Source organism: Nicotiana tomentosiformis, chromosome 9 (assembly GCF_000390325.3).
Source record: "Nicotiana tomentosiformis chromosome 9, ASM39032v3, whole genome shotgun sequence".
Lineage (NCBI taxonomy): Eukaryota > Viridiplantae > Streptophyta > Magnoliopsida > Solanales > Solanaceae > Nicotiana > Nicotiana tomentosiformis.
Window position 1 is genome coordinate 30,671,444 of NC_090820.1, and position 72,089 is coordinate 30,743,532.

General features: G+C 38.5%; 1 protein-coding gene across 1 annotated transcript; it reads right to left on the reverse strand.

Moving 5' to 3' along the window:
- Nucleotides 1-22,952: 22,952 nt before the first annotated feature.
- Nucleotides 22,953-29,944, reverse strand: LOC104089991 (eukaryotic translation initiation factor 2 subunit gamma-like). Its single transcript, XM_009595015.4, has 9 exons — nucleotides 29,818-29,944; nucleotides 27,840-27,988; nucleotides 27,619-27,680; nucleotides 26,213-26,325; nucleotides 26,034-26,136; nucleotides 24,847-25,074; nucleotides 24,534-24,752; nucleotides 24,074-24,334; nucleotides 22,953-23,655 (listed from the first exon to the last, which is right to left on the reverse strand). The coding sequence occupies exons 2-9, from the start codon at nucleotides 27,943-27,945 to the stop codon at nucleotides 23,353-23,355; spliced, it is 1,395 nt and encodes a 464-aa protein (XP_009593310.1). The 5' UTR covers nucleotides 27,946-27,988; nucleotides 29,818-29,944; the 3' UTR covers nucleotides 22,953-23,352.
- Between the last annotated feature and the right edge of the window lie 42,145 nt (nucleotides 29,945-72,089).

Below are 72,089 nucleotides of genomic sequence, written 5' to 3' on the forward strand. Positions count from 1 at the left end.
TAATGGTTGTTGAAAATAATAATAATATTTCAGCTTCTTCTTACTTACTTGAGTCAAATGATTTATGGCATGTACGTTTGGGTCATGTCAATTATAAAACCTTGCGGAAAATGATTAACTTGGAAGTACTGCCCAAGTTTGAATGCGAAAAATCAAAATGTCAAACATGTGTGGAATCTAAGTATGTTAAACATCCTTATAAGTCAGTTGAAAGGAATTCAAATCCTTTAGACTTAATTCACACAGATATTTGTGACATGAAGTCAATACCATCTCGCGGTTGAAAGAAGTATTTCAAAACTTTTATTGACGATGGTACTCGATATTGCTATGTTTACTTACTGAATAGTAAAGATGAAGCAATAGACGCATTCAGGCAATACAAAAATGAAGTTGAAACGCAACTTAACAAGAAAGTAAAAATGATAAGAAGTGATAGGGGTGGTGAATATGAATCTCCTTTTGAAGAAATATGTTTAGAATATGGAATTATTCATCAAACAACAGCCCCTTACACGCCCCAATCTAATGGGATTGCGGAAAGAAAGAATCGCACATTAAAGGAGATGATGAATGCGTTGTTGATAAGTTCTGGTTTGCCACAGAACTTGTGGGGGAAGCCATTCTTACGGCTAATCGAATATTAAATCGAGTGCCCCATAGCAAAACACAATCCATTCCTTATGAACAATGGAAAGGAAGGAAGCCCAACTTGAATTATTTTAAAGTGTGGGGGTGTTTGGCAAAAGTGCAAGTTCCTAAACCCAAAAGGGTAAAGATAGGACCGAAAACCGTTGATTGTGTTTTCATAGGATATGCGACAAATAGTAAAGCATATCGATTTCTGGTTCATAAATCAGAAAATCCCGACATTCATAATAATACGGTTATAGAATCAGATAATGCTGAGTTTTTTGAAAATATATATCCGTATAAAAAGGAATGTGAGTCGTTTGGTGAAGGATCTAAACGACCTCGGGAAGAAACAAAAGAAAGTACATATAATCAGGAGAATCCAAGACGTAGTAAACGTCAAAGAACGTCTACTTCATTTGGACCAGATTTTGTGACTTTCTTATTGGAGAATGAGCCTCAAACATTTAAAGAAGCTATGACTTCTTCGGAATCATTGTTTTGGAAAGAGGCAGTCAATAGTGAAATAGAATCCATATTGAACAACCATACATGGGAATTGGTTGATCTTCCTCCTGGAAATAAACCTTTGGGTTCTAAATGGATTTTTAAGAGAAAAATCAAAGATGATGGCACTATTGATAAATTCAAGGCAAGGCTCGTAGTCAAAGGGTATAGACAACGAGAAGGTCTAGACTACTTTGATACATACTCTCCAGTTACAAGAATTACGTCCATACGGATGTTAGTAGCATTAGCTGCAGTGTATGGTCTTGAAATTCATCAAATGGATGTTAAGACGGCCTTCTTAAATGGAGAGTTGGAGGAAGAAATTTACATGGAACAACCTGAAGGGTTTGTGGTTCCAGGTAAAGAAAAGAAGGTATGTAGACTTGTTAAGTCTCTTTACGGACTAAAACAAGCACCCAAACAATGGCATGCGAAATTTGACCAAACAATGTTGTCAAATGGTTTTAAGATAAATGAATGTGATAAATGCGTGTACATTAAAATTGTTCCAAATCACATAGTCATTGTTTGCCTATATGTGGATGATATGTTGATAATGAGTAATGACATTGCCAACATAAATGCTACTAAGCGTATGCTCAATAGCAAGTTTGATATGAAAGACTTGGGAGTTGCTGATTTAATTCTGGGAATTAAGATCAATAAGACTCCTCAAGGTCTGGCATTGTCACAATCTCATTATATTAAGACAGTACTTGAAAAATTCAAGCACTTGGGCTTTAAAGTTGCAAAGACTCCAATTGACGTGAATCTTGCATTAGCAAAGAACAAAGGCCAAAGCATATCACAATTGGATTATGCTCGTGTATTGGGATGCTTAATGTATATCATGAATTGTACACGACCAGACATAGCTTGTGCTATAAGTAAACTGAGTCGATATACGAGCAATCCAGGCCAATCTCATTGGATGGCAATGAAACGAGTTTTGGGATATTTAGAACATACCCAGAACTTTGAATTGCACTACAGTAATTTCCCTGCGGTGATTGAGGGATACTGTGATGCAAATTGGATCACCGGTTCAACTGATTCTAAGTCCACGAGTGGATATGTATTCACTATTGGTGGAGGAGCGGTATCTTGGAAGTCGTCCAAACAAACATGTATTGCCCGCTCTACAATGGAGGCTGAATTCATAGCCTTAGATAAAGCCGGTGAAGAAGCTGAATGGCTCCGGAATTTCTTGGAAGACATTCCATTTTGGCCCAAACCGTTGGCACCAATATGCATACATTATGATAGTCAAGCGGCAATTGGAAGGGCTGGGAGCGTCATGTATAACGGTAAATCTCGTCATATACGACGAAGACATAAAACCGTTAGGCAATTACTCTCTAGAGGAATTATCACAATTGACTATGTAAAGTCAAGTGATAATGTGTCGGATCCACTTACAAAAGGCCTAACTAGAGAGGTAGTTGAGAAATCATCAAGGGGAATGGGGCTATGGCCGAGAACAAGTCATTGTGGCGGTAACTCTACCTAGAAGACTGGAGATCCCAAGATCTAGGTTCAAAGAGATCAAACAAAGTCATTAATGACGGTTCAACATTGTCAAATAAAATTTTAGTCCATTCTCGTGATGAGACAATGTTCAGTACCAAGGATAAAGCATTAAGGCTTTTTAATGATTTCTAAATTTGATACGGGGTATATCAAATAGTGTATCTACAGGATGACACGTTTAGGAATCACCTATTTAAGTGTGAAGTGTGAGCCGCTTCAAGGAGAACTTTGTAAGGCCAGTTCTCTACGCACTTATGAAACCAGGCGGTGTTCATGGCTGAAACGAACACAACAATGAGAACCAAAGACGGTTAAGGGTTGATTGTGTGACTTATGGTTGTCTAGGTATACACCAAAGATCGACGGTTCAAAGATATCAAATCTACCGATTGACCGAGTATATCCGACATAAGTTTACTACGGAAAGTTCAAAGGGAAACCTACTTATCCAGATGCAATTAATCCTTGCTTGTAAATCACACAGTTTTTCATGCATACTTCCGTGATATAGCCATTCCCCATTCATGTGGGGGATTGTTGAGGTTTTATTTTAAGATGTAATATTCTTAAAATGAGGGTGAATGGGAAATGGAGGGAAAATGAAATTTTGAGTAAAATTTTAAGTTTCCCCCTCTTAACAATGAGACATTGTCCCATATTGGAAGTGGAAGACATTTTTGGTGGGTATATATATAATTGCTCTTCTTGTAGCTCTTAAAGAGTTAAGAAGAAAGCAAGCCTCGCGCCGTCGTCGTCGTCGCTCGCTCGGCTCGGCTTCGGCTACGGCTACGGCTTCGGCTTCGGCTTCGGCTTCGGATTTGGATTTGGATTTGGATTTGGTCAAATGATCGATTGATTGATTAATTTTTTGGACCAAATTTATTTGTTAATAGTAAATATTAACGTAAGATTATCCGTATTTGTAAACGGATATTTTCCAATCCGTGTATTGATAATTTGGCAGCCGGATAATGGTCTTCCCACCATGAAGTGCTTGCTCCACAAACATGAAGTGCTTGCTCCACAAACATGTAATGCTTGCTCCACCATGAAGGGTGGACGTTTGGTCTTGCACTCCTTCTTGGCTGCTATATATATGAGCAGCAAATGTTGAAGAAAGATACTCAACTCAACATACAATTCGCTCAACAAATTGGCTATACATTGCATTCCTTCCTCTCAGAACTTCCATACGTTTTTCTGAGTATATACTCCTTCGTTCTGCATTGTTTTTAACTTCAAACAAAGCAACTGTAAGTGTGATTTGCTACCGAACTTTGTGTTCGCCGAAACACTGGGGTTTGAAGTACCGCTACACCAGTGTGTTATTCGTTCTATCCTGGGAGGAAATAATCCATTACCTTGGGTACTAGGAGGGGATTAAATTCCTTAAGGAAACACTGTGAATTCAGTGGGCTCGAATTTATTATTATTGTTTCATTACGTTAACTTATATTTTGCAGAATTAATATTTACAAATACAGCAATATTGACCGGGAATAACAATCTTAAGGAATTTAATATTTATTTCTGTACTTGTGTTATTCTTATTATTCTGCAAACTAAAACCTTTGTGGTTTGTGTACTCCCGTTTTGGAGAGTTAAGCCTTCGTGGCGTTTTGTTGGATATTAAAATCTACGTGATTTTTACTCCAGTTTGAAAACGTGTATTAAACGTTTGTTTGTGTCATTCTTTTCTGAAAAAGATGATGACTGAAAACGAAAACCAAGCTGTTCCGATGGCGACTGCCAACGCAACGACAAGCCGAACACCGGCGTTGGCACCGGCAGAAAAACCCGGAAAATTTTCCGGGATTGATTTCAAACGCTGGCAGCAGAAGATGTTCTTCTACTTAACTACGTTATGTCTACAGAAGTTCATCAAGGAAGATGTTCCTGATCTGCCGGATAAAACTCCAGATAATGAACGCTTTCTCGTGATTGAAGCGTGGAAGCATTCTGATTTTTTATGCAAGAATTATATTCTTAGCGGACTGGATGATAATCTGTATAATGTATACAGTAGCATGGAGACATCCAAAGAATTGTGGAATGCGCTTGAAAAGAAATATAAGACTGAAGATGCCGGGATGAAGAAATTCGTTGCCGCAAAATTTCTGGACTACAAAATGATAGATAGCAAGTCTGTTATTACTCAAGTCCAGGAATTGCAAGTGATTATTCATGATCTACTTGCTGAAGGTCTTGTAATCAACGAAGCATTCCAAGTAGCAGCAATGATTGAGAAGTTGCCTCCGTTGTGGAAGGACTTCAAAAATTATTTGAAACACAAACGAAAGGAAATGTCCCTTGAAGATCTCATTGTTCGGTTGAGAATCGAAGAGGACAATAAAGCTGCTGAAAGGAGAGGCCGTGGAAATTCAACAATAATGGGAGCAAATATTGTTGAAGCTAACAAAAAGAGGAAGAAGGCTTCTGGTCCGAAATACAACCCAAGCAAGAAGCGGTTCAGTGGAAACTGCTACAACTGTGGGAAAACCGGACACAAATCTACGGAGTGTCGTGCTCCGAAGAAAGACAAGAAAAGGGGTCAAGCAAACATGGTAGTAAACCATGATGATGTTGATAACTTGTGTGCCATGCTCTCTGAATGTAACTTGGTGGGAAATCCTAAACTGTGGTGGTTTGATTCAGGAGCCACTCGCCATGTTTGTGCAGTTAGAGAGGCTTTTGCTACCTATGCTCTTGCTGAACCCGGAGAGACAGTTTATATGGGAAATGCTTCAACAGCAAAAGTTGAAGGATATGGGAAGGTATTTCTAAAAATGACTTCTGGCAAGGTCATGACTTTGAACAATGTCCTTCATGTTCCCGAAATGAGAAAGAATTTAGTCTCTACTGGACTTCTTGTTAAGCACGGTTTTAAGTGCGTCTTTGTATCCAACAAGGTTGTAATTAGTAAGAATGAAATATTTGTGGGAAAAGGTTACCTCACCGAGGGCCTTTTCAACCTAAATGTAATGGTTGTTGAAAATAATAATAATATTTCAGCTTCTTCTTACTTACTTGAGTCAAATGATTTATGGCATGTACGTTTGGGTCATGTCAATTATAAAACCTTGCGGAAAATGATTAACTTGGAAGTACTGCCCAAGTTTGAATGCGAAAAATCAAAATGTCAAACATGTGTGGAATCTAAGTATGTTAAACATCCTTATAAGTCAGTTGAAAGGAATTCAAATCCTTTAGACTTAATTCACACAGATATTTGTGACATGAAGTCAATACCATCTCGCGGTGGAAAGAAGTATTTCATAACTTTTATTGACGATGGTACTCGATATTGCTATGTTTACTTACTGAATAGTAAAGATGAAGCAATAGACGCATTCAGGCAATACAAAAATGAAGTTGAAACGCAACTTAACAAGAAAGTAAAAATGATAAGAAGTGATAGGGGTGGTGAATATGAATCTCCTTTTGAAGAAATATGTTTAGAATATGGAATTATTCATCAAACAACAGCCCCTTACACGCCCCAATCTAATGGGATTGCGGGAAAGAAAGAATCGCACATTAAAGGAGATGATGAATGCATTGTTGATAAGTTCTGGTTTGCCACAGAACTTGTGGGGGGAAGCCATTCTTACGGCTAATCGAATATTAAATCGAGTGCCCCATAGCAAAACACAATCCATTCCTTATGAACAATGGAAAGGAAGGAAGCCCAACTTGAATTATTTTAAAGTGTGGGGGTGTTTGGCAAAAGTGCAAGTTCCTAAACCCAAAAGGGTAAAGATAGGACCGAAAACCGTTGATTGTGTTTTCATAGGATATGCGACAAATAGTAAAGCATATCGATTTCTGGTTCATAAATCAGAAAATCCCGACATTCATAATAATACGGTTATAGAATCAGATAATGCTGAGTTTTTTGAAAATATATATCCGTATAAAAAGGAATGTGAGTCGTTTGGTGAAGGATCTAAACGACCTCGGGAAGAAACAAAAGAAAGTACATATAATCAGGAGAATCCAAGACGTAGTAAACGTCAAAGAACGTCTACTTCATTTGGACCAGATTTTGTGACTTTCTTATTGGAGAATGAGCCTCAAACATTTAAAGAAGCTATGACTTCTTCGGAATCATTGTTTTGGAAAGAGGCAGTCAATAGTGAAATAGAATCCATATTGAACAACCATACATGGGAATTGGTTGATCTTCCTCCTGGAAATAAACCTTTGGGTTCTAAATGGATTTTTAAGAGAAAAATCAAAGATGATGGCACTATTGATAAATTCAAGGCAAGGCTCGTAGTCAAAGGGTATAGACAACGAGAAGGTCTAGACTACTTTGATACATACTCTCCAGTTACAAGAATTACGTCCATACGGATGTTAGTAGCATTAGCTGCAGTGTATGGTCTTGAAATTCATCAAATGGATGTTAAGACGGCCTTCTTAAATGGAGAGTTGGAGGAAGAAATTTACATGGAACAACCTGAAGGGTTTGTGGTTCCAGGTAAAGAAAAGAAGGTATGTAGACTTGTTAAGTCTCTTTACGGACTAAAACAAGCACCCAAACAATGGCATGCGAAATTTGACCAAACAATGTTGTCAAATGGTTTTAAGATAAATGAATGTGATAAATGCGTGTACATTAAAATTGTTCCAAATCACATAGTCATTGTTTGCCTATATGTGGATGATATGTTGATAATGAGTAATGACATTGCCAACATAAATGCTACTATGCGTATGCTCAATAGCAAGTTTGATATGAAAGACTTGGGAGTTGCTGATTTAATTCTGGGAATTAAGATCAATAAGACTCCTCAAGGTCTGGCATTGTCACAATCTCATTATATTAAGACAGTACTTGAAAAATTCAAGCACTTGGGCTTTAAAGTTGCAAAGACTCCAATTGACGTGAATCTTGCATTAGCAAAGAACAAAGGCCAAAGCATATCACAATTGGATTATGCTCGTATATTGGGATGCTTAATGTATATCATGAATTGTACACGACCAGACATAGCTTGTGCTATAAGTAAACTGAGTCGATATACGAGCAATCCAGGCCAATCTCATTGGATGGCAATGAAATGAGTTTTGGGATATTTAGAACATACCCAGAACTTTGAATTGCACTACAGTAATTTCCCTGCGGTGATTGAGGGATACTGTGATGCAAATTGGATCACCGGTTCAACTGATTCTAAGTCCACGAGTGGATATGTATTCACTATTAGTGGAGGAGCGGTATCTTGGAAGTCGTCCAAACAAACATGTATTGCCCGCTCTACAATGGAGGCTGAATTCATAGCCTTAGATAAAGCCGGTGAAGAAGCTGAATGGCTCCGGAATTTCTTGGAAGACATTCCATTTTGGCCCAAACCGTTGGCACCAATATGCATACATTGTGATAGTCAAGCGGCAATTGGAATGGCTGGGAGCGTCATGTATAACGGTAAATCTTGTCATATACGACGAAGACATAAAACCGTTAGGCAATTACTCTCTAGAGGAATTATCACAATTGACTATGTAAAGTCAAGTGATAATGTGTCGGATCCACTTACAAAAGGCCTAACTAGAGAGGTAGTTGAGAAATCATCAAGTGGAATGGGGCTATGGCCGAGAACAAGTCATTGTGGCGGTAACTCTACCTAGAAGACTGGAGATCCCAAGATCTAGGTTCAAAGAGATCAAACAAAGTCATTAATGACGGTTCAACATTGTCAAATAAAATTTTAGTCCATTCTCGTGATGAGACAATGTTCAGTACCAAGGATAAAGCATTAAGGCTTTTTAATGATTTCTAAATTTGATACGGGGTATATCAAATAGTGTATCTACAGGATGACACGTTTAGGAATCACCTATTTAAGTGTGAAGTGTGAGCCGCTTCAAGGAGAACTTTGTAAGGCCAGTTCTCTACGCACTTATGAAACCAGGCGGTGTTCATGGCTGAAACGAACACAACAATGAGAACCAAAGATGGTTAAGGGTTGATTGTGTGACTTATGGTTGTCTAGGTATACACCAAAGATCGACGGTTCAAAGATATCAAATCTACCGATTGACCGAGTATATCCGACATAAGTTTACTACGGAAAGTTCAAAGGGAAACCTACTTATCCAGATGCAATTAATCCTTGCTTGTAAATCACACAGTTTTTCATGCATACTTCCGTGATATAGCCATTCCCCATTCATGTGGGGGATTGTTGAGGTTTTATTTTAAGATGTAATATTCTTAAAATGAGGGTGAATGGGAAATGGAGGGAAAATGAAATTTTGAGTAAAATTTTAAGTTTCCCCTCTTAACAATGAGACATTGTCCCATATTGGAAGTGGAAGACATTTTTGGTGGGTATATATATAATTGCTCTTCTTGTAGCTCTTAAAGAGTTAAGAAGAAAGCAAGCCTCGCGCCGTCGTCGTCGTCGCTCGCTCGGCTCGGCTTCGGCTACGGCTACGGCTTCGGCTTCGGCTTCGGCTTCGGATTTGGATTTGGATTTGGATTTGGTCAAATGATCGATTGATTGATTAATTTTTTGGACCAAATTTATTTGTTAATAGTAAATATTAACGTAAGATTATCCGTATTTGTAAACGGATATTTTCCAATCCGTGTATTGATAATTTGGCAGCCGGATAATGGTCTTCCCACCATGAAGTGCTTGCTCCACAAACATGAAGTGCTTGCTCCACAAACATGTAATGCTTGCTCCACCATGAAGGGTGGACGTTTGGTCTTGCACTCCTTCTTGGCTGCTATATATATGAGCAGCAAATGTTGAAGAAAGATACTCAACTCAACATACAATTCGCTCAACAAATTGGCTATACATTGCATTCCTTCCTCTCAGAACTTCCATACGTTTTTCTGAGTATATACTCCTTCGTTCTGCATTGTTTTTAACTTCAAACAAAGCAACTGTAAGTGTGATTTGCTACCGAACTTTGTGTTCGCCGAAACACTGGGGTTTGAAGTACCGCTACACCAGTGTGTTATTCGTTCTATCCTGGGAGGAAATAATCCATTACCTTGGGTACTAGGAGGGGATTAAATTCCTTAAGGAAACACTGTGAATTCAGTGGGCTCGAATTTATTATTATTGTTTCATTACGTTAACTTATATTTTGCAGAATTAATATTTACAAATACAGCAATATTGACCGGGAATAACAATCTTAAGGAATTTAATATTTATTTCTGTACTTGTGTTATTCTTATTATTCTGCAAACTAAAACCTTTGTGGTTTGTGTACTCCCGTTTTGGAGAGTTAAGCCTTCGTGGCGTTTTGTTGGATATTAAAATCTACGTGATTTTTACTCCAGTTTGAAAACGTGTATTAAACGTTTGTTTGTGTCATTCTTTTCTGAAAAGATGATGACTGAAAACGAAAACCAAGCTGTTCCGATGGCGACTGCCAACGCAACGACAAGCCGAACACCGGCGTTGGCACCGGCAGAAAAACCCGGAAAATTTTCCGGGATTGATTTCAAACGCTGGCAGCAGAAGATGTTCTTCTACTTAACTACGTTATGTCTACAGAAGTTCATCAAGGAAGATGTTCCTGATCTGCCGGATAAAACTCCAGATAATGAACGCTTTCTCGTGGTTGAAGCGTGGAAGCATTCTGATTTTTTATGCAAGAATTATATTCTTAGCGGACTGGATGATAATCTGTATAATGTATACAGTAGCATGGAGACATCCAAAGAATTGTGGAATGCGCTTGAAAAGAAATATAAGACTGAAGATGCCGGGATGAAGAAATTCGTTGCCGCAAAATTTCTGGACTACAAAATGATAGATAGCAAGTCTGTTATTACTCAAGTCCAGGAATTGCAAGTGATTATTCATGATCTACTTGCTGAAGGTCTTGTAATCAACGAAGCATTCCAAGTAGCAGCAATGATTGAGAAGTTGCCTCCGTTGTGGAAGGACTTCAAAAATTATTTGAAACACAAACGAAAGGAAATGTCCCTTGAAGATCTCATTGTTCGGTTGAGAATCGAAGAGGACAATAAAGCTGCTGAAAGGAGAGGCCGTGGAAATTCAACAATAATGGGAGCAAATATTGTTGAAGCTAACAAAAAGAGGAAGAAGGCTTCTGGTCCGAAATACAACCCAAGCAAGAAGCGGTTCAGTGGAAACTGCTACAACTGTGGGAAAACCGGACACAAATCTACGGAGTGTCGTGCTCCGAAGAAAGACAAGAAAAGGGGTCAAGCAAACATGGTAGTAAACCATGATGATGTTGATAACTTGTGTGCCATGCTCTCTGAATGTAACTTGGTGGGAAATCCTAAACTGTGGTGGTTTGATTCAGGAGCCACTCGCCATGTTTGTGCAGTTAGAGAGGCTTTTGCTACCTATGCTCTTGCTGAACCCGGAGAGACAGTTTATATGGGAAATGCTTCAACAGCAAAAGTTGAAGGATATGGGAAGGTATTTCTAAAAATGACTTCTGGCAAGGTCATGACTTTGAACAATGTCCTTCATGTTCCCGAAATGAGAAAGAATTTAGTCTCTACTGGACTTCTTGTTAAGCACGGTTTTAAGTGCGTCTTTGTATCCAACAAGGTTGTAATTAGTAAGAATGAAATATTTGTGGGAAAAGGTTACCTCACCGAGGGCCTTTTCAACCTAAATGTAATGGTTGTTGAAAATAATAATAATATTTCAGCTTCTTCTTACTTACTTGAGTCAAATGATTTATGGCATGTACGTTTGGGTCATGTCAATTATAAAACCTTGCGGAAAATGATTAACTTGGAAGTACTGCCCAAGTTTGAATGCGAAAAATCAAAATGTCAAACATGTGTGGAATCTAAGTATGTTAAACATCCTTATAAGTCAGTTGAAAGGAATTCAAATCCTTTAGACTTAATTCACACAGATATTTGTGACATGAAGTCAATACCATCTCGCGGTTGAAAGAAGTATTTCATAACTTTTATTGACGATGGTACTCGATATTGCTATGTTTACTTACTGAATAGTAAAGATGAAGCAATAGACGCATTCAGGCAATACAAAAATGAAGTTGAAACGCAACTTAACAAGAAAGTAAAAATGATAAGAAGTGATAGGGGTGGTGAATATGAATCTCCTTTTGAAGAAATATGTTTAGAATATGGAATTATTCATCAAACAACAGCCCCTTACATGCCCCAATCTAATGGGATTGCGGAAAGAAAGAATCGCACATTAAAGGAGATGATGAATGCATTGTTGATAAGTTCTGGTTTGCCACAGAACTTGTGGGGGGAAGCCATTCTTACGGCTAATCGAATATTAAATCGAGTGCCCCATAGCAAAACACAATCCATTCCTTATGAACAATGGAAAGGAAGGAAGCCCAACTTGAATTATTTTAAAGTGTGGGGGTGTTTGGCAAAAGTGCAAGTTCCTAAACCCAAAAGGGTAAAGATAGGACCGAAAACCGTTGATTGTGTTTTCATAGGATATGCGACAAATAGTAAAGCATATCGATTTCTGGTTCATAAATCAGAAAATCCCGACATTCATAATAATACGGTTATAGAATCAGATAATGCTGAGTTTTTTGAAAATATATATCCGTATAAAAAGGAATGTGAGTCGTTTGGTGAAGGATCTAAACGACCTCGGGAAGAAACAAAAGAAAGTACATATAATCAGGAGAATCCAAGACGTAGTAAACGTCAAAGAACGTCTACTTCATTTGGACCAGATTTTATGACTTTCTTATTGGAGAATGAGCCTCAAACATTTAAAGAAGCTATGACTTCTTCGGAATCATTGTTTTGGAAAGAGGCAGTCAATAGTGAAATAGAATCCATATTGAACAAACATACATGGGAATTGGTTGATCTTCCTCCTGGAAATAAACCTTTGGGTTCTAAATGGATTTTTAAGAGAAAAATCAAAGATGATGGCACTATTGATAAATTCAAGGCAAGGCTCGTAGTCAAAGGGTATAGACAACGAGAAGGTCTAGACTACTTTGATACATACTCTCCAGTTACAAGAATTACGTCCATACGGATGTTAGTAGCATTAGCTACAGTGTATGGTCTTGAAATTCATCAAATGGATGTTAAGACGGCCTTCTTAAATGGAGAGTTGGAGGAAGAAATTTACATGGAACAACCTGAAGGGTTTGTGGTTCCAGGTAAAGAAAAGAAGGTATGTAGACTTGTTAAGTCTCTTTACGGACTAAAACAAGCACCCAAACAATGGCATGCGAAATTTGACCAAACAATGTTGTCAAATGGTTTTAAGATAAATGAATGTGATAAATGCGTGTACATTAAAATTGTTCCAAATCACATAGTCATTGTTTGCCTATATGTGGATGATATGTTGATAATGAGTAATGACATTGCCAACATAAATGCTACTAAGCGTATGCTCAATAGCAAGTTTGATATGAAAGACTTGGGAGTTGCTGATTTAATTCTGGGAATTAAGATCAATAAGACTCCTCAAGGTCTGGCATTGTCACAATCTCATTATATTAAGACAGTACTTGAAAAATTCAAGCACTTGGGCTTTAAAGTTGCAAAGACTCCAATTGACGTGAATCTTGCATTAGCAAAGAACAAAGGCCAAAGCATATCACAATTGGATTATGCTCGTATATTGGGATGCTTAATGTATATCATGAATTGTACACGACCAGACATAGCTTGTGCTATAAGTAAACTGAGTCGATATACGAGCAATCCAGGCCAATCTCATTGGATGGCAATGAAACGAGTTTTGGGATATTTAGAACATACCCAGAACTTTGAATTGCACTACAGTAATTTCCCTGCGGTGATTGAGGGATACTGTGATGCAAATTGGATCACCGGTTCAACTGATTCTAAGTCCACGAGTGGATATGTATTCACTATTGGTGGAGGAGCGGTATCTTGGAAGTCGTCCAAACAAACATGTATTGCCCGCTCTACAATGGAGGCTGAATTCATAGCCTTAGATAAAGCCGGTGAAGAAGCTGAATGGCTCCGGAATTTCTTGGAAGACATTCCATTTTGGCCCAAACCGTTGGCACCAATATGCATACATTGTGATAGTCAAGCGGCAATTGGAAGGGCTGGGAGCGTCATGTATAACGGTAAATCTCGTCATATACGACGAAGACATAAAACCGTTAGGCAATTACTCTCTAGAGGAATTATCACAATTGACTATGTAAAGTCAAGTGATAATGTGTCGGATCCACTTACAAAAGGCCTAACTAGAGAGGTAGTTGAGAAATCATCAAGGGGAATGGGGCTATGGCCGAGAACAAGTCATTGTGGCGGTAACTCTACCTAGAAGACTGGAGATCCCAAGATCTAGGTTCAAAGAGATCAAACAAAGTCATTAATGACGGTTCAACATTGTCAAATAAAATTTTAGTCCATTCTCGTGATGAGACAATGTTCAGTACCAAGGATAAAGCATTAAGGCTTTTTAATGATTTCTAAATTTGATACGGGGTATATCAAATAGTGTATCTACAGGATGACACGTTTAGGAATCACCTATTTAAGTGTGAAGTGTGAGCCGCTTCAAGGAGAACTTTGTAAGGCCAGTTCTCTACGCACTTATGAAACCAGGCGGTGTTCATGGCTGAAACGAACACAACAATGAGAACCAAAGACGGTTAAGGGTTGATTGTGTGACTTATGGTTGTCTAGGTATACACCAAAGATCGACGGTTCAAAGATATCAAATCTACCGATTGACCGAGTATATCCGACATAAGTTTACTACGGAAAGTTCAAAGGGAAACCTACTTATCCAGATGCAATTAATCCTTGCTTGTAAATCACACAGTTTTTCATGCATACTTCCGTGATATAGCCATTCCCCATTCATGTGGGGGATTGTTGAGGTTTTATTTTAAGATGTAATATTCTTAAAATGAGGGTGAATGGGAAATGGAGGGAAAATGAAATTTTGAGTAAAATTTTAAGTTTCCCCTCTTAACAATGAGACATTGTCCCATATTGGAAGTGGAAGACATTTTTGGTGGGTATATATATAATTGCTCTTCTTGTAGCTCTTAAAGAGTTAAGAAGAAAGCAAGCCTCGCGCCGTCGTCGTCGTCGCTCGCTCGGCTCGGCTTCGGCTACGGCTTCGGCTTCGGCTTCGGCTTCGGCTTCGGCTTCGGCTTCGGATTTGGATTTGGATTTGGTCAAATGATCGATTGATTGATTAATTTTTTGGACCAAATTTATTTGTTAATAGTAAATATTAACGTAAGATTATCCGTATTTGTAAACGGATATTTTCCAATCCGTGTATTGATAATTTGGCAGCCGGATAATGGTCTTCCCACCATGAAGTGCTTGCTCCACAAACATGAAGTGCTTGCTCCACAAACATGTAATGCTTGCTCCACCATGAAGGGTGGACGTTTGGTCTTGCACTCCTTCTTGGCTGCTATATATATGAGCAGCAAATGTTGAAGAAAGATACTCAACTCAACATACAATTCGCTCAACAAATTGGCTATACATTGCATTCCTTCCTCTCAGAACTTCCATACGTTTTTCTGAGTATATACTCCTTCGTTCTGCATTGTTTTTAACTTCAAACAAAGCAACTGTAAGTGTGATTTGCTACCGAACTTTGTGTTCGCCGAAACACTGGGGTTTGAAGTACCGCTACACCAGTGTGTTATTCGTTCTATCCTGGGAGGAAATAATCCATTACCTTGGGTACTAGGAGGGGATTAAATTCCTTAAGGAAACACTGTGAATTCAGTGGGCTCGAATTTATTATTATTGTTTCATTACGTTAACTTATATTTTGCAGAATTAATATTTACAAATACAGCAATATTGACCGGGAATAACAATCTTAAGGAATTTAATATTTATTTCTGTACTTGTGTTATTCTTATTATTCTGCAAACTAAAACCTTTGTGGTTTGTGTACTCCCGTTTTGGAGAGTTAAGCCTTCGTGGCGTTTTGTTGGATATTAAAATCTACGTGATTTTTACTCCAGTTTGAAAACGTGTATTAAACGTTTGTTTGTGTCATTCTTTTCTGAAAAAGATGATGACTGAAAACGAAAACCAAGCTGTTCCGATGGCGACTGCCAACGCAACGACAAGCCGAACACCGGCGTTGGCACCGGCAGAAAAACCCGGAAAATTTTTCGGGATTGATTTCAAACGCTGGCAGCAGAAGATGTTCTTCTACTTAACTACGTTATGTCTACAGAAGTTCATCAAGGAAGATGTTCCTGATCTGCCGGATAAAACTCCAGATAATGAACGCTTTCTCGTGGTTGAAGCGTGGAAGCATTCTGATTTTTTATGCAAGAATTATATTCTTAGCGGACTGGATGATAATCTGTATAATGTATACAGTAGCATGGAGACATCCAAAGAATTGTGGAATGCGCTTGAAAAGAAATATAAGACTGAAGATGCCGGGATGAAGAAATTCGTTGCCGCAAAATTTCTGGACTACAAAATGATAGATAGCAAGTCTGTTATTACTCAAGTCCAGGAATTGCAAGTGATTATTCATGATCTACTTGCTGAAGGTCTTGTAATCAACGAAGCATTCCAAGTAGCAGCAATGATTGAGAAGTTGCCTCCGTTGTGGAAGGACTTCAAAAATTATTTGAAACACAAACGAAAGGAAATGTCCCTTGAAGATCTCATTGTTCGGTTGAGAATCGAAGAGGACAATAAAGCTGCTGAAAGGAGAGGCCGTGGAAATTCAACAATAATGGGAGCAAATATTGTTGAAGCTAACAAAAAGAGGAAGAAGGCTTCTGGTCCGAAATACAACCCAAGCAAGAAGCGGTTCAGTGGAAACTGCTACAACTGTGGGAAAACCGGACACAAATCTACGGAGTGTCGTGCTCCGAAGAAAGACAAGAAAAGGGGTCAAGCAAACATGGTAGTAAACCATGATGATGTTGATAACTTGTGTGCCATGCTCTCTGAATGTAACTTGGTGGGAAATCCTAAACTGTGGTGGTTTGATTCAGGAGCCACTCGCCATGTTTGTGCAGTTAGAGAGGCTTTTGCTACCTATGCTCTTGCTGAACCCGGAGAGACAGTTTATATGGGAAATGCTTCAACAGCAAAAGTTGAAGGATATGGGAAGGTATTTCTAAAAATGACTTCTGGCAAGGTCATGACTTTGAACAATGTCCTTCATGTTCCCGAAATGAGAAAGAATTTAGTCTCTACTGGACTTCTTGTTAAGCACGGTTTTAAGTGCGTCTTTGTATCCAACAAGGTTGTAATTAGTAAGAATGAAATATTTGTGGGAAAAGGTTACCTCACCGAGGGCCTTTTCAACCTAAATGTAATGGTTGTTGAAAATAATAATAATATTTCAGCTTCTTCTTACTTACTTGAGTCAAATGATTTATGGCATGTACGTTTGGGTCATGTCAATTATAAAACCTTGCGGAAAATGATTAACTTGGAAGTACTGCCCAAGTTTGAATGCGAAAAATCAAAATGTCAAACATGTGTGGAATCTAAGTATGTTAAACATCCTTATAAGTCAGTTGAAAGGAATTCAAATCCTTTAGACTTAATTCACACAGATATTTGTGACATGAAGTCAATACCATCTCGCGGTTGAAAGAAGTATTTCATAACTTTTATTGACGATGGTACTCGATATTGCTATGTTTACTTACTGAATAGTAAAGATGAAGCAATAGACGCATTCAGGCAATACAAAAATGAAGTTGAAATGCAACTTAACAAGAAAGTAAAAATGATAAGAAGTGATAGGGGTGGTGAATATGAATCTCCTTTTGAAGAAATATGTTTAGAATATGGAATTATTCATCAAACAACAGCCCCTTACACGCCCCAATCTAATGGGATTGCGGAAAGAAAGAATCGCACATTAAAGGAGATGATGAATGCATTGTTGATAAGTTCTGGTTTGCCACAGAACTTGTGGGGGGAAGCCATTCTTACGGCTAATCGAATATTAAATCGAGTGCCCCATAGCAAAACACAATCCATTCCTTATGAACAATGGAAAGGAAGGAAGCCCAACTTGAATTATTTTAAAGTGTGGGGGTGTTTGGCAAAAGTGTAAGTTCCTAAACCCAAAAGGGTAAAGATAGGACCGAAAACCGTTGATTGTGTTTTCATAGGATATGCGACAAATAGTAAAGCATATCGATTTCTGGTTCATAAATCAGAAAATCCCGACATTCATAATAATACGGTTATAGAATCAGATAATGCTGAGTTTTTTGAAAATATATATCCGTATAAAAAGGAATGTGAGTCATTTGGTGAAGGATCTAAACGACCTCGGGAAGAAACAAAAGAAAGTACATATAATCAGGAGAATCCAAGACGTAGTAAACGTCAAAGAACGTCTACTTCATTTGGACCAGATTTTGTGACTTTCTTATTGGAGAATGAGCCTCAAACATTTAAAGAAGCTATGACTTCTTCGGAATCATTGTTTTGGAAAGAGGCAGTCAATAGTGAAATAGAATCCATATTGAACAACCATACATGGGAATTGGTTGATCTTCCTCCTGGAAATAAACCTTTGGGTTCTAAATGGATTTTTAAGAGAAAAATCAAAGATGATGGCACTATTGATAAATTCAAGGCAAGGCTCGTAGTCAAAGGGTATAGACAACGAGAAGGTCTAGACTACTTTGATACATACTCTCCAGTTACAAGAATTACGTCCATACGGATGTTAGTAGCATTAGCTGCAGTGTATGGTCTTGAAATTCATCAAATGGATGTTAAGACGGCCTTCTTAAATGGAGAGTTGGAGGAAGAAATTTATATGGAACAACCTGAAGGGTTTGTTGTTCCAGGTAAAGAAAAGAAGGTATGTAGACTTGTTAAGTCTCTTTACGGACTAAAACAAGCACCCAAACAATGGCATGCGAAATTTGACCAAACAATGTTGTCAAATGGTTTTAAGATAAATGAATGTGATAAATGCGTGTACATTAAAATTGTTCCAAATCACATAGTCATTGTTTGCCTATATGTGGATGATATGTTGATAATGAGTAATGACATTGCCAACATAAATGCTACTAAGCGTATGCTCAATAGCAAGTTTGGATATGAAAGACTTGGGAGTTGCTGATTTAATTCTGGGAATTAAGATCAATAAGACTCCTCAAGGTCTGGCATTGTCACAATCTCATTATATTAAGACAGTACTTGAAAAATTCAAGCACTTGGGCTTTAAAGTTGCAAAGACTCCAATTGACGTGAATCTTGCATTAGCAAAGAACAAAGGCCAAAGCATATCACAATTGGATTATGCTCGTATATTGGGATGCTTAATGTATATCATGAATTGTACACGACCAGACATAGCTTGTGCTATAAGTAAACTGAGTCGATATACGAGCAATCCAGGCCAATCTCATTGGATGGCAATGAAACGAGTTTTGGGATATTTAGAACATACCCAGAACTTTGACTTGCACTACAGTAAATTTCCTGCGGTGATTGAGGGATACTGTGATGCAAATTGGATCACCGGTTCAACTGATTCTAAGTCCACGAGTGGATATGTATTCACTATTGGTGGAGGAGCGGTATCTTGGAAGTCGTCCAAACAAACATGTATTGCCCGCTCTACAATGGAGGCTGAATTCATAGCCTTAGATAAAGCCGGTGAAGAAGCTGAATGGCTCCGGAATTTCTTGGAAGACATTCCATTTTGGCCCAAACCGTTGGCACCAATATGCATACATTGTGATAGTCAAGCGGCAATTGGAAGGGCTGGGAGCGTCATGTATAACGGTAAATCTCGTCATATACGACGAAGACATAAAACCGTTAGGCAATTACTCTCTAGAGGAATTATCACAATTGACTATGTAAAGTCAAGTGATAATGTGTCGGATCCACTTACAAAAGGCCTAACTAGAGAGGTAGTTGAGAAATCATCAAGGGGAATGGGGCTATGGCCGAGAACAAGTCATTGTGGCGGTAACTCTACCTAGAAGACTGGAGATCCCAAGATCTAGGTTCAAAGAGATCAAACAAAGTCATTAATGACGGTTCAACATTGTCAAATAAAATTTTAGTCCATTCTCGTGATGAGACAATGTTCAGTACCAAGGATAAAGCATTAAGGCTTTTTAATGATTTCTAAATTTGATACGGGGTATATCAAATAGTGTATCTACAGGATGACACGTTTAGGAATCACCTATTTAAGTGTGAAGTGTGAGCCGCTTCAAGGAGAACTTTGTAAGGCCAGTTCTCTACGCACTTATGAAACCAGGCGGTGTTCATGGCTGAAACGAACACAACAATGAGAACCAAAGACGGTTAAGGGTTGATTGTGTGACTTATGGTTGTCTAGGTATACACCAAAGATCGACGGTTCAAAGATATCAAATCTACCGATTGACCGAAGTATATCCGACATAAGTTTACTACGGAAAGTTCAAAGGGAAACCTACTTATCCAGATGCAATTAATCCTTGCTTGTAAATCACACAGTTTTTCATGCATACTTCTGTGATATAGCCATTCCCCATTCATGTGGGGGATTGTTGAGGTTTTATTTTAAGATGTAATATTCTTAAAATGAGGGTGAATGGGAAATGGAGGGAAAATGAAATTTTGAGTAAAATTTTAAGTTTTCCCCTCTTAACAATGAGACATTGTCCCATATTGGAAGTGGAAGACATTTTTGGTGGGTATATATATAATTGCTCTTCTTGTAGCTCTTAAAGAGTTAAGAAGAAAGCAAGCCTCGCGCCGTCGTCGTCGTCGCTCGCTCGGCTCGGCTTCGGCTACGGCTACGGCTACGGCTTCGGCTTCGGCTTCGGCTTCGGATTTGGATTTGGATTTGGTCAAATGATCGATTGATTGATTAATTTTTTGGACCAAATTTATTTGTTAATAGTAAATATTAACGTAAGATTATCCGTATTTGTAAACGGATATTTTCCAATCCGTGTATTGATAATTTGGCAGCCGGATAATGGTCTTCCCACCATGAAGTGCTTGCTCCACAAACATGAAGTGCTTGCTCCACAAACATGTAATGCTTGCTCCACCATGAAGGGTGGACGTTTGGTCTTGCACTCCTTCTTGGCTGCTATATATATGAGCAGCAAATGTTGAAGAAAGATACTCAACTCAACATACAATTCGCTCAACAAATTGGCTATACATTGCATTCCTTCCTCTCAGAACTTCCATACGTTTTTCTGAGTATATACTCCTTCGTTCTGCATTGTTTTTAACTTCAAACAAAGCAACTGTAAGTGTGATTTGCTACCGAACTTTGTGTTCGCCGAAACACTGGGGTTTGAAGTACCGCTACACCAGTGTGTTATTCGTTCTATCCTGGGAGGAAATAATCCATTACCTTGGGTACTAGGAGGGGATTAAATTCCTTAAGGAAACACTGTGAATTCAGTGGGCTCGAATTTATTATTATTGTTTCATTACGTTAACTTATATTTTGCAGAATTAATATTTACAAATACAGCAATATTGACCGGGAATAACATGTAGAACCTCCACACATTTAGCATTAGCGTCCAAAAGTGAGTTACCTGCTATGAAAATTTCATGGTAACATTATCAAGTTGAGATTGGTACAAGATCAGTGAATATGGTCAATCCAAGCACTGATTATGCCTTTTGCACATATATATATATATATATATATATATATATATATATATATATATATATATATATATATATATATATAAACAGAATACATATATATAAACAGAATGAAGAGCAAAATTATTGTGAAAAGCAAACCTATCATGTCTTTTGTACACAAACCCACATTACACGGACTTCAAAGTAAATGTAAAGCTTATGAAAATTTTGTTTATATTTACCAAACCATGTCTCTGCAATAGTGTTTAATTTTGTAATACTAGTATTATTTTACTCAAAGAATAATATATATATCTTACAAATGAGGTGCTCTTGTTTAATCAAAGCCACCTTAAGAATGGGGTTAGGAGTAACTCCTACCTCATATATCAAAAGCCAACAACAAAATACATGTAAAAAAGGTGTGTGAAACCTAACCTCTTCAAAAAATAGTAGAAGAGCCATAACTCATAACTCTCCCATGCTGACCCTTTAATATCCAGGCATTTAAAATGAGAGAGGACTCCTCTCCGTTTCAAGTAAGCTCCAACAAAAAATTATACACACGGCTCATTCTTCACAGTTTATCATTATATGCAAATTCTCATTATTCACAAATGAGGCTTCTAAATATTTGCTTTGTGGAGAAAATATCGCAATATACGATACTATAACTATTTTTTCTTCTTGAAGTGTGTCCTTTTACTGATTAAATTCTTGACATGAATACGTATGTACTTGTGGTAGTTCTAACTTGCGTTCTTGGTTTACTTACACCTTCCTGGAAGGGAGTTATTCATAGGTGTTAAGTGTACTGTCTCCCTATTTTTCCAGATTTTTTATTCGCTTAAACTAAAGCTGGAAAAAGAGGGAGATGTACACACACTTCTATGTATAGTCTATAGATAGATCTCTACCAAGGAGGGTGTAGTTAAACCATGAACCGCAAGATAGAGCTACAAAGAGCGAGAGCCAAAATGGCATGTACTCCACATTCTTTGGCCTGATGACTTGTCTCTACATGTATGAATGGCAAAACTGTTCAATAAAATGAAAAAAGATAAGAAGAAATGTTAAAGAACTTAGCCTTACTATGACTCAGAATTTTGATCCATACATAACTCCGGAGACCATCCGTAGAATCCTCCCCCTTCTATCTGACAGGATCTTTGAGAGAATTTCAATCACAAAATTACGAAATTTTCAAGACATGTCTATAATCTTCGAAAGCACAAGAATGCAGTAATTTTGCACAGGTTTTTTTTTCTTTTTTCTTTTTTGTAAATTTAAGCTGACAGATGGAAACTGAAATTATTTCCCAATTATAGCAGCTTGGAGCAACTTAAACCAGCTTCCAGCACCCCCCCCCCCCCCCCCCAAATAGACTCCAAATTACCCACGACCGTAGTCTTAGTTCCGACATCAATACAATTTAAAAGACGTTCGGAAATCCATTTTTTTTCGATTTCATAGTGGTGGTCTAAAATATTCTGCAGTCGTCCAGTTGTATACCGACCAATTATAATAAGCAGCAACAACAGCAGCAGCAGCACCATGTTCAGAAAAATATCAAAATAGCCATAACTTTAGGACATCTTATGATAAGGCTAATGATCGACCAACCAGTGTCATGGACAATTTGCTGTTAGTCAATAACTTGAATACTTTGTAGACGAAGAAGATATTTAAAGTGTACTAAAATCAATGGCACCAACCAAATTTGCCTTAGCAAGTCTCTAAATTTGTTGGCAGACATGCAAAGCAACTTTAGTTCATAAACTTGAAGAGACAATACAAGTTGGTTCAAAATATGCCGCAAGCTAAATATCTCAAATAGAACTCATTTTAATATCAACCCCACCTAATGAATTACAAGGTACAACCACTCGAACAAGGCATGGAAAAAGAGGGGAAAAGAAACATGTCATCAGTAGGAAATGTAAAATATCGCAGATTATAAAGTATAGAAAATTCCAAATAATGTTTTCTCCTCCACCTGGCAAAGATTGTTCCCAGCAACTGCCTGCCTTCCCACATCGAATACCGTCTTATGTTGTTTCACTACTTTATGTTCTTTTAGTAATTGATCGTGTAATCCGACTCGCTTAGACGGGGCACGGTGGAACGTCAAGAGTAATGCCAGCTTGGATTTGGCCCCAACCAATAAGACGCCAGTGCTTTTCAATTCTCCGGCTAAGAGCAATTTTTTCACCTTTGCTGGTACACACTGGGGACGTCAATTGCAGTTTTGCGAACACATTTTTAACAGCAACCACTCGAGCCCCAGTTGACATGGAACCTATATTTAACATAAGGATTTCTCCCTTTGCCAACTTGGAAACTTTACCCTGTCTTTCCGAGTCCTTTGTCCTCACACCCAAAAGACGGCGGAGCAAAAAGAAATTCACCTGCAATACAAAGGAGTAACACTAGATTCAATGAAGGATATGGAACCGCATGGCCTTAAACAATTAATTGGAGCTAACAAGCAAGCCTAATTAACTATAGTTAATTCAACAACAGTAACAACAACACAGTAAAATCCCACAAGTGGAGTCTGGGGAGGGTAGTGTGTACGTAGACATTACCCCTACCCCGGAGGAGTAGCGAGGCTATTTCCAATAGACCCTCGGCCCAAGAAGACGAAAAGAGACAATAAATCCGTAACAGCAACAGAAGCGAGAAAAACTATAGCTAATTCAAAAACAATAAATTAGAAAAAGGATATGATAATTCTTTAGAACAAATAACCGTTACAAACTTGTATACAAAGGCAAGTTTTAGTTGTTCCATAGGTTTCTGAAGTGTTTTGAACAAGCCATTTACCTCTAGTTCGACGAAAACTTCAGGAAGTGACCCAACCTCCCCAAGAACCTGACCCACCAATCGATCAGCACGTGTCAGTGTTGGATCCATAGTTGTTCCAACTCCAATTAGGCCCCCAGGTACAGCAAATTGTAGTTCATTTTGCTCAGCAAACAATGACACGATTCTTGAATATATGGGGGTACATTTAATGTTGCCACTCTCATCCTTGACAACAATACCTGGACGAACCTCGATCAATTGATTTACCTTCAACACACCCTGCACAAAGAACTCAACTACTGACTCAAATATGTAAACCCTGCAACGAGATTTTTTTTCGTGTCCAGGTCAAAACAAGCACCGAACTACAGTAAAATGATGAAAACAACGGTCTGTCGGGTCAAACACAAAGTTCTTATGGCAAAAGAGATACTGCAAGCTATAGCAAATAGATAGTTTAAGGAAACAAGAAACCTACCTTTAAAATACTGCCACCAGCAACGCCACCTCTGATGTCATCAACTTCAAAACCAGGTTTATTAACATCAAACGACCGAATAACAATCATATTTGGTGGTGAAGTGAAATCCCTCACAGGAATGGGAATCTTTTTCACAATATATTCAGCAACAACATCGATGTTATACTTCAGTTGAGCAGAAATTGGTACAACTGGGGCACCATCTGCTACAGTTCCCTGAAAATGGTGTTGAAGTACAGTATCATGATATAGCTTCACATATCAAGCAATAGAGACCGCGTGAGGCTAACCAATACCATATACCACTAACCTGAATAAATTTCTGAATAGCTTCATGCTGATTAATGGCAACATTTTCCTGAACAAGATCAACTTTATTTTGAAGAATTATTATATGTTGGAGGCGCATAATTTCAACAGCAGCTAAATGTTCAGAAGTCTGAGGTTGGGGACAGCTCTCATTGGCTGCAATTAGAAGTAATGCTCCATCCATAATGGCAGCTCCATTAAGCATGGTAGCCATGAGAATATCATGACCCTGCATCAAAAAACATAGTATAAATGCATACTCGCTAAAATATTAAATGGCTTATAGACAATTAAATTTAATCATACGATGAACCAAAGAACTGACATGATACCAAATGTATGGGAAATTTTTACACCTTTACACTTTCAATCAATAAATCTTTTGTTGTACTAAAAATGTCCACTCAGAAATGACCAGTGAAGACACAGCAAAGTGGATGAAAATACACAACTAAAGGAAGATAAATTATATATCAAGAAGTTGCAAGATACAGCATGAGATGGCAGGGAAATGCTTAGCCATCTTCACTATGATTACTTTAATGCAGCCAATAGTATGCAACAAAAAATATGGATTCCCTTCTATGAAAATTTGCCTTTTATTTAATGATATGAAAGCAAGTCATTGGCCGAAATCCTTATGCTTAAAGAGGATAGTATCTAAACATAGTTAAGTGAGGACAAACTCAACTTTATGTTGACAAATCGCACAGGCTCAGTACTCAAAACCCAAATCCATCAAATAGACGCAGAGATTTTCAGTCAAAGGGACAATACAATAAGCACCTTCGAAACTTGAAGGGTTCAAGGTGCTAAGATGGGCTTCACCAATGATTCTTTAAATAAAATCAGCCAAATAATAACTTGCTCCCTAAAATAGGAAGAATCTAGGAATTCTTAGACTTCTTCAAAATGCAAGTCGGATCAAATAGGAACTTGAGCTCTCAATGCATGAACAATCAAGCATTGGCAGCACAGCCGAAGCTCCCTACAAACAAAGCAGTAATGATCCACCGAAAGACTTTTTTGACACTTCCATTTTGGTTTTATTCCAGAATCACGATAGCTAAGATATTCTATGGTATATTTATCTCAAAATGCAATTATACAACAAATGTTTATCACCTTGTACATTAACTTAAGAATACGAGCAAGATTGAACAATAGATTGGGAAGTTAGATACTTACAGGACAATCAACAAAAGACACATGTCTCAGCAATTTCATCCTGCAGGTCTCAAAACCAAGGACATCACACATGGGACTGTCTTCTTTTCCACTTCCATATGCCCTGAAAAGATTTCTGTTAGCTCACATGAAACCAGATGAAGCAAAAGAACAATTTCCCCGAAAATTCAAGAGCTTACTTGTAGCACATGGGTCTAGGACAGCGCTCATCTTCACATTTGTAAATCTTTGCATTAGCATACCCAAGCTTAATTGTAATATTACGCTCTAGCTCATTCTTAAAACGAACAGTCTGCAGAATTTAATTAATTGTTATTTTCAAGTAAAATAGAGTTTGACGCCGCGCAAAGGCTTTTTTTTTTAATGAAAAGGTATGAATTTTATTAATGAGTATGAAGAAAGTACAAAGAGAGTGCAAAAGAGAAGACTTCTTCCTTCTAGATATTGAAGGAATGCAATAGATCTAGCAATGAAACTATATGATATAATCATTTTCCTATAACACATACGAAGACTCTTCAAACATCTAGTTTTATATAAGAGATGTGCTCAATTTTCCAGAAAAGCATCTATCATTTCTCTCTAGCCGGATGTTCAAGAAAATGCAGCTAGGTAGTAGGTATTGCATCCCAGTAGAGACTGCTTCCCATATCTGATGACTGATTATACCAACATAAATTTCTACACATAAAAAGCATCTACTGTAAATAATAAGCTCCTGAATAAGGCAAAAGCACCATGAGTTGCATTCTCAAGTAAAACAGACAACTCTTGGAGGAGCAATACCCATCCAGATTATCCTATATGGCCAGTTTTCATGATTTCCTCCCATATTCAGCAACAAATTAATAACATGCCTTGACAGAAAATTCTTTACCTTTCCATAGCAAAGAATCAACCACCCAAATGCAACATGCTCTTAGCGTTTTCAAATATGTTAAAAACATTGTTCTATTTCTAAAAACTGTTGTTACTACCCTTTAAGCGTACATATGGTACTACTAAGAATGCAAGCTGGAAGAGGAAGATTAGATAGAACTAAGGACTTGAAGATCACCATTTCAAACCAATCACTAGGATGAACAAGCCACAAACACAAGAACATCATCAAGGATCTCAAAAGTTGATTCATCTAGCCTAATTTCCCATTACTAAAAGAGGATCCATCTCACGCGGCAATTTAAACTATATGATATACTTTACCATGCTAAATGCAGAAACAGCACATTGAGTTTATCTCTTCACAATGACAGAAACAAAGATAAAAGGAAAATGGAAGAAAATGAGAAACCCTACTAAGTACTAACGAATCGTCTTACCAGAATTTGATGAACTACATAAATGTAGAAAAAGAAACATTACTAACTTGGCAATCAACAATTCAACATCAATCAGTTACACTCGTAATGGTTATCTACAATTAAGAGGTGCTATCACGTTTTATTAAATCGACATATGATTTGTATTTAAATAAGAAGCACATGAAAAGGGACAAGCTCACATCCAACAGGAGACTTATGAACTAAAGGGAAAAACCTTCTACACTTAATTTAAACGTCATTAAAACTCTGAAACAAAGATATACCTGCACACCAGATATAGCTTTTACAACTGTTGACTTTCCATGAGCCACATGGCCAATGGTACCTAGCAAAAGGAATTAAATTCAACACCAACTCAAATAACGTATAAAAGTGTGTCCAGAAAAAGATAGCTAAAAAGGACAAAAATCAGAATATCAATGCACTCCAATATACAGAATAAGGGACTGCAAAGCAGATAAAATGTTCAACAATATTCATTTACCTATGTTTATTGTAGCCTGACGAGAAATCACTTCAGGTGAAAGTGGGTGCAGCTGTGCTACATCCAACTTGCTTAGGTCCTGCTCCATCAGTCCTTTTCTAGACATTTTGGATGCTCTTTGATAATTCAGAGATCAGTAATTTTTGAACCTGGAATTTGGAGCAGGGATAAAGAAAGCCATCCACATAATTCCAGGTGACTTAAGAGAAAAAAACAAGCAGTCTAGTAACAAACTTAAGACATAGAATCACATGTAAGCGACTTTAATCAAGAATGATTGTTTTGTTAGACCAAGAAGAATATCATTCCTTTATATTCCTCAAAGCACTTACAGAAAGTTTTGCTTCTCCCTTATATGGTAGAAAGGGTAGCACCCAGGGTGTGGCCTAGTGGTAAATGAAGTGAGTTGGTAACCCTGAGGTCTCAGGTTCAAATCTTAGCAAGGCAAAAACATTAGGCCAATTCAAGCCTTGATAGACATACTTACCCGGTACCTATGTTATTATGGCCTAGTGGTCAATGAAGTCGGTTGGTAACCATGAGGTCTAAGGTTCAAATCCTAGCGAGGCAAAAACATTAGGACTTCTTCCCATTTATCCAAGCCTTGATAGACAGAGTTACCCGGTACTCGTGTTGGTGAGAGTAGCAGGTACCTTATAGAATTAGTCGATGTGCGCGCACAAGCTGCTCCGGACACCACGGTTATAAAAAAAATAGAACCTTATCAACAAAAGAGTAATCTCCAAACGACACACTCCAATTGGAGAGCAATCAATCAATAATTTCCAACATCCCGAACATCCAAAGCAGTAATAGGAGGAATCTAAAGAGTCAACAGAGCTTAGTTACAAGCTTTGCCAAACATGCCCAATTGATAGGTGATGGCATGGCAGTGCGACACAGAGACATGCTAGAATTGCAAAGTGCAACATATACTAAGGAAGGTTTTTTTCTTTCTTTCAAACTAAATTAGAGAACAAATAAACCACTCAAAAACAAAAGTTAGAAAAGAGTGTTCATAAGAACCAGTACTAGACAACCCCCCCCCCCCCCCTACTTTCTCTCTCCTTTCTTTTTGTGTTTCCACCGGGAATAGAAGCAAGCGCAAAATCACAAAACTCTTTCTATTACCCAATGCAATATTGCAAACAAAAGAAAAATTCATTCGCAATTTTAAAGACAAAAATTGTAATTTCTAATGGGAATGCATTGCCGTTGGAGAATTTTTTTTTTTTCTTTATTTTTTTGACAGAGAAATCGTCAGGGTCCAACCCTTAGGACCAACCATAGCCTTCAAAACTGGAAATAATGGGCTCGCCCCTCTATTCTTCTTCGGGTAAACAGCAGGCTTAGTTCGCATTGCCCCAGGCTCGAACCTATGACCTAAGTCACAAGTTCTTCAACCTTTGACACTTGAACTAAGCCCTGGGGGCACATTGTTGTTAACAGATCAAAGGCCGTTAACAGATCAAAGCAACCATTACTGCCGCTGATGATTCATTTATTAGACCTCCTTTGCTTCCTAATTCACATCCATTTACAAGAAAAAGTGGAACTCCTTTTGCTGTCCAACTAGCATAGCAAGCCAAAGACAAAGCAACTCACAAAATAAATCAATTAAAGTAAATGTTCCAAACTTTCAATATACAAATTTAACTGATCCCAATAAGCGAGATAGCTTAAGCTTTAGTTTATTACCAATGCAAACACTCCTAAAACCCTAATGTCAAAAATCTCACTTTACTATACTTTATATTCCCACAAACTAATCATTTTCGACGAATTATAATGAAATAAGAACTAGAAAACTAATACTAACATTACATATATGCATCTCAGATATTTGCACTTGTAAATGAATATATACAAATATTACAGCGGTAAAAATAAAATAAAACAAAATTGAATTTCTTGCAAATGAAATCGAAGAAAGAAAAGACCAGCTCCGCCGTATCAGGCGGAAGGACGATTGACTCACCGGAGTGGAGTGATACGGTGTACGGCAGCAGTCGGAATGCAAATGCGCTTGAGAGAAAGGAGAGAGCTAACGCGAGAAGTGTTTTAGCTGATAATATTTACGTTTGAGACCACCAACTTCTTGCTAATTAAATTACAGGAAGACCCCTTGCTTTCTAGTTTTCGTACTTTTTCACTTCTACCACTTTGCTTGATTATCAGACTAGTACTATATTTTGACGAACTATTAGGGGTCATGTTGAATAGAACGTATTAGTAATGCTCGTATTAATTACGCTAGTATTAGTTATATTGGCATATTTCTTATTCATTGTTTGGTTTGATGTATTGAAGCATTACATAATTTCTAAAAGAATTACTTGTTTACAAAAATACCTCCATAATCAGTGCATCACTTTATCTTTTTAAAAGAAAAATATGTTTAGGAATATTTTTATATTAAAAAAATTATTTAGTTTGTCTACATATATTTTAATATAGAACGGAATATTTATTTATAAAAAAGGAAATACGCTAAGTATTTATTTATCTACTAGGGATATAATTTTATTTCTCACTTTCTTGAATTATTAGGCAAAGAAAGTTTGAATTATAAAAATAAAAGGAAAATAAGTTGATTACAAGTGCATTCCAGTATGTGGTAGTAGAGTACAGATTTATAAATTTAGAATGAAGAAATTGATGGAGTATAGATATAAATAGCGGGAGCAATTTCAATATTAAACTTTACATCAAACTTACATTAATATAATAGCATATTTTGATCAAGCATAAATTTTGAAGGGCAATTTTATCTTTAACTAAGCTAATGCATGCATTAAAACCTGTTGCATTGTTAATACCATGGTTTCCTATGCATTGGATAATACCAAATAGGGTATATAACTAAAGCTTGCATAACTAATGCATATGTTCAAAAAATGTACCAAATAATGTATTATTAATACATAAAGTTAATGCATGCATTATTTTATCTAACGCGTCCTATCAAACGACTCATTAGTTATATAGAGATTGTAATATAATGATTATTTTTATCAAGTGTTTGGTTTATTATATTAAAAATTGAATATATGGTATATAACTTAAACTTATAATGATTTAAAATTGTATAAATGTTTAGAAAGGAATTTGAGGACCACAAGCATAGTTTTGACATTTTAAATACTTTATCCATTGTATAACTTAATCAGGGTATTGTTATACCATATTTGTCTTGGTATAAAATGGTACAACAATTGGTGTATTAGATTATACCAAGATTTGCTATGCATAATTTAAAAGACAAATCAAACATTGAATAAATTAAAATCAAATCTTATACCATGATTATTTCAATTGTCCATCTAATCAGACGAGTAATGAATGACAAAACAATATATATATATATATATATATATATATATATATATATATATATATATATATATATATATATATCTTTACAAATATTTGAGCGTATCAATTTGAAATCTTTATATAAATAGCCGGATTTTACCATTACTTTCTAGCCAGTATACGTAGATATTAGTTTAAGTGATTAAGTGAGCAGCTATTTAAATTAATTATGTGTAGGAGCGGACCTACATGGTATCAAATGGGCTCATATTAACCCGCTTCGTCAGAAAATTATACTGTATGTATAGGTATATTCGATGAGGATTTTTACGTTCCTATATACTATTTGAAACTTTATTACCCTCCCTATTCAAGTTTCAATTTAATTATATAGGCATATACAATTTACCAATTATATACACTTTAGAAATTAAATGAGTATCCCTTTATATTAGGAATTGAATAAATAATCAATTATTTCTCATCCTTATTCTCTCTCCATCTTGCGCTCTCTCTCTCTCCGTCTCTCTCTCTCTCTCTCTCTCTCTCTCTCTCTCTCTCTCTCTCTCTCTCTCTCTCTGCGCTCTCTCTCTCTCTCTCTCTCTTCGTCTCTCTTTGTCTCTCAATCTCTCATTCTCTTTTCTTTTCCCCATTTTTCTTCCTCTGATGTCCTCTATTTTTTATCCTTTTATATTGTATATATTTTTAATGGAATTTATCAGTGGATTTCAATCGTTTTACTATATAGTTTTAACTTAGCAATTTCCTTTCATGTTGCACAATTGGTGTTCAAATTGAAATTGTCAATCAAAAAAATTTGAAGGTGTTTAACTCTGCACCATTGACTGCCATTAAAAAACTTTGAAGCTTTGAATTCGAATTTGGATTTTTAAAAATTATTATTTGTTTGGATTGAGTGTTATTGCAAACAATTGAGAATATTGTTTGGAGTTTATATCTCAATTTTGAGGGTGTTTGGTGAAGATTAGACTTAATTTTGGCTGAATTTCAGATTGAAACTCGAAGAAGAAGAACACATGACATATAATATACTTACGAAATTGTAGTAAAGCTATAGAATAATTGTATGTAAATTGTATTCTGTTGTAGTTATATATATTTTCTTATTTGAATGTTGTATGAAAGTTGAAAAATAGTTGTATAATGTATGAATCATCGTATAAAATTTGTATTTAAGTTATCAATACAATCTTTTTACATAAAGTTATTGATATGTATCAAAATTATATTAAGAGAGAAAGTTTTGATTGGAATTTTAGAGAGGAAGAAACACACACCACATACAAAATATATACAAATTAGATACAAAATATACAAAAAGACATATTATATAGAATTTGTATAAAAATTGTATTTAAGTTGTATTATGTTGTAGATGTATTTTAACTGGGTAAAAATAATGTATGAAAATTGTAGATAAGTTGTAAATAAGTGTATACTATATAATTAGTTGTATGAAATTTATTTTTAGTATGTATGCTGTTGTAGATATATTAATTTGTATTAAATTTGTACGAAATTTATTTTTAAATTTGTATGTTGTTGTACCATCAAATTGTATAATATTAATTGTAAGTATGATGTATCCATTTTAGTGCTGATTTAAATAAGTTTCATTAATTTGTGATAGATTAGTATATTGGGTAAGTTAACCAATCAAGTGAAGCACAATACTTTATTAGCCCCGCACGATAGTTATTAACCTCGTAAAATCTTTGGACAAATTTTGATACATATCAACAACTTTATGTAAAAAGATAGTATTGATAACTTAAATACAAATTTTATACAACGATTCATATATTATACAACTATTTTTCAACTTTCATACAACATTCAAATAAAAAAATATACATAACTACAACATAATACAATTTACATACAATTATACTACAACTTTACTACAATTTCGTAAGTAAATGGTATATCATGTGTTCTTCTTCTTCTTCGTCGAGTTTCAATCTCAAATTCAGCCAAAATCAAGTCTAATCTTCACCAAACACCCTCAAAATTGAGATATAAACTCCAAACAATATTTTTAATTGTTTGCAATAACACCTAATCCAAACAAATAATGGTTTTTGAAAATCCAAAAACTCTTTTCTGCTCATCGTCGAGGAGGATTTTCATCCAACTCATTTCATCCAACTTTGGACAGTAGTACAATGCTTCAACAGAGTCATTCTATGGAAAAGCCAATCACCTTCAAAGAGTTCAATACCAAATTTAATTTGTGACTAGTTCAGGCATTTTGTAGCCAAAGTTTATCGTTCCGAGGCTCATAACCCACTTTATGTTCAAGCCAATCTTGCCAATCACTCAAACTATTCCAACATCTCAGTACGATCTAGGATTGTATACTTCGGACCTACACTTTTTCGATGACGGGAGCTGCTATTGCCACCATCAGATACTCAAACGTGATTAACACCATTGTTCCCTTTAGTTATGCCTTTTTCCAAGCAAACAATCCCCTAATTTAAGGCACTAATAATGGAATGAGAGCATTTTAAGGTGGAATGTAAATAATTTGTAAGTAATTCTTGTTTAGGGCGGGTAATATACAAAATTAAAATAATTTTAGTAAATAAGTTTCAAATATCGTACATGAGGGGAAAAATCCCTATTCGATTTACATTTGAGAAAAATATCATTATTATATAATGCACAGCCCATGGGCTAAGTTGGTGACCAGGTTCGAATCCATTTGGCATATCATTTGAAAGCTTTTACTATGTATACCTGCACCATTTTATTCTTTTCTTACGTACATAATTTAGGAAAGAGAACTACACCATTTTATTTTTTAACAGAATTTAAAATCCAGGAAGGCATAAAACTATAAATTAATATTCCCCAATCTCCAAAACCCCTTACCATCTCTCTTGCTGAATCCTTTCACCCGTAAAAAATTCAACTTCAAAGATCCACTAGTTTAGATTACAAATAATATGTTCCCACCGTTTTTCTCAATTAATTAAATTTTTTTTTGTTGACTTATTGCATATTTACTTTTTTATATGAACCTGAAAAGATTGTGGTGGGATGTTAAGTAATCCTACATTCTTAACCAGATGTCTCAAGTTCGAGTCCTCAAAATGAAGTTGGTACAAAATAATTTACCCTCCAAAGTGGAATTTTTCGACGCGAATCCTGATTAGTCGAGTCCCAAAACTAATGTTATGCACCGAATGAAAAAATAAAAAATAAAAAATAAATTCATATGTTAAACCTGCTTGGTGAAACTACTGAGTCCGCCACAGAATGTATGTGTGATTGGATTGATCCAATGCTTGTGTAGATTCCACCAAAGTCTAATACTTAGTAAATTTATTTTCAAATTTAATTTACATTTCACATCAATGCTACTAGTAAGTATGATATTCCTTCGTGAATTTAAGGAATGTCAAAGTATAGGTCCTTCTAATGAGAAATGCCAAAGCATATGAGAGATTTATAAGGAATGTCTAAGTATATTTCCTACCAATGAGAAAGTCCAAAGAATGTTAGTTCCTTAAAATACAAAATCAACGATGATGTTTGGCGATAGAATCACTACTAGAAATTGCCCTATTTTCGTTGGAAAAGACCGATCGAAGTCCATCGAAAAAGGCCTATTTCCGACCGAAAATAAGCCGAAACGCGAAGGACGCTAAATCGCTGGTCGGTAAGAGCCACCGACCAATTTCGGTCGAAATTCCGACCGATTTCTGTCAGAATTTTCGACCAATTTCTGTTGGTCTAGTCAATGTCCCAACCTCTAACACACGAGACGTCGGTCGTTTTTTTATTTAAATAAAAATAATAATATCAATTCCGAACGAGAGTGGTCGGTAAATTAAATAATCCATAAAAATATAATTTAAATATTCCGTCCGAAGTCGGTCAGAAATTTAGATAATCCTGAAAAAATTATGAACATGCCGACCGACTTCGGTTAGAATTTAATAATTTTTGAAAAAAATTTCTCAACATTTGCTACTGAAGTCGGTCGGTAATTAACAATTTAATTTTTTTAATATACCGACCGATTTTGGTCGATTTTCTGAAAATAATCTAGGCAAAAACAACCTATTTTATAGTTGCACACGCCTACCTAAACAAGAAAACAGGACGAAACACCTAATTTTAATATCAAAATGCTTTCAATTATCCAAAACTACGTTCAATTAACCAAAAGTACTTTCAATCCACCAAAACACATTCAAACTACAATCAAAACTCCTAATACGACAATAATCAAAGCAAAACATTCAACAAACTAAGATATTCAACAAGAACTAAAACAACTCAATAAATTATTTCCAATACAAACTCTCAAAAAGTGATTTGTATTCCTTCTCCTCCACTACTCGAACCTTCATCGTCAGCACGTGAAGGAGGAGCACCATCGGGCGATGACTCACGAGATCTGGGCAATGGAAAAGCTTTCGTAGAAAGGATAGTTGTTAATTGAGCTTGAAGAACTTCATATCGTTTATCATTTAACTTCTCTCAGACTGTCACGACCCAGAATTCTCACCCTCGGGATCGTGATGGCGCCTAATATTTTACTTGCTAGGCAAGACAACGTTAACTATACTTATTAACTATTTTTAACAATTCAAATCAAATGATAACAATAAAATCGAATAGTCTGAAATAAAGTGATAAATTAATAAATGACGTAATCCAATATAATCCCAGAAACTGGTGTCACGAATACATGAGCATCTAAAGTACTACAAATAATAGTCTGAATAAAACAAAACTGTTTGGAATAAAATAAACATCAAAGAGGACATAGAAGTGGACTTCAAGGTTGCGGATGTCGTGCACCTATACCTCAAGTCTCCACAGATAACTGAATTCGAGCAATCTCACTCAGCGCTGATGGGAACAACTGATAAGTTGTACGACCGCAGAACCTCCCGAGGGGTATTTTTGTCAGCAAATTTTGGGCCACTACAAATAGACGAGTTTCCCAATTTTAGGTCAAGTTTCGAAGTTTGAGCTGTTGTAGCCGTACATTTTGCCATTTTAGGAAGTTTGTGACTATTTTAGTGTTTAAACATTATATTTTATCATTTTAATCTTAGATTATGAGTTTAATTAACATTTATTCTTTATTTTCTTCAATTTCCACTATGAGTAGCTAGATTCTTACTATGGTTGTGACCCTACCCTAGTGTTTAAATCTTATGGGTACTTAATTTAATGCTTGTTTATGATTGGGTATTGATTATTTAACTTAGCTTATGCTTTAATTTTAGAATTAATGGTTGCAAACATTGATTCGTTTTTTTGACTTGGTCTCTACTTGAGAAAGATGGACCTAGTCTAGGATAACTTGGCTAACAAGGAATTGGGCTAATTGAGGGTTTGATTAGCCTAATTAAAGGGTTCAAACTAGAGATAGTGATAACCCGACTTGAGCTCATATCAACTATTTTGTTTGATACCCATTTGAACTTGAGAAAGCCAAATGGATAAAATACTCTTTGACCGAGAGGTATTGAATGGGTAACATAGAGTTGAGAGGTATAATACATCCCAATCAACAAAATAAATATTAATGTATTTAACCCATTAGGCTAACACCTAGGTTATGGTCACATCCCTAGGCTTTGTAACTATTTGAAAAAATACCAAAAATAACCATTTGCTTCTAGTTTCTTTTCTTCGCTTATAATTGCTAGAGTAAAATTAGAATTAGAAATCAAAGCTTTTTGTGGAAGTGCAATTTAGTTATTCCATTCGCTTTCGACAAGTGTATACCCCTAACACCCCTAGTAACTCCCTGTGAAAATCGAACCCGATTCTTGTTGGGTACTATTCTTCCAACGACTGTTTTCACTCACTATTGAGTGCAGATTGAGCGTGGATCACCAATTCCGGTATCTGCATAAGAAGTGCAGAGTGTAGTATGAGTACAACCGACCCCATGTACTCTGTAAGTGCCGAACCTAATCTCGATGAAGTAGTGACGATGCTAAAGCGGGTCACTTACAATAACCTGTATGCAATAATAATAATAATAATAATAATAATAATAATAATAATAACAGAAAAAACAAAAATAGAAGTAAAGCAGTTAACTCATGAAAACGAACTTGAAATCTAACTACCAGAGAGCCCAGGATAACAAGTCTCATAAACTCATCTCAAAATACCGAGGCAAATCCAATAATCACAAACAAATATCACATATACAATCTGTTGCAGCGCGCATCCCGATCTCACCATATCATCATATGTCAATATCATAATCCGTCCTTATTCCACCATTTCAATTCATTATCTTACAATTTTTGTTGCGGCATGCAACCCGCTCCCCAAATAATTTCAATCAACATAAACAATTCAACAACCAAAATTTACAAGAATTTCTACATCAAGAGGGTAAATGTACAAGGCAACAAAGAATCATATAATAATCAAGAATCTCTAACAACTTGAAGTCTCAACTTTACCAATTCATCGGTATCTATCAATTATACCACTCATACAAGGGAAACCACATTATAAAAGGCAACAAATATCACAAAACAATAAGGCAAGAAAAGCATATGACAATTTAGACATGCAAGTAAAGCAAATAGAGACAAGTAGCAAATAAGTATGGAGTCATGGAAGGAACGAACAATTTAATACTAGAATATTTAAATGACAAGTGACAATTATGACATAGAAGTCAAACAAAGCATATAACAATTAACGCATGAAGAAAGACATATCATGAAATAAACGAAAACATGGAAACAAGTATCATGACGGCATATATACACTCGTCACCTTACATATACGTCGTTTTTCCACATAATTCACATAATACATTGTTCATGGTTCCCTAATTCCCTCAAGTCATGGTTAGACCCAACACTTACCTCACTCCGCAATTCAAGCAATCAATCAACCACAACCTTGCCTTTTGAACAAGCCTCCAAACCAACCAGATATAGCAAATTATCGATCAAATAATTCAAAATAAGCTTTAGAAACTATCCATTAATGAAAGATGTTCAATTTTGATCATTTTTTGAAAAAATCAACAAAAGTCAACATCGGACCCGCTTGGTCAAATCTGAGGTTCGGACCAAAACCCGATTACCCATTCACCCCCGAGCCCGGTTATGTGATTTGTTTCAAAATCCGACCTCAATTTGAGGTCTAAATCTTAATTTTACAAAAATCCTCATTTCTACGCAAATTCCTAATTTCTACCGTCGAAATCCTAAATTGGATGTTGAAATCTCATGAAAAGTAATGGGTAATTAAAATAAAATGGATTAGAGTCACATACCAATGAATTTGGAAAGAAAAGTCTCTTGGAAAATTGCCTCTAGAGTGTTTAGGGTTGAGAAATGGTGTAAAATGAGCTAAGTCTCGTTTTTCCCTCTTTTACCCACATGCAGATGTCGCAATTGCAATGTCTTGTTCGCAATTGTAAACATCGCAAATGCGACATTTAGATCATAAATGTGAAAATTCCACCATTGCAAATGCGACCAGAAACATCACAATTGCGAAGCAGACTCAAGTGGTTAGTGATCGCAAATACGATTATAACGACCCGATCGGTCGTTTGAGAATTAGTGTTACGTTCGGTGGATTAAGGTCTCCAGTAGCTCTGTATTGTGTATCATGACTTGCATGTGTGGCTGGGTTCGATTTTCGGATGATTGAGGATTGATTTGGAAGAATGATTCTTGTTTTAGAAGCTTAAGTGGCCAGAGTTGACCGGAGTTTGTATTTTGTATAGATGACTCCGACATGGTATTTTGATGATTCTAATAGCTTCGTACGGTGATTTTGAACTTAGGCATATCCGGATTTGGAGGTCCGTAGGTTGATTTGATGCATTTGAGCGAATGTTGAAAAGTTAAAGGTTTTGAAAGTTGTGAGGTTTGATCGAGAGTTGACTTTGTTGATATCGGGTTTGGATTATGATTCCGGGAGTTGTTATAGCTCCATTGTGTCATTTGGAACTTCCATGCAAAATTTGAGCTCATTCGGAATTGGTTTGTTATGTTTCGGCATTAGTTTTAGAAGTTGGAAGCTCATTAGTTCATTAGGCTTGAATCGATGTGCGATTCGTGGTTTTGATGTTATTCGATGTGATTTGAGGCTTCGAGCGAGTTTGCATTATGTTATGGAACTTGTTGGTATGTTCGGACGGGGTCTTGGGGGCCTCAGGTTTGTTTCGGATAGGCTACGGGCCATTTTTTCATGCTTTAGAGTTGCTGGTTTCTGGAAAGTCTGTTGTCCTTCGCGATCGCGAAGACCAAGCCGCGATCACGAATTTATTCTAGGAGCTCAGGGATTTTGTTCATCGCGGATGCGATTGTGGCCACGCATTCGAGATGCTTTAGCTGTCTATTGTCTGCGTTTGCATTCTTAACTCCGCATTGGCGTAATGAAGCTGGGGACTGGTGGACTTTTACCCCTCATGTTCGCAGTAGTCAATACGCATTCGTGAAGCTTATTATCATTGTTCATCACGTTCGCGAGGTGTGTGCCGCGAACGCGAAGCTTTATTTTCACTGGGCAGCATTTTGTTCTTCGCGATCGCGAAGGTTGTTCTACGATCTCTTAAGAGAAATCACTGGGCAAAATATAAGTACTCTATTTTGAGGGCTTTTGATATTTTATCACTTTTTGAGTTAGAGAGCTCGGATTTGGGCAATTTTGGAGAGGACTTTCACGTGTTGGATTGAGGTAAGTGTTCTTTACCCGGATTTGATTATATTTCATGATTCCATCTTTGTTTTTATTATTAAATTAGTGATTTGAATTGGAAAAATTAAGGACTTTTGTATAAACTTTCTAAAATGTAAATATAATGATTTGAAGGACGATTTGATGTCAGAATAGGATAATTTTGGTATGATTGGACTCGTATCAGAATGGGTATTCGGATTTTTTGAGTTTTGTTGGGTTCCGAGGTGTGGGCTTGGGTTTTTTTGGGTTGAATTTTTAGTCTTCATTAAAAATCGAAGCTTTATTATCCGGAATTATTTCCTATGATTTTTATTTATGATATTAAGTTATTTTGGCTAGATTTGAGCCGTCCGGAGATTGTTTCACACGAGAAGGTCATTTTAGAGTATTGATTTGGCTTATATAAGGTAAGTATCTTGCCTAACTTTGTGTGGGGGAACTAACCCTTAGGATTTGAGTTGTTGTGCTATTTGTGTTATGTGATAGCCGTGTATGCGAGATAATGAGTGCGTACTCGGGCTTATATGTGGAAATTGACCGGTTTAGATTCTTAGGCTTCTTTCATATACTTGTTTGAAATTGTTAACACATGTCATATCCTTTACTTGTCAAATTTACTATTATATGCTTTATTTGAAGTTGTTACCTCTTTTTTATTATTATGTGACTTCCTTTATTGTTGAATTATTCTTAAATGAAAATGTTGTTACATGATACCCTTTTATTGCTAGGTTATTCTCATACATTTAGATGTAGTTGCTAGTTCGTTCCGTCTCTTTCATTGTTAGCCTATTTCATACACTAGAATCCAAAGAAATTCCTTAATTATCGAGTTTATCCTTAAGCAATTAATTGAAGTTGAAGTTATTGAAAGTCAATAATCTATATTAGTTGAAGTTGTGTTTAAAGGGGTTGTTGTTCATTGTTGAGTTACTTTCCCATCATTTTGTTGTTATTGAGATTCTATACACATTGTATTTGAGCCATGGGCTATTTGTTATGGAAATATTGATATTGTCGGTTCTTTTGAAAAGGTTGTAGCCTATGGGCACTTGTGGTACGAGTTGATATGTCATGTTGTTATGATGTTAGCACATGCGAATTGTTGTGTGGATTGGTTGTTGTTATGCGGGGCATAACGGTGACGTCTTACTATTGTTGATTGTGCAGAGTGATACGAGTGGCTATTATGTTATTATCCGGACGGAGCGATAAGGGTCGCTATTATGCGGTGTGATACGGGTGGCTATAATAGTGATACGGGTATCTATCGGAGAGATAGTAGTGGCTAGTGATATCCTCAGGGCAGAGTGATACGTGTGGCTATCAGAGAGATAATGGTGGCAATGTCAGGGATGATGTGTGATGACCTGGGGACATTATGTTGCCGATATCCGTGTGATAGTGTAATTCTCCTTATGTATGTTATACACCTTACATGACTTGTTGTGTAGATTCAAATGAGCTTCTCGATGTCTTTGATGTTACTTGTTGACTTGGGTTGTACTAGTATACTCGTACAAGCATACACCGTAGCATGCCACTTATGCTAGTTCAGGAGTATGAAACTTAACATTTATTGATCATGCCCATGTATTCTTGTATTGTCTGATTTCATGTTGATATTAAGCTTGTGATCACGCCAGGCGAATTGTGATATTGAGCCTGTGACCATGCCGGGCGAATTGTTATATTGAGCATGTGACCATACCGGGCGTATTGTGATAGTGAGCCTGTGACCACGCCGGGCGAATTGTGATTGTGAGCCTGTGATCATGCCAGGCGGATTGAGATATTGGTACGTGAGTTATCCGTGCATTTGTGATTAGAATTTGGGCATAAGGTGCCCTGACCATATGATTATGGGTTGAGACTCGTGACTTGTGATTATGAGATGAGGTTTCTCGGGGTAATTTCGTTGCGAGACTTGTGTTAGAATGGCTTGATTAATTGGTTGTCATTTGTTTTCCTTATTTGGTTTCAATAGTACTTTCACGATATTCTTATTACTTTACTGTTTATATCACATGCCATTTACTGATTCCTGCTTTCATTATTAGCTTTATACTTCTATACTGCACAGGTTATTTTGACAAGTAGGTGTCTTGACTTGTACCTCATCACAACTCCACCGAGGTTAATCTTGATACTTACTAGGTACCGACCGCGGTGTACTCATACTACACTTTTACACATTTTTGTGCAGATCCAACTATTGGAGATACCGAACTCAGGCAAAGCTAGCTTATTGATAGCGATGGTTTAAGGTAGAGCTACTTGGTTGTTGCAGTCCCTTAGAGTCTTTTCCTTCCATTGTACTGTCAGCTTGTTATTTGAACAGTATTATATTACGATCTTTGAGGTCTTTCCATGTATTCAGCTAGAGTTCGTGACTTTGTATTACGTAGACTTGGGAGGTTGTTATGATTATTTCCACGTAATCTTATTTCGGTTTTGTTTTGGTATTCATATTAAACTCTATTTTAAATTATCATTGTTAAATTGGCTTGGTTGTGGTAAGTAATCGGCTTACCTAGTCTTAGAGACTAGGTGCCATCACGATGCCTGTGGTGGGATTTTTGGTCGTGACAAGTTGGTATCAAAGCTCTAGGTTCATAGGTTCTACGAGTCACGAGCAAGTTTAATAGAGTCTTGCGGATCGGAACGGAGACATCTATACTTATCTTCGAGAGGCTACGAAACTATTAGGAAAATTCCACATCTTTCATTCTTGTCATACGAATTTGTTGATTTTGAAGTTTGAGCCTTTGTATCTCTATTCTCTCACAGATGGTGAGGACGCGCGCTACTAGATCAACTGAGCAGACACTCGTGCTCCCTGCTAGAGCCGCGAGAGGCCGGGGTCGAGGTAGAGGACGGGGAGAGGCAAGTGCCGCAACTAGAGAACCTGCCAGAGCAGCAGGTAAGGAGCCGTCGGTAGCTCTAATTGGAGGACATGCACCGGAGGCGCCTGCTATTACCCCCAGACTTCAGGAGACTTTAGGATAGTGCTTGAGCATGTTTGGTACATTGGCTCAGTCGAGATTGATCTCCGTTGCACCAGCTACTTTATAGATTGGGGGAGGACCTCAGACTCCCACCGCCCGTACTCCAGAGTAACAGGCTCATGTTGGTCATACTCCGGGTGTGGTGCCGGTACAACCTATTTTTCTGGTTCAACCTGAGGTCAGGCCAGGGGCATCAGAGGAGGAGCAAATGATGTTTGAGAGGTTCAAGAGGTATGGTCCACCTACTTTCAATGCCACAGTTACCAAGGACGCATAAGGTTTTCTAGAGAAGTGTCACCGTATTCTCTGCACCATGGGTATTGTAGAGGTAAGTGGAGTTGCTTTTACTACATTTCAGCTGTCGGGAGCAGCATATCAATGGTGGCAGGTTTATGAGGAGGGTAGGCCATCTGATGCAACACCACTCACTCGGGCTCAGTTTTCAGAGATGTTTTTGAGGAAGTTTGTTCCTAAATCCTCCAGGATGCGTGGCGCACCGAGTTCGAGCATCTACGTCAGGGCACTATGACGGTGTCGGAGTACGCCATCAGGTTGAGTGAGTTATACCCTCATGCACCTACTTTGGTTCCTACTGTTAGAGAGCAAGTTCGCAGATTTATTGAGGGGCTCAGTTATGGTCTTAGATTCAACATGGCTTGGGAGTTAGAGACTGATACTCAATTTCAGCAAGTTGTGGAGATTGCCAGGAGGTTAGAGTGTATTCAGGGTGAGGAGAGGGAGGATTAGGAGGCCAAGAGGTCTCAAGGTTCTAGAGGATTCAATGGATTCTACTCTTCAACTATGACCCATCACAGCGGAGGCTCGGGTAGTCGGCCAATCCAATCTGCACTTCAGACTACTCGTGATGCTCTAGTTGGTCATGGACCTCAAGGTACTCATATGGGGCAGTCATCTTTTGTTGCACCACTTGAACGGGGTTCCTACAACAGTTATTCTAGTTATTCGGCACAGATTCAGTACCAGCAGCCACCCCCGTAGAAGGGTTGTTATGAGTGTGGCGATACTCGGCATATCATGAGAGATTGTCCCAGACTTGGGAGAGGTGGATTTCATCAGAGCACTCATGTTATGGGCTCTATTCTAGTTACTACTCCACCTGCACTGCCAAAAGGGGTGGAGGACAAGTGGGTAGAGGGTGCCCTAGAGGGGGAGGCCAGGCCTGTTGATATGATTTACATGGTGGGGCTGAGGCTGCTGCACCAGATAGTGTCGTTATAGGTATGATTTCGATTTGTTAAATAGGAGCATCATTCCTTTTTTGATCCAGTCCTATTTTATCGGAGTGAGTCCTCCTATCTTGCTTCATATATGGGTGTATTTCGTGATTCTTGTACTCTGCTTATGTGTTACCTCTGTTGTGAGATTCTATAGTGGTAGCCCATGTCTATCATCTTGGTTTGTTCACTATTAAGAGCTGTGAGATTAGAATGAACTTTCTATGACTCATTACAGTCGGTTTTGATGTGATTTCTCGATAGTTTGGTTATGATTTGTGATTTAGGTGTTCTGCCGGTATGGAAAGTCTGTTACGTGTTGCGATTTGGTTTCGTGGAATTGAGTTAGTGAAAGGTTTCGGTTGGTGTGATGTGTATTCTACTTGTGATTCAGAGCTGAGGATGAGACCCTTGCATTTTCGTGTTGTTTGATATGTTTGAACCGGGCTACGTGCCGCGGTGGAGTTATATTAGAATGAGATCCTTGTGAGTAGTTCATATATTTTGATTCTCCATTATGGAATGGATTCGTAGTATGGTACTGATAGGAGGTTGTGTCTGTCAGACTTGTTTGATGGTTCTTTCATGTGTTTCTCTTTTCATATTCAGTCATATTCGCGTTGTGATTATTGGGTTTATCTTGGCGAGGTATTTGCCTAGGTGGTGTTGGGTGTGATTTGTGGATTTGGATGAGCGGTTATGAGATCTTCATTTTTCTTGCATTGTTGTCATTGTGTGAAGTTTGAGGCAAAATTTAAGTTGGTATGAGGTTATTTGCCGGTGCTGGATTTGATTATGGGCAGCGATTATGGTCAGAGATATTACTATGGGCATACATGCGATGTATTACATTATGTGTTCATACCTTATGGGTGTATGCATGAGCCGTGACAACTGGTTGAGGTTTATACAGTGTGTTAATGTGGGAATTGGGTCTTTGGGAAATGATCGAATAGTGAAACATTTGGTTCCAAGGATTATCGGTGTGGGTGGAAGGAATAATCTTCAGTTGAGATGGTGTTGTCGGTCTTATGTGGATTGGGGTGACGTGGGATCACCCGTGAGTATATGTACGATGAGTTTATTTAGTGATTTCATGGCTTCAGAATGGTTCTTGGCACGTTCGAGGACGAACATTTGTTTAAGAGGGGGAGAATGTAATGACCCGACCGGTCGTTTTGAGAATTAGCATTCCGTTCGACAGCTTAAGGTCTCGAGTAGCTCCGTATTATGTATCGTGACTTGCGTGCGTGGTCGGGTTCGATTTTTGGATGATTTGGGATTGTTTTGGAAGAATAATTCTTGTTTTAGAAGCTTAAGTGGCTAGAGTTGAATAGAGTTTGACTTTTGTGTAGACAACTCTGGAATGGTGTTTGATGATTCCAGTAGATTCGTATGGTGATTTTGGACTTAGGCGTATGTCCGGATTTGGATTTGGAGGTCTGTAGGTTGATTTGATGCATTTTGGCGAAAGTTGAAAAGTTAAAGATTTGGAAGGTTGTGAGGTTTGACCGGGAGTTGACTTTGATGATATCGGGTTTGGATTATGATTTCGGTAGTTGGTATAGCTCCGTTGTGTCATTTGAAACTTGCATGCAAAATTGGAGCTTATTCGGAATTGGTTTGTTATGTTTCGGCGTTAGTTTTAGACGTTGGAAGCTCATTAGTTCATTAGGCGTGAATCGATGTGCGATTCATGGTTTTGGTGTTGTTCGATGTGATTTGAGGCTTCGAACGAGTTCGTATTGTGTTATGGAACTTTTTGGTATGTTCAGACGAGGTCCCGAGGGTCTCGACTGTGTTTCGGATGGGCTACGGGCCATTTCTTCATGCTTTAGAGTTGCTAGTTTCTGATGTGTCTATTGTCCTTCGCGATCGCAAAGACTAAGCCACACTCGCGAATTGATTCTGGGAGCTCATGGATTTTGTTCATCGCGGACGCGATTGTGGCCACACGTTCGCGATGTTTTAGCTGTCTGTTGTCTGCGTTCACATCCTTAACTCCGGGTTCGCGTAATGGAGCTGGGGGCTATTGGACTTTTACCCCTCATGTTCGCGGTAGTCTATAAATGTTCATGAAGCCTATTGTCATTGTTCATCGCATTCGCGAGGTGTGTACCGCGAACGCGAAGCTTTATTTTCACTGGCAGTATTTTGTTCTTTGTTATTGTAAGAGAAATCACTGGCAGAATATAAGTTCTCTATTTTGAGGACTTTTGATATTTTATCACTTTTTGAGTTAGAGAGCTCAGATTTTGGCGATTTTGGAGGGAATTTTCACATGTTGGATTGGGGTAATTGTTCTTTACCCGCATTTGATTATATTTCATGACTCCATCTTTGTTTTTATCATTGAATTAGTGATTTGAATTGGAGAATTTGAGGATTTTTGTAAAAACTTTCTAAAATGTAAAAATGACGATTTGATGTCGGAATTGGATAATTTTGGTATGGTTGACTCGTATCGGAATGGAAGCTCGAATTTTGTGAGTTTTGTCGGGTTTCAAGGTGCGGGTCCGGGGTTGACATTTTGGTTTCACTTTTGAGTTGTCATTAAAGATCGAAGCTTTATTATCTGATGTTATAACATATGTTTTTTATTTATGATATTAAGTTATTTTGGCTTGATTTGAGTCGTTCGGAGATTGTTTCACACGAGAAGGTTATTTTAGAGTATTGATTTGGGTTCTTTGAGGTAAGCATCTTTCCTAACTTTGTGTGGGGGAACTACCCCTTAAGATTTGAGTTGTTGTGCTATTTGTGTTATGTGAAAGCCGTGTATGCGAGGTGACGAGTGCGTATTGGGCTTATATGTGGAAATTGATCAGTTTAGATTCTTAGGCTTCTTTCATATATTTGTTTGAAATTGTTAGCACCTGTCATATCCTTCCCTTGTCAAATTTTCTCTTATATGCTACATTGGAAGTTGTTACCTCTTTATCATTATGTGACTTCCTTTATTGTTGAATTATTCTTAAATGAAATACTTGTTACATGATACCCTTTTGTTGCCGGGTTATTCTCATGCATTTAGACATAGTTGCTAGTCCGTGCCATCTTTTTCATTATTAGCTTATTTCATACACTAGAATCCGAAGTTTGTCATTTCATAGAAACACTTTCATTATCGAGTTTTTCCTCAAGCAATTAATTGAGCTTGAAGTTATTGAAAGTCATTAATCTATTTTACTTGAAGATGCGTTTAAAGGGGGTGTTGTTCATTGTTGAGTTACTTTCCCGTCATTTTGTTGTTATTGAGATTCTATACACATTGTGTTTGAGCCGTGGCCTATTTTGTGTGTGGAAATATTAATATTGTTGGTTCTTTTGGAAAGGTTGTGCCTATGGGCACTTGTGGTACGAGTTGATATGTCGTGTTGTTGTGATGTTAGCACATGCGAATTGTTGTGTGGATTGGTTGTTGTTATGCGGGGCATAACGGTGACGTCTTACTATTGTTGATTGTGCAGAGTGATACAAGTGGCTATTATGTTATTATCCGGACGGAGCGATAAGGGTCGCTATTATGCGGTGGGTGGCTATCGGAGTGATACAGGAGGCTATCGAAGTGATATGGGTGGCTAATGATATTTTAAGGGTGGAGTGATACGGGTGGCTAATGATATTGTCAAGGCAGAGTGATACGGGTGGCTATCCGAGTGATATGGGTGGCCAATGATTTTGTCAGGGCGGAGTGATACTAGTGGCTATTGGAGATATAAGGGTGGAAATATCAGGGATAATATATGATGGCCTGGGGACATTATGTTGACGATATTTGTGTGATAGTGTGATTCTCCTTGTGTATGTCATAAACCTTACGTGACTTGTTGTGTTGATTTCAATGAGTTACTCGATGTCTTTGATATTACTCGTTGACTGGGGTTGTACTAGTACACTCGCACAAGCATACACCGTAGCATGCCACTTATACTAGTTCAAGAGTATGAAACTTAACATTTATTGATCATGCCTATGTATTCTTGTATTGTCTGCTTTCATGTTGATATTGAGCCTATAATCATGTCGGGTGAATTGTGATATTGAGCATGTGACCGTGCCGGACGAATTGTGATATTAAGCCTATGACCATGCCGGGAGGATTGTGATAGCGAGCCTGTGACGACGCCAGGTGGATTGTGATTATGCGCCTGTGATCATGCCAGACGGATTGAGATATTGGCGCGTGAGTTGTCAGTGCGGTTGTGATTAGAATGTGGGCACAAGGTGCCGTGAGCATATGATTGAGGGTTGAGATTCGTGACTTGTGATTATGGGATGAGGTGTCTCGGAGTAAATTCGTTACGAGACTTGTGTTAGAACGACTTGATTAATTTGTTGTCATTTGTTTTCCTTATTTGGTTTCAATAGTACTTTCACGGTGTTCTTATTACTTTATTGTTTATATCACATGTTGATTCTTGTTGCCATTTACCGATTCCTGCTTTCATTATTAGCTTTATACTGCTATACTGCATAGGTTATTTTGACTAGTAGGTGTCTTGACTTGTACCTCGTCACTATTCCATCGAGGTTAGTATTGATACTTACTGGGTATCGACCGTGGTGTACTCATACTACACCTTTGCATATTTCTTTGCAGATGCAGGTATTGGAGATACCGAACTCAGGCAGAGTTAGCTTATTGATCGCGAGGATTCAAGGTAGAGTTTCTTGATCGTCGCAGTCCCCTGGAGTCCTTTCCTTTCATTGTATTGTCAGCTTGTTATTGGAACAATATTGTATTACGATCTTTGAGGTTTTTCCATGTGTTCATCTGGAGTTCGTGACTCTGCATTACCTAGTCTTGGGAGGTTGTTATGATTATTGCCGCGTAGGCTTATTTTGCTTTTATTTTGGTTTTCATATTAAACTCTGTTTTAAATTATCACTGTTAAACTAGCTTAATTGTGGTAAGTAATCGGCTTACCTAGTCTTAGAGACTAGGTGCCATCACGGCACCTGTGGTGAGATTTTGGGTCGTGACAACGAGCACTTCCTTCGCAAAAGCGAAAGGCCACAGTTTGCAAAAGCAACCAAATTCTCGCAAATGCGAGATTCACCCCGCCCAGCCCATGCTCTCAAATACGAACATTTCTTCGCAAAAGTGAGGCTCGCAATTGCGAGCCAGACCTTGCAAATGCGAGATCTGCAATAGAGCACCAAAACTAGTATTGCTCCACCAATGTTCACACTAACCAAACTCATCTGAAACACGTCTGAAACTCACACGAGCCCCTCGGGCTCCAAACCAAACATGCACACAAGTGTAATAACATAATACGAACTTGTTCGTGCAATCAAATCACCAAAATAACATCTAAATCTACAAATCAACCCTCAAAACAAATGAAAATTCAAAGTAAACTCAAGAACAACTAGAATCACATCTAAGTGTGTGAATCGCAAAATGAGTCAAATCAATTTAGGAACCTCTAATTTTAATTCCGGGCATACACCCAAGTCCAAAATTACGATACGGACCTATCCAAATCGTCAAAACACCAATCCGAGGTCGTTTTCACAAAATATTGACTGTGGTCAACTCAAGTTGTTTTTAAAGCCAAATATTATGTTTTTTTTCAAATTTTCACATAAAAGCGACACGGACCATGCACACAAACTAAGAAACATCAATAGAAGATAACAGAGGTCTCAGAACATGAAATTAAGGGCTAATACTTAAATGACCTATCAGGTCATCACATTCTCCATATCTAAAACAAACGTTCATCCTCGAACAGACATAGAAAGGTACCTGGACTGGTGAAAAGGTGTGGGTATCTACTCCGCATATCGGACTTGGACTCCCACGTAGCTGCCTTGATCGGCTGACCTCTCCATTGCACTCTAACTGAAGGATAACTCATAGGCCTCAACTTCAATACCTGCCGGGCTAGAATGGCCACTGACTCCTCCTCATAAGTCAAATCCTTGTCTAATTGGACTGAGCTGAAATATAATACATGGGAAGAATCACCGTGATACTTCCTAAGCATGGAAACATGGAACACGGGATGGACTGTTGATAAGCTAGGTGGCAATTCAAGCTTGTAGGCCACCTCACCAACTCTCTCAAGGATCTCAAAGGGTTTGATATACCTAGGGCTCAACCTGCCCTTCTTCCCGAACCTCATCACACCCTTCATGGGTGAAACCCGGAGCAAAACCCTCTCTCCAACCATGAGTGAAACATCAAAAACTCTCCGATCGGCATAACTCTTCTACCTAGACTGCGCTGTACAAAGCCGATCCCGGATCATCTTGACTTTTTCCAAGGCATTCTGAACCAAATCAGTGACCAACAACAGAGCCTCTCCATGCTCAAACCAAGCAACTGGCGAACAACACTGCCTTCTATATAAGGCCTCATAAGGAGCTATCTAAATACTCGATTGGTAGCTGTTGTTGTAGGCAAATTCTTCCAATATCTGAATGGTGTGCTTGGACTCCCCGTCCATTTGGGGGTGAAATGTTGTAATTAACTCAACCCGCATGCCTAAATCACGCTGTACGACCCTCTAGAAATGCGATGTGAATTGCGTGCCCCAATTAGAAATAAGGAACATTGGCACACCATGCAGATGAACAATCTCACGGATATAGATCTCAGCCAACCGCTCTGAAGAATAGGTTGCTGCCACTGAAATGAAATGCGCCAACTTGGTCAACCTATACACAATGACCCATACTGCGTCAAATTTCTTCAAAGTTTGTGGGAGCCTAACAACGAAATCCATGGTAATATGCTCCCACTTCCACTTAGGAATCTCAATCATCTGAGACAAACCGCCAGGCCCCTGATGCTCGTACTTCACCTGCTAGAAATTTAAACACCGATCCATATATGCAAATATATCTTTCTTCATTATTCTCTACCAATAATGCTACCTCAAATCCTGATACATCTTGGCGGTACCCAGATGGATGGAATACCACAAACTGTGGGCCTTCTCAAGAATCAACTCACGAAACCCATCCACATTGGGCACACAAATCCGACACTGCATACGCAATACCCCATCATCTCCTATAGAAACCTTCTTAGCATCACCATGCTGCACCATGTCCTTAAGGACAAGGAAATGAGGGTTGTCATACTGACGCTCTCTGATGCGCTCACACAAAGAAGACCAAGAAACCGTGCAAGTAAGAACCCGACTAGGCTCCGAAACATCTAACTTCACAAACTGATTGGCTATGTCCTGAACATCTGATGCTAGCGATATCTCACCAATTGGAATATATGCAAGTCTACCCATACTCACAACCTTTCTACTCAAGGCATCGTCCACCACATTGGCCTTCCCGGGATGATACAAAATGGTGATATCATAGTCTTTTAGCTGCTCTAACCACCTCTGCTGCCTCAATTTGTGATCCTTTTGCTTAAAAAAGTACTGTAGACTCCGATGATCTATGAATACCTCACACGATACGCCGTAGAGGTAATGCCTCCAAATCTTCAATGCATGAACAATCGCTGCCAACTCTAAGTCATGAACAAGGTAATTCTTCTCATGAAACTTCAACTACCGAGATGCGTGTGCAATCAACCTACCATCCTATATCAATACTGCACCAAGCCCAATACGCAATGCATCACAATACACATTATAGGATCCCGAACCCGTGGGTATTACTAACACCGAAGCTTTAGTCAAGGTAGTTTTGAGCTTGTGAAAGCTCAACTCAGACTCATCAAACCTCCTAAATGGGGCACCCTTCTGGGTCAATCTAGTCAATGGGGATACGATGGATAAAAACCCCTATATGAACCAGCGATAATAACCCGCCAAACCCAGGAAAATCTGAATCTCTGTAGTTAAAGTAGGTCTAGGCCAGTTCTGAATTGCTTCAATATTCTTACAATCCACTTTAATGCCCTCGACAGATACAACATGTCCCAAAAAGGCAACCGAGTCCAACCAAAACTCACACTTTGAAAACTTGGCATATAACTGACTATTTCTCAGAGTCTGAAGTACAATCCAAAGATGCTTCTTATGCTCCTCTCGACGGCAAGAGTATACCAGAATTTCATCAATGATAATTATTACAAAAGAATCTAGATAGAGCTTGAATATCCGGTTCATCAAATCCATAAATGCTGCTGGGGCATTTGTCAAGCCAAATGACATCACTAGGAACTCATAATGCCCATACCGATTCTGGAAAGCTGTCTTAGGGACATCCGATGCCCTAATCTTCAACTGATGGTAGCCAGATCTCAAATCAATCTTTGAAAATACCTTGGCACCCTGAAGCTGATCAAATAAGTCATCAATCCTCGGTAACGGATACTTGTTCTTGATAGTGATTTTGTTTAACTACCGATAATCTATGCACATCGTCATTGAACCATCCTTCTTCTTCACAAACAACACTAGCCCACCCCAGGGCGAGACACTAGATCTAATGAATCCTTTATCAAGCAAATGCTGCAACTGCCCCTTCCTTCAACTCAGGTGGGCCCATACGGTATGTTGAAATAGAAATGGCCTGAGTGCACGGAGCCAAGTCAATATCTCTGTCGGGTGGCATCCCCGGCAGATCTGTAGGAAGCACCTCTGGAAACTCACGCACAACAGGTACTGAGTTCATGGAAGGAACCTCCGTACTAGAATCACGAACATAGGCCAAATATGTAAGACATCACTTCTCGACCATATGCCGAGCCTTCACATAAGAAATAACTTTGCTAATAGAACGACCAGGAGTCCTCCTCCACTCTAATCGGGGTAACCCCAACATGGCTAAGGTCACTGTCTTGGCATGATAGTCCAATAAGGTGACGACCAATCTATGCCCAAAATAACATCAAAGTCCACCATATCAAGAAGTAGGAGATCTACACTAGTCTCAAGGATCCCGATAGAAACCATACACGAGCGATAAACACGATCCACAACAATAGAATCTCCCATAGGCGTGGACACATATACAGGAGCACTCAAAGAATCATGAGGCATAATAAGATATGAAGCAAAATAGGATGACAAGTAGGAATAAGTAGAGCCCGGATCAAATAGAATTAAAGCATCTCTATGGCAAACTGGAGTAATACCTGTGATGACGGCATCAGATGGCTCGGCCTCAGGTCTAGTTGGAAATGCATAAAAATGGGGTTGGGTCCCACCACTCTGATCTCCACCCTCGGGCAACCCCTAGCTGGCTGACCTCCACCTCTAATGGCCTGACCTCCACCTCTAACAACCTGACCCCCGCGTCTAGCAGGCTATGCAGGCGGTGGAGCAACCGGTGCCGGTATTATGGCACAAGAACCCTGCTAAGGATGCTAAAGCTGAGATTGACCCTGACATCCCGGATATCCACTGTAGTAACTCTGAATCGCTGGTGCACTGATAGGAGCTAAAGGTGCAATGAATGCTAGATGCTCCGGACGATATCCATGAGAACCATGATCGCCCAAATCACCATGGGTTACCTGCAGAACTGACTGATTCAACCTAGGAGGGTGCCTATACAAAAAGAACCTCTGTCTCTAGATGAGGCACCATTAATGCTACCGAAATGACGGGGCCTCTTCTCAGATGTCGGCCCTCTATCCTGACCATGAACCATCTCGATCCATCTAACAATCTCTATGAACCTCTTGAAAGAAATATCATCCCCCGTCTCCTTGGCCATCTAAAACCTGATGACTAATGTAAGACTATCAATAAACCTCATCATCCTCTATCTATTTGTGGGAATCAACATAGCTGCATGACGGGCCAGGTCAACAAATCTGGTCTCGAACTGGGTGACGGTCCTGCCACCCTGCTGATGGCGCTCAAACTGCCTATGGTACTCCTCTCTCAGAGTGAAAGGAATAAACTTCTCCAAAAATAGTTGCGAAAACTGATCCCAGGTAAGTGAAGGTGAACTAGCTGGTTTGCTCCGCTCAAAATCCTACCACCACCTAGTGGCAGAACCGGTCATCTGGAACACTGCAAAGTTGATCCCATTGGTCTCAACAATAACCCATGTTGCACAACACCTTGTGGCAACTGTCCAAGTAATCCTGTGAATCCTCAGAGGGTGCACCGCTATAATGAATAGGAAAGAGCTTGGTGAACTTATCTAACCTCATCAATCCATTCGAAGACATCGCGGGCCTCTCCCCAGATTGTGTAGAAATTATTGGCTGAACTACCCCAACTGCTGGAGCTACAGGATTCTGGTATATGGGAGCCATCTACTCCGGAGTATGACTAGCGGGATTCTATGCTCTTCCCCCATCCTGAGAGACGGGTGGTGCCATAAGAAAAACTCTGATCTGAGCCACACTCTCCATGAGTCCAACAAAGTGGACTAGAGTGTCCTGAAGCATTAGAATGGCAATGAATCCCTCTAAGACCTGAGCGGGTCCGACTAGTGCGGTCTGAACTGGGACCTCCTCCTCATGGTCAGTTTGAGGCTCCACCATAGGTGCTGCTGCTGCTCGTGCTCTAGGCTGAGCTCAGCTTCTGCCTCGGCCCCTACCCCTGGTAGTGGCTGCAATAAGGGGCTCTAGCTCCTGCCCGGCTGTAGACGCTGTGCGAGTTCTTACCATTTGCGAGAGAAAAAGAGTAGTATGTTTCAAACTTCAACAATGGATATAATTAGCCACACGATATAGAAATAAAGAAGTGAAATTTTCCTAAAGCCTTATAGCCTCTGAAAGATAAGTACAGACGTGATAAGTGTGGATTTTAACCACTTATTAGTACCTTTTTGCTTTAGTTTTAGTCCGAAAGTGTTGATTTTTGTTCCCAAAACTAATGAAACTATGCAAATTGCAGGAATGTGGGAGAATTGGACCTCAAGAAAGAAATCTAACTCAAAAAGGAGTGTTCCGGCTCATAAGGCAAGAAGGAGTGAAGTAGGCCAAAAATATGGTCTGCAGAAGGAATTCTAAGGCCGCAGAAGAAAGTGCGGACCGTAGAACTACCTCTGTGGTTGCAAATCTGGTGCCTGAAGCTCAGAGGATGATTTGAAAAGTTTGGACCGCACACAATTTGTGCATCCGCAAAACATGGTCGCACTGACAAGAATTCAAAAAGTTCAGAGAGTGCAAAATGACCAAGTGTGAAGTCTTGCCATAAGTGCAACCGCAAAAGGAAAAGGGCAGCCAAAGACTAAATTGTAGGGATGAAGAAATCCTCCACTTACAGAGCCAAGAAGAAAGAGGACCACACATGGAATTGTGCGGTCGCAGAACCTCCCGAAGGGTATTTTTGTTAGCGAATTTTGGGTCACTATAAATAGACGGGAAATATTTTTTTAGGGCAAGTTTTATAGTTTTTAGTGATGTAGCTATTATCTTTTACTACTTTGGGTAATTTGTGACCATTTTGGGTGAAGAACATTAGTTTTATCAACTTAATTTTGTATTATGGCTTTATTTATTTCTTTCTCTTTGTTTTCTTCAATTTCTATTATGAGTAGCTAGATTTTCTTTAGGGTTGTGACCCAACCCTAGTGTGTAAACCTTATGGGTAATTAATCTAATGCTTGTTTATGATTGAGTGTTTGTTATTTAGCCTTGTTCATGCATTATTTCTAGAATTAATAGTTGCAAATATTGATTCATGCCTATTTGACTTGGTTCTTACTCGGGAAAGAGGGACTTAGTCTAGAAAAACTTGGCTAACAAGAAATTGGGCTAGTTAAGGTTTTGACTAGTCTAATTAAAGGGTTTGAACTAGAGATAGGGAAAACCCGACTTGAGCTCATATCAACTAGTTGAATTGATACCGAATTGGGCTTGAGAAAGACAATTTGGGCAAAATCACTCTATAACCGAGAGGTATTGAGTGAGTAATTTAGAGTTGAGAGTTATAATACACTCCGATCACTAGAACAAGCATTAGCATAATTTACCCATTAGGCTAACACGTAGGTGAAGGTTACATCCCTAGGAATTTTACCCATTTGATAAAAACAACAAACCAATTACTAGTCTTCTAGTCTTTTCCTTAGTTGATCATTGCTAGTGCCAATCTTAGAAGTAGATAACAAAACCCCCGTATTTGAAAGTGTAATTGAGATATTTCATCTACGGTCATCAAGTGTATACCCTAACACCCATATTTAACTCCATGTGGAAATCAAACCCGACTCTTATTGGGTACTATTCTTCCAACGACCGTTTATACTCACTATTAAGTATGGATCAATTTTTGGCATTATCCGGGGAGTTTAACGGAGTTAGCTATATATTTGAGTGTGTTTTTGGAATATCTTCTTTCTCTTCCGTGTTACTAACTTGTTAAAGGAATCATAGGTACAAACATGGCAAATAATGAGCTCAAAAATATGCCATTGGGGGATTTAGACGGTGAGGAGGAACAACTCGATGAGGTACCTTAAGTGCCACAACCTAATCGGAGAGGCCGGGTGCCTCAAGACAACGTGCCCGTACCACGCCCACCTCAACCACAATAGTCCCCCCTCATATTAGGGTGGGCAACTTTCAAATTACCATTGTGATGCTTACTTTGCTTGATCAACGAGTCCTTTTCACCGGTGGGCCAAGTCAAAATGCCTATAAACATTTGAAAGGCTTTTTGGATACATGTTGGGGGAGCAAGCAAACTAATGTTTCCGAGGATGCTTTGAGGCCAAGGCTTTTTCCCTTCTCTCTACGGGGTAAAGCCTTAGATTGGTTGGAACCTTTGCCGAATCATTCAATACATACTTAGGATGAGTTGGCGGTGAAGTTTATTGCTAAATTTTTCTCTCCCGGGCATATGGATACTCTTAGGGATGAAATATTGGCTTTCAAGCAATAGCCAAATGAACCTTTGCATGAGATTTGGGAGAGATATCGGACAATGGTGAAAGTGTTCCCAAATAATGATATGACCGACAACATGATTCGACAAACTTTCTACTGTGGTATCAATACTATGAACCAATGTGTGGTCAATCAATTGGCCGGTGGCAACTTTATGACAACACCGTATGCAGAGGCATGTGAGATTCTTGATGAGATGGTGAAAATGTTGTTGGATTGGCAATCCCGAGCTAATATTCCACAAGGTGATCCCAACATGATACACCTCCACAAAGAGTTGCAAGACCATGGGCAAGTCATTCCCGAATTGACAACAACCACGACCCAACTAGCAAAAACTCAACTAAATCAAGTGCAAACCCCTAAGCAAGTTCATGCTATGGAGGGAGTGCATGTATTAGTGAACAAGAAGAGGACCAATGGTCCATAAATGCAAAACCGAGTGGAGAATTGTGTTAAGATGATAGTGGTTTTGATCAAGATGAGTCTTACCATGAAAAAGAAAAGGAAGTTCAATATGTGAACAATTTTCAAGGGCAAAGAAATAACTTCCAAAGCTCAAATCAACAATAATGGCGACCACAGAACAACCAAGGCAATTGGAGTTCTGATGTTCCGCCAAAAATACATGTATTTTAACCATTATTGCCTCACATTATAGCATTTTTAATTATCTTTTGAGTATTAATTATATTAATTTATGCTTAATATTATATTTTAATTATGTAGGAATAAAGCGATGTGAAGATAAAAGATATGGAGCAAACTTAAATAAAATTCGGAAGAAACAAAGAAAGGAAAAATGAAGAGAATCCAAAGTGGGAGCTTAATGATGGAGTAATGATTATATGATTTCTTTTATGGTTAATGATGATATAAACAAAGAGATAAAACAAAAGGAAAAGAAGAGAGAAAGAGGCATCGCGTGAACATCAGCAGAAGTGAAATTCAGTCCAAGCAGGTGCGTCGCAAATTCAAGAAATTAGGCGGAAACTTACTGCCTCCAGCGCTAGGGCCGGCGCCTAGCGCTGGTCTGGACGCTGTGGTGCGTGATTTTTCCTATTTCGCCCGGGACAAGATTATTTCGTCCCTACATGGTCCCAACTCATATAAAAGGGGTTCCAAACCTAATTTGGAGGAGATCGAACATACTTTGAAGGAGAATTCACATGGAGGAACACACACCACTCTTTGGAGGAGGCTTTTAACCAGTTTTTCTTCTCTTCTCTTCTTTTAATCTCATAGTCTATTAGTTCTAGAGTTTTGGGTGCTGCATGAAGGTTGTAGTTTGAAGCTTGAATTATTCTTATTATTTAATCATATTGGTTTATTTATTCAATCTCGCTTAATTATTTGATTGATTGATCACAAAATGAATACTATCTACGAATCTAAGATTGAACTCGGGAGAGGAAATTGTAGATTGCATATAAGATTGAGTAGAGCGAGATCTTGAACTCGAGCATCGTGAATGGATTTGCGGTTAGGATAGGGATATACCTAATCTCCTTGCTTGGTTACTATACGGGAATTATAAATGCGTTTTTGTTAATCCTAATTCCATAAGAATATAGGCGTTAGGTTTGCTTGAATAGGCGAGTAGTACTTCGGGAGAAGGTTATGAGCAATATTAACCCTGTCAACCAATAAACTAGATAAATTAATTAGATGATTTAAGTAGAAAACTCAACGGGATTGTTAGCCAACTCATAGCTCTGGAATATTATCTCCCATTGAATTCATCTCTAAGATTGCAGACTTGTTTCCTTTAATCTCTTTGTTTGCTACTCTAGATTAGTTGTAGTTAAATAATCACACTTTAGAAAATAGCTTGAGTAGATTAATTGTCTTAGTTTAATTTAGTAAATAGTTAATCACAAGTCCCTGTGGGTACGATATCACGACTTACAATCCTATATTACTTGTCGACCATGTATACTTGCGTGTGCGTTTGGGAGCAGCAGAAAAGTGTGGACTTTTCCCGATGATGTGATACCTATTGCTTGAGCTTGAGTAGTACTTTCCTCTGAGTGCCTGAGTAATGAATAAAATAGCAGACTTTCTGACACCTAAGCTCAGGGTTGTGACTCTGTATATACCTTATTCTTATTTTGTTGTTCGCTATGATCCTGTCTGTCTTAGAGTAGAATTGATCCATCATGATTGATACTAGTGCCATGTGGTATGAGGATTTCTTACATATATTCCATGGTTTGCATCTTAGTCTAGAACTTGCCCTGCATATTATTGAAGCGAAACAAAAGTGTTGCTCTGTTTAGAAGATGATGATAGGTTTTTTTTGATATGTCTTGTGAATTTTAGCCTTTTCAGATATTGTACCACTAGTTAGCCTTTTGAGTCTATAGCCTTTTATTTGGAAGCCGTATTTTTGCCTTGATCCTTTAGTTGAATCCCCTAGTTTTTGCACCCTGCTTCCTTGAGCATTGTTGTTTAGACTGTGATATTAATTGATAAATTTGAAGAAAGGGATAATTAAGTGTAAAATGGTGACCAACGATAGTTGAAAAGGCCCTCCTGAAAATAATGTGACATGAAAAAATTAAAGGAAAAAAAATGCTTTGAAAAAAAAATGAAACGTTCTTGATATGAGGGAAATACTTGTGAAATAATTGATGAAGAGAGGGCTGAAAAATAAAATGAAGACATTAAAATAATGGGTGATGTAGTCTAAAAGTGCAAAGTGCTTAGGGAAGTATAAGTCACTATTATATAGTTGTCCTACCCGTCCCCTAGCCAACATTACAGCCTTTTAAAGTTCTATTTGATACTATTCGAGCATACTTAATTAGTAAAAATGTACATAATGGGCAAGCCTATGGTTCTTTGTGCATACATGTAGATTTGCTTGTGAGTGAGAGAGTTGTTCTTTGATGATAAGTCCTTAAATTATATTTATTCTTTGATTTGAGTGTATGGACTATTCATTCTTGTGAGGGCACTGGTTTCATGATAGATAGGTGATGTTATTAGCTTTATTTGACAGAGTAAATGAGCGAGCTTAAATTTGGTGAGTTAGAGTCCCTCTTTGAGGTTAGGAGGTTAGAAGTTTGTTGTTTGTTTGTGAGTTCTATATCTTGCACGATGATCAGGAAGTGTATATCTGATGGTTTGAGTTGCTATAGGGCCTAATTGTATGTATCAACCGAAGTGGTAGGATTTATTGAGAGTGATTTTAATGCTTACTCAAGGACGAGCAAGAGTCTAAGTGTGGGGTTTTGATGTTCCGCCAAAATGTATATATTTAACCATTATTGCCTCACATTATAACACTTTTAATTATCTTTTGAGTATTAATTATATTGCTTTATGCTTAATATTATATTTTAATTATGTAAGAATAAAGCGATGTGAAGATAAAAGATATGGAGCAAACTTAAATAAAGTGCGGAAGAAAAAAAGAAAGGAAAAAGAAGAGAATCCAAAGTGGGAGCTTAATGATGGAGTAATGATTACATGATTTCTTTTATGGTTAATGATGATATAAACAAAGAGATAAAACAAAAGGAAAAGAAGAGAGAAAGAGGCATCACGTGAACATCAACAGAAGTGAAATTCAGTCCAAGAATGTGCGTCGCAAACACAAGAAATTAGGCGGAAACTTACTGCCTTCAGTGCCAAGGCCTGTGCCTAGCGCTTGTTTGTACGTTGTGGTGTGCGATTTTTCCTATTTTGCCCGGAGCAAGGTTATTTCGGCCCTGCACGGTCCCAACTCATATAAAAGGGATTCCAAACCTAATTTGGAGGAGATCTAACATATTTTGAAGAAGAATTCACGTGGAGGAACACATACCACGCTTTGGAGGAGGCTTTAGCCTAGTTTTTCTTCTCTTCTCTTCTTTTAATTTCATAGTCTATTAGTTCTAGAGTTTTGGGTGCTGCATGAACGTTGTAGTTTGAAACTTGAATTGTTCTTATTTTTTTTATAATATTGGTTTATTTATTCAGTCTTGCACTTAATTATTTGATTGCTTGATCACCAATTGAATACTATCTACGAATCTAAGATTGAACTCGGGAGAGAGAATTCTAGATTGCACATAAGATTGAGTAGGCGACATCTTGAACTCGAGCATCGTGAATGGATTTTCGGTTATGATAGGGATATACCTAATCGCCTTGCTTGGTTACTATACGGGAATTATAAATGCATTTTTGTTAATCCTAATTCCATAGGAATATAGGCGTTAGGTTAGCTTGAATAGGCGAGTAGTACTTCGGAAAAAGGCTACGAGCAATATTAACCCTGTCAACCAATAAACCAGATAAATTAATTAGACAATTTAAGTGGAAAACTTAATGGGATTGTTAGCCAACTCAAAGCTCTGGAATATTTTCTCCCATTGAATTCATCTCTAAGATTGCAGACTTGTTTCCTTTAATCTCTTTGTTTGCTACTCTAGATTAGTTGTAGTTAAATAATCACACTTTAGAAAATCGCTTGAGTAGATTAATTGTCTTAAATTAATTTAGTAAATAGTTAATCAGAAGTCACCGTGGGTATGATATCTGGACTTACAATCCTATATTACTTGTCGACCACGTATACTTACATGTGCGTTTGGGAGCAAAATGTACTAACAATCAAGGGAATTGGCATAATAACAACTATCAAGGAAATGAGAGTGGAAACAACCAAAGAAATTGGGGAGGCAACAATCAAGGTGGTTGGGGACACAATCAAGGCAACTGGGGGTCAGGGTTTCAAAGGGCCCCATGTATCCACAACCGAGCAACCCACCTACTTATCCTTCCCATGGTTTGAGTTCTTCAAAAAATGAGATGGGTCGTATTGAGAATATGTTTAAGCAAATGATGTAAAATAATGTCGATTTGGATGCCCAACTTGCCTCACACAACACATCGATCCATAATCTTGAAGTTCAAATGGGGCAAATCTTTCCAGCTCTAAATTCTCGTCCTAAGGTTGCACTACCAAGTGACAAGGTACTGAACCTAAAGGGCGGTAACAATACGGGGCATGCTATGGAGGTTATCATAAGAAGTGGCAGAGGCGGGAATGCACCCACCTCAAGTGAAAGGCGACTTGTAGATGATGACCAAGTGGAACAAGAGGATGATATCCTCCAACCTAGGAGCCATGGAATGAACTTTGGGAATTGGGTAACCAAGACCCACTTCTATGAGGTTGCAAATGGCTGATTGTACCAAGAAAAGGTCGTTGGGTATGATTGAAGATATTTTGGTCTAGGTTGATAAGTTCATTCTTCCGACGTACTTTGTTATTCTAGATTGTGAGGTTGATTATGAAGTACCTATCATTCTTGGGAGACCTTTCCTTGTTACGGGTAAGGCTCTTTGTGACATGGAAGCCGGAGAACTCACTTTCAGAGTTGGTGATGAACAAGTGGTATTCCATGTGTATAAGTCTATGAGGCAACCAAATACCAATGAGGTGTGTTCTTTTGCGGATTTAGTGTCTGATTTCATTGTTGATAATACAAGTGCTACAATCAATGTTGATGATATGTTAGAAGCCGTTTTGCTCAATTTTGATGATAACGAGATGGATGGTTTCCTGGAATGTATGAATTATGGGATCGTACAACTATGTACCTCCTACAAAGCCTTCTATTAAAGAGACACCTACTTGGAGTTAAAGCCATTGCCTCCATACCTTATGTATGAATTTCTTGGCCCTTGTTCTACTTTACCAGTTATTCTTTCCTCTTGTTTGACTAACGTGCAGTTTGATTCCACATTGGCGATGTTCCAAAGGAGGAAGAAAGCTATTGTGTGGGCTTTGGCGAACATTAGACAAGGCGAAGATTGAGGTGATTTCTAATCTTCCACCCCCAACTTCGGTGAAGGGTGTGCGGAGTTTCTTAGGCCATGCGGGTGTCTACCGGCACTTTATCAAAGATTTCTCTAAAGTGGTGAACCCATTGTGTAAGCTCCTTGAGAAGGACGCCAAGTTCCATTTCAATGATGATTGTGTGAGGGCTTTTGAACTATTGAAGCTCAAGTTGACAACTACTCCTTTCATTACCGCTCCAAATTGGAGTTTGCCTTTCGAACTTATGTGTGATGCAAGTGACGTAGCAGTTGGGGCTATTTTGGGGCAACATATTAACAAAGTTTTTCATCTGGTTTACTATGCTAGTAAGACTATGAATAGTGCCCAAGCCAATTATTCTGTTACAGAGAAAGAGCTCCTTGCTATTGTGTTTGCAATTAAGAAGTTCCGCCCGTACTTGATGGGTGCCAAAGTTATTGTCCAAGCGGATCATGCGACGCTTCGCTATCTTATGAGAAAAAAGGATTCTAAAGCCCGGTTGATGAGATGGGTACTCTTGTTGCAAGAACTTGATATTGATATTCAAGATAGGAAAGGTAGTGAAAACCAAAAGGCAGACCACTTTGCCATCGCATTATCTTCAGAGAATAGGCAACTGAGCCTCTGAACTTTCCTGTCAGAAGTGTGGCCGCACTCCCATTCTACGGCCGCATATCAAAAAAGTGTAGATCGTAGGCCCCATATCCTGCAAGCATGTTATCCTGTTGAAACACTACTGTGTCCACATTATTCTCCCTTGCTTACATAAGTCCTAGCTGTGTTGAATGATGACGTGCAACTAACAATCCTCTATGTTTTGATACAGATAATGGTTCGATCATGAGGATGCGGCAAAATTGCCAAGGGTAGAGGAGACTCTTCTAGGGATCGAGGCAGAGGTGCCTTGCCCGTCAGTGTGCCTATAACTATTCGGAAGAAGACCACATAAGGCAGAAGGAGGGGTGCAGACCCCTCCGAGTATAGTTATTATGCCCCATCTAGAGAGGTTTCTAAGGGAAACTCCATGTCTATTTCAGAGGAGTAGCCAGATGCAAAGTCCATGCCACAGGGGCGATATGAGCCTCTGGATGTGGTCTCAGTATCTCACAGCCTTCTGAAGGTTTAGAAAATGCTAGCCAAGCTTCCGAGCCAACTGCTCCAGAGTTCGGCGCGCAGGATGTTCCAGATGATGGAAAAAGGGGAGAAGGTATATCCACTGGGGTTGATTAGAAAAAGAAGAAGGAACCATGGGAAGACAGATTTGTGAGTTTGGCTGCTTTCACTGACTTTTGGATGTGGTGGCCGGTGAGATCATTGACACATGAGAGGTAGTTTCTATTGAGGGAACATGATAGATACAACCCTGCAGTGTTGGATCAGTTCAGATCGAGAAAGGGATGGATTTTATTTACGGAGAAGGTCGTATATGTCAAGGGGCATCTTGTCTATGAGTTATATACCAACATTTCACACATTTGCAAGGGGACAAAGGTGACAAAAGTACGCAACCTTAAGGTGAAGTTTGATCAGCACACGCTGAACGCATACTTGGGTTTTGAGGACTTGGAGCCAAAGGAGAACCTAGAGAAGTTGGCCTTGAAAGAAGAGGCCTGTTTGTGACTTGCTGACATCTTAGCATCGGGACCGCCTCCACCATGGATCACTGCTGGGTACCCATAAAATGGAGTACATTGAGCTTTGAGGCAAAAGGTTCGCAGACATTTATGTCTAGCAGGCTTGACCCGTGCCAGAATGAGAACAATTTGCTTGTTCCATGTGCAGTTCTAATGGCTTCTATGATGGCTGGGTACCCGATCAATGTAGGTGCCCTGATGTCAGCCAACATCTTATTGGTAGCGTAGTAGACTAACACCATTTACCCCTACCATATCACTATCACAGAGTACCTCACTGATGCAAAGGTAGAGCCAAAGCCATTTGATACAAAGGTGAATCCAAAGAAAACGTTTTAGTGGTACTCGCTGCAGGATCCGACAAACCCGAAGAAGAGTGCTTATTCTTCTTCTACTACAGGCTAGTCTGATGAGCCGGTAGTGGTAGTTTCTGACATAGATGATATTCAATCTACATTAGTTGAGCCCTCTACCAGTGCAGTAGCTATGCCTTCGCCACCATTTTTAGCTCCGTCCACAGCTCCTACCACAGCGCCTAGGGTAGTCCCTACTCTGATTCTAAGGCCAGTGCCTATACCTACAGTCCTAGTTTATGCTTTACGAGTCTTCCAAACATTGGCGAGTCTCAACAACTGGATGCAAGTAGCTACTTCAAAGCTGTCTGAGATATCTAGTACTGTTTCAGGGCAGTCATCCATACAGGCAAGATTCTGGACAACCAGAAGTTGATCATGGACACTCTGGTACACCATGGTTTAGTTATAGAGAACTTGATCAAATAAGTAAAGAAGATGAGAAAGTCCCAAGCCAGCAAAAAGTTAGTGGATAAGCTTAGAAAAGAGGTGACCTGGCTAGCGACAACTGGGATTTACCATTTGATATGCTGCTTGACCCAGACCAGTCCGCCCCAGATCCATCTGCACAGGTTGCACCAGCTGGCCAGTCTGAGGAGCCATGCCTTGTTGCCGACACTGCTGGAGCAGTGCGTGCGATGTTTGCCACTCCCGCCACTCCCAGATATTTTGATGATGATAAACAGTTGGCTGAGCTAACATGAGTTGATGCTGCTGGGGAAACTGAGATTTCCAAGGATGCTTAGGGAGTTTCTTCGCCCTCTCTCCTTTCACTCTTACTTTGTTAAGCATTGGGGACAATACTTACTTTTATTCGGGGGAGGGGGGGTTGGCATTTATTTGATACATTTGACTCATTTGGATACATTTGGATTGTAATAATTGGATTCTATTTCTTTTTATTTTATCTATCATTAATTAGTTATTACTTTCATTAGCTTATTCAATTATTTACTTTGATTTTTGTTTGCTTAGAAGCTTCTTTTTATGTTAGTAGTTTTCATGTTGTTCGTAGTAGTGTAGACAATAAGCCTTTGGTTTTCTTACAGCCACAGTTCTTTCCAAAGTTGGTCTTTTGTGTGAATCGGGTGACTCTTCCCGAGGATGGATGGTGCGATAACTTTTTTAAGGGAACGACTTCGTTTTTGTGTTTAGTTAATAATAATAGTAGTAGTAATGAATAAAAACCCTAATCAAGTCATTCTCTAAAAAACGTTATTCATGCTTCATTTGGCACCAACACTAATTGCGTGCTTATGGTTTGAAACAAGGTTTTTGAAAGAAAATAACTCTAGTTAGTGACTTTGAGACTCTTGAGTTGACTTTGATAATCATTGAGTGGTTAATTAGACCATAGTAATATTTAACTTGATTGTGATTGTTGTAGGCTTTAGACTTTATCCTTTTTTATGGTCTAGTTGCATGAGGGGTGAGGTGATTTTTGTTGCTTGTCGATGTATTTGTGTGAATAGTCTAGAACTTGCCCTGAATGTGTCGCAAGGAGAAATCCTAAGTTTTCTTGGTTTGGAAGTTGATTGTAGGCTTTCCATGGTCCGTTTGAGCTTTATATTGCCAACCAATGCTTATTATTCCTTGTCAACCCCCTTGGAGCCTTTAGTCTTTCTTAATTGGTAACCACGCTACAAGCCTTTACCCGTTTTGTTGTAATCCTCTCTTGGCACCCAGACCTTCCTTAACACTCTTATGAATTAAGTGGCTTAAGGCATCAGTTTGGGGGAAGAATTGAGGAATTTGAAAGAGGTATCAAGGCACCAAAAAGAGAAAAGAATTGATCTCTATGAAAAGAGAAGGCAAGAAAAGAAAAAAAATGCAAAAAAGAGAATAAAAAGGAAGGTTGATGAAATCAAAAAGCGACAACCATCTCTAGTATGAGCATCAAGGCAGAAAAAGAATGAAATTAAAAAGAAAGAGTGATGTCAAGTCTCTCTAGCCCCTCCCCCCCCCCCCCCCAAAAAAAAGGAAATGCCTCTAAGAGTTGGTAAATGTGAGCCAAGAAATGAAAATGTGAAGTGCATAAGGAGGGGCGTAACCACTTATCCCATATGGTATCCTACCCCAATCCAAAATCCCTCATTACAACTCGAAAGAAGTCCTACTTGATTTTGAATCGAGTAAACTTACATTAGTGGTGATCTACATGAGGGGCACGCCATAGGTACTTGAAGCCTTAGTTATGACATTCTTTTGTGAGAGAAGAGTGAACCTTTCATTGATCTAAAAATTGAGTGCTAACTATTGAAGTGAGCTTGGCAAATGGAAGGTAGAGGAGAAAGAGTTTGGAGTCCACCATGATCTACATGATAGAGCAAGAGTCCTTGACGAGTGAAGTCAATTCTTGAAGCTCAAATAGCACATTAGAGCTATATGTGCATAATATGTGATTTGTCACCTTGTTGAAAATGCATGAGTATTGCTGGTAATTGTTGGTCCCAATTGAGTATGAATGACATATAATTGATTTTTTGAAATTACCTTTCACTTTGAGGAGGTGGGAACTAATCTATTTGCTTGAGGAAAAGCAAAGACTTAAGTTTGCGGAGTTAATAAGTGTGGATTTTAACCGCTTTTTAGTACCTTCTTGCTTTAGTTTTAGTCCGAAAGTGTTGATTTTTGTTCCCAAAAATAATAAAACTGTGCAAATTGCAGTAATGTTGGAGAATTGGACCTCAACGAAGAAATTTAACTCAAAAAGGAGTATTCCGGCTCATAAGGCAAGAAATAGTGTAGCAGGCCAAAAGTGCGGTCCACAGAAGGAATTCTGCGTCCATAGAAGAAAGTGCTGACCGCAGAATTACCTCTGCGGTGGTAGATCTAGTGCATGATGTTCAGAGGATGATTGGAAAAGTTCGGACCGCACACGATTTGTGCGGCCGCAAAACATGGTCTCACTGACAAGAATTCAAAAAGTTCAGAGAGTGTGCAAATTGACCAAGTGTGAAGCCTTGCCAAAAGTACAACTGCAGAAGGAAAAGTGCAGCCGCAGAAGCTGAAGTGCCACCGCATACTAAATTGTGCGGCTGCAGAAATCCTCCACATGCAGATCCAAGAAAAGTGCGGACCGCACATGGAATTGTGCGGCCGCAGAACCTACCGAAGGGCATTTTTATCAGCGAATTTTGGGCCACTATAAATAGACGGAAAATACTTTTTAGGGAAATTTTTATAGGTTTTAGTTCTGTAGCCATTATCTTTTACTACTTTGGGTAATTTGTGACTATTTTGGGTGAAGAAACATTAGTTTTATCAATTTACTTTTGTATTATGGCTTTAATTAGTTCTTCCTCTTTGTTTTCTTCAATTTCTGAAGTTTCTTTCTTTGCTACAACTGATAAAAATCATTGTTTTAGACGATGCATATGTAGAAAGCCTATTTGGTTCTAGTAGTTACTTTACTAGATTTTTCTTCTTTTTTTTTTTCTTTCTATAGTAGAGATAGTCGCACGTAATGACAAATCACGGCCATATAGTTGTTATAAAATTAATAGAACCTAAAATGGATGAAACACCAGACAGATGAAAACAATCTAATAGTGGAGGAAGACCTCCTAGGGATAAAAGACATAGGGCTAAAGAGAGAGCCAAAAAAGGATCTTTTGTGTTTAAACCTATATAATCTCGATGTTATCAGTTCCGGTACGTAGACCAAATAATACAATGCAAGAGATAACTTCTATTAGGCTCTGTCTTAAGGCATTGGCTGTTATGAGTAGCTAGATTTTCTCTAGGGTTGTAACCCAACCCTAGTGTGTAAACTTTATGGGTAATTAATCTAATACTTGTTTATGATTGGGTGTTTTTTTATTTAGCCATGTTCATGCATTATTTCTAGAATTAATGGTTGTAAACATTGATTCATGCCTATTTGACTTGGTTCTTACTTGAGAAAGAGGGACTTAGCTTAGGAAAACTTGGCTAACAAAAAATTGAGCTAGTTAAGGTTTTGGTTAGCCTAATTAAAGGGTTTGAACTAGAGATAGGGAAAATCAATCTATAACCGAGAGGTATTGAGTGGGTAATTTAGAGTTGAGAAGTTATAATACACCCTGATCACTAAAACAAGCATTAACATAATTTACCCATTAAGCTAACACCTAGGTGAAGGTTACATCCGTAGGCCTTTTACCCATTTGATAAAAACAATAAAATCAATTACTAGTCTTTTTCTCAGTTGATCATTGCTAATGTCAATCTTAGAAGAAGATAACAAAACCCCCTTATTTGGAAGTGTAATTGAGCTATTTCATCTACGCTCATCAAGTGTACACCATAACACCCATATTTAACTCCATGTGAAAATCGACCCCGACTCTTGTTGGAAACTATTCTTCCAACGACCGTTTCCACTCACTATTGAGTGTGGATTGGGCGTAGATCAAGACGTCTCTGTACCGATACTCCAAACTCTACCAAGCTTGTTCATGACTCGTGATATCTACCAAGCTAACCTAACGCTATTCCTTTCCCGGTGCCTTTCACGATTCCTTAATTTGATGCGCTATTCGGTTTCAAAACTTTGGGAATTGGGCAACCAAGACCCACTTCTATGAGGTTGCAAATGGCCGATCGTACCATGAAAAGGTCGTTGGGTGTGATTGAAGATGTTTTGGTCTGGGTTGATAAGTTCATTCTTCCGGCGTACTTTGTTATTCTAGATTGTGAGGTTGATTATGAAGTGCCTATCATTCTTGAAAGACCTTTCCTTGCTACGGGTAAGGCTCTTTGTGATGTGGAAGCCGGAGAACTCACTTTCCGGGTTGGTGATGAACAAGTGGTATTCCATGTGTGTAAGTCTATGAGGCAACCAAATAGTAATGAGGTGTGTTCTTTTGTGGATTAAGTGGCCAATTTCATTGTTGATTATATAAGTGCTACAATCAATGTTGATGATTCCCAGACCCCACTGGTGGAATTTTACTGGGTTGTTGTTGTTGTTGTTGTAATCAATGTTGATGAAATGTTGGAAGCCGTTTTGCTCAATTTTGATGATGACGAGATGTATGGTTTCATGGAATGTATGAATTATGGGGTCATACAACTATACACCTCATACAAATCCTTCTATTGAAGAGCCACCTACTTGGAGTTGAAGCCATTGCCTCCATAACTTCTGTATGAATTTCTTGGCCCTTGTTCTACTTTACCAGTTATTCTTTACTTGTGTTTGACTAACGTGCAGTTTGATTCCACATTGGCGATGTTGCAAAAGAGGAAGAAAGCTATTAGGTGGGATTTGGCGGACATTAGGGGTATAAGCCTCACCTTTTTCATGCATAAGATCAAGTTGGAGGATGGTGCTAAACCATCCATTGAACATTAAAGAAGACTCAATGAGTCTATGCAAGAAGTTGTCAAGAAGGAGATTATCAAGTGGTTGGATGCCGGGGTTGTCTACCCCATCTCCGATAGTTCATGGACCTCTCCGGTTCAATATGTCCCAAAGAAGGGGAGCATGATGGTGGTTACCAATGATAATAATGAGTTGATTCCTACAAGAATGGTGACCGGTTGGAAGGTTTGTATGGATTATTGTAAGCTCAACAAAGTTACAAGGAAGGATCACTTGCCACTTCCTTTCTTGCACCAAATGCTAGATAGATTGTCCGGCTGAGTTTTCTATTATTTTATTGATGGGTTCTCGGGCTACAACCAAATTCTCATTGCTCCGGAAGATCAAGAAAAAATAACCTTTACATGTCGCTATGGTACTTTTGCTTTCAAGAGGATGCCATTTGGTTTGTGCAATGCACCGACGATTTTTCAACGGTGTATGATGGCTATTTTCATGAACATGGTGGAGGATTACCTTGAAGTTCTCATGGATGACTTCTTGGTGGTTAGGGATTCTTTTGATGATTGTCTTGCAACTTTGGAAAAAGTGTTAGCTAGATGTGAAGAGACCAACTTGGTGCTCAATTGGGAGAAATGCCATTTCATGGTTGAGGTAGGCATTGTACTTGGCCATAAAATCTCAAAGAATGGAATTGAAGTAGACAAGGCGAAGATTGAGGTGATTTTTAATCTTCCACCCCCAACTTCAGCGAAGGGTGTGCGGAGTTTCTTAGGCTATGCGGGTGTCTACCGGCACTTTATTCAAAGATTTCTCTAAAGTGGTGAACCCATTGTGTAAGCTCCTTGAGAAGGAAACCAAGTTCCATTTCAATGATGATTGTATGAGGGCTTTTGAACTATTGAAGCTCAAGTTGACAACTACTCCTATCATTACCGCTCCAAATTGGAGTTTGCCTTATGAACTCATGTGTGATGCAAGCGACGTAGCAGTTGGAGCTATTTTGGGGCAACATATTAACAAAGTTTTTCATCTGGTTTACTATGCTAGTAAGACTATGAATAATTCCCAAGTTAATTATTCCGTTACAAAGAAAGAGCTCCTAGATATTGTGTTTGCAATTGAGAAGTTTCGCCCGTACTTGATGGGTGCCAAAATTATTGTCCAAACGGATCATGCGGCGCTTCGCTATCTTATGAGAAAAAAGGATTCTAAAGCCCGGTTGATGAGATGGGTACTCTTGTTGCAAGAACTTGATATTGATATTCAAGATAGGAAAGGTAGTGAAAACCAAAAGGCAGACCACTTTGCCATCGCACTATCTTCAGAGAATAGGCAACTGAGCCTCTGAACTTTCCTGTCAGAAGTGTGGTCGCACTCCCATTCTGCGACCGCATATAAAAAAAGTGTAGACCGCAGGCCCCATATCCTGCAAGCATGTTATCCTGTTGAAACCGTACTGTGTCCACATTATTCTCCCTTGCTTACATAAGTCCTAGCTGTGTTGAATGATGCCGTGCAACTAACAATCCTCTTTGTTTTGATACAGATAATGGTTCGATCATGAGGATGTGGCAAAATTGCCAAGGGTAGAGGAGACTCTTCTAGGGATCGAGGCAGAGGTGCCTTGCCCGTCAGTGTGCCCATAACTATTTGGAAGAAGACCACAACAGGCAGAAGGAGGGGTGCAGACCCCTCAGAGTATAGTTATTATGCCCCATCTAAGAAGGCATATGAGGGCAACTCCGTGTCTATTTCAGAGGTACAGCCAGTTGCATAGTCCATGCCACAAGGGCAATTTGAGCCTCTAGATGTGGTCTCAACATCTCACAGCCTTCTGAAGGTTCAGAAAATGCTAGCCAGGCTTCCGAGCCAACTGCTCCAGAGTCTGGCGTGCAGGATGTTCCAGATGATGGAAAAGGGGGAGAAGGCACATCCACTAGGGTTTATTAGACAAAGAAGAAGGAAGCATGGGAAGACAGATTTGTGAGTTTAGCTGCTTTCACTGACTTTCGGATGTGGTGGCTGGTGAGATCATTGACACATGAGAGGCAGTTTCTATTGAGGGAACATGAGA

Bases quoted from the DNA above. Each gene is read 5' to 3' on its own strand.
- LOC104089991 (XM_009595015.4), bottom strand. From the start codon at position 27,945: ATGTCTAGAAAAGGACTGATGGAGCAGGACCTAAGCAAGTTGGATGTA. The intron at 26,137-26,212 runs GTAAGCTCTTGA...AAATCTTTTCAG, and splicing joins CCTAGACCCATGTGCTACAA to GGCATATGGAAGTGGAAAAG. The intron at 23,656-24,073 runs GTAAATGGCTTG...TTTGTATTGCAG, and splicing joins AAGTTTTCGTCGAACTAGAG to GTGAATTTCTTTTTGCTCCG.